Genomic DNA, 71,767 nt, shown 5'->3' with positions numbered 1-71,767 from the left:
GGTAGACATTTCTTCCAATCGGTGCCATAATTCAGTACACTAGCACGAAGCATGTCTTCCGAGATTTGATTTACTCATTCTGTCTGTCCATCTGTCTATGGGTGGTAAGCTGTACTAAAATCAAGTTTGGTTCTAATGGACTTGTGCAAAGCTTCCTAGAATCGAGACACAAACTGGGGACCATGATCAGATATAATTCTAGAGGGAGCTCCATGCAGTCTGAGAATATGCTCAACATATAGATCTGCTAATTTTTTAGCATTAGTCTTTGTCTTAACTGGTACAAAGTGAGCAATCTTAGTCAAGCGATCAACAAACACCTAGATAGAATCATTGCCTTTCTGTGAACAGGGCAATCCAACTATGAAATCCATGGATATGCTCTCCCACTTCCACTCGGGAACGTCAAGAGGCTTTAGCAAACCTATAGGTTGTTGATGTTTAGCCTTGACTCTATTGCAGGTGTCACAACATGCCACATGTCCTGCAATGTCTGTCTTCATGCCTTTTCACCAAAAGTGTTTCTTCAAGTCTTGATACATTTTTGAACCTCCAGGGTGAATGCAGTACTTGGAATCGTGAGCTTCTGATAGAATTTCCTCTCATAGTAATGGGTCAGATGGAATATAGATTCTGTTCTTGAACAAGATGGTTCCTTGTTCATCTTCTTGGTGGTTGGTCTTATAGCCTAGTTTCATCAAACCACAGAGATATTCGATCTCTTCACAATTTTTCTGAGCTTGACGGATGCGATCTGTGAGATCATACTGTATGCGGAGCTCATTCAACAAGCCATGCGGTAGTATCTCTAGTTGGAAATCATCAATCTCTACCTTGAGGTCAGATGGTACAGATTCAGTGATTAAGGTGTGACAGTAACTCTTGCGACTGAGAGCATCTACGACTACATTAGCTTTTCCTGGGTGATAGTGAATTTCTAGGTCATAGTCCTTGATCAACTCTAGCCATCGGCGTTGCCTCATATTCAAATCTTCTTGAGTGAAAAAGTACTTCAAGCTCTTGTGATCGGTGTAGATGTCACACTTGTTGCCTATCAAGTAGTGTCTCTAGATCTTCAAGGCATGCACAACTGCTGCTAACTCAAGATCATGAGTAGGATAACGGTTCTCATGTTCTTTCAACTGTCGAGACACATATGCTATCACTCTCCCATCTTGCATCAGTACACAACCAAGTCCTTGATGGGATGCATCACAATAGACTATGAAATCTTTGCTGATATCAGGCAATGCTAGCACAGTAGTTGTGGTAAGCTTCTGTTTTAATTTCTGGAAGCTTTGTTCGCACTCGGGCATCCATTCAAACTCCTTAGTCTTCTTTAGAAGGTTGGTCATTAGACGGGCTATCTTGGAGAAGTTCTCAATGAATCGGCGATAATATCTGGCCAATCCCAAGAAACTTATGATTTCTGTCACATTACGGGGTTGACCCCACTCTTTCACGGCTCCAATCTTGGCTGGATCAACTGTGACACCTTCAGCTGATAGTACATGGCCTAGGAAGGCAACTTCCTATAGCTAAAATTCGCATTTGCTGAACTTTGCGTATAGCTGATGTTGGGCTAGTTTCTCAAGCACCGTTCTCAGATGATGTTCGTGTTCTTCAGCGATGTGTGAATAAACAAGGATGTCATCAATGAACACCACCACGAACTTATCCAGTTCATTCATGAAAACCTTATTCATCATGTTCATAAAGTATGCGGGAGCATTCGTGAGTCCAAAGGATACCACAGTGAACTCAAACTGCCCATACCTAGTCACAAAAGCTGTCTTCGGGATGTCACTCTCTCGAATCTTCATCTGATGATAGCCAGATCTGAGATCAATCTTGGAGAAATACTTGGCTCCTCGAAGCTGATCAAGCAGATCATCAATTATTAGCAGGGGGTACTTGTTCTTGATGGTGACTGCGTTCAAGTTCCGGTAATCAATGCACATTCTCATCGAGCCATCCTTCTTAACAAATAGAACAGGGGATCCCTAGGGTGAAGCACTAGGTCTGATATATCCCTTCGAGATGAGCTCATCAAGCTGTTTCTTGAGCTCGGCTAGTTCATCAACAGACATACGATAGGGTCTCTTGGCAATGGGTCCTGTTCCCGGCAAAAGATCAATGATGAACTCTACATCACGGTCTGGTGGCATACCCGGTAATTCTTTAGGGAATACATCGGGATAATCTCTGACCACAGGCACATCATGAACTGTCTTCTCCTCTTTCTATGTTTCTAAACTGGCTTTAAGGGCACACAAGATAGAGGTGGACTTTCTGGACTAGGGTTCACATCTGATGACTTGGCCTGATGGGTGGGTCACTTGGACATATCTAGGCGAACATGATATGATACCTCAGTGAATGGTTAACCAATCCATACGTAAGATGACATCTAGGTTGGTGGAAAGTAACAGGGTTAGGTCGGCTTTAAAGATATGACCCTCAATGGTAAGACTCACTCCCTTACAGATGTGGGTGCATTTTAGGTCTCCTAAATGTGAGCTAGTGATGATAGGCTTCTCGCGTGGGGTTACAGGCAGGTCATGTTCTCGTGCAAACTTGGATGATATGTAAGAACAAGTTGCTCCAGAGTCAAATAGAACTGATGCAGTATTGCCATTAACTAAAAACATACCGTACATAATGTCAGGGGCAGCCTATGCTTCCTCGGTGTCCAGATGGTTGAGATGTCCACGAGTAGCAGATTCCTTGAACTGAGACTTCTGAGCAACTGAGTTCTGAGGGCATTCAGTGGCTTTGTGATCTAGTTGGCCACAAGCAAAGCAGGTGAAAGGTGAACCGCCTATAGGGGTTGGTGTGGGTGCCTTCTAATTTCCAGTGCTTAGTGCGGAACGGTTCTGTGCTGGGCATTCATTCACTGAGCGGGGGTAGTTGAAATAGTCCTGAGTGTTGCGGTCCTGAACATAACGGTCCTAGGTGTAACGATCCTGAGCAAAGTGGGAGTATTTGGCAGTGTAGCCTCCACTACCCCTACTTGATCTAGGGTTATCATCCCTGTTGTGGTGAGAGCATTCCCTAGATGGTGCATCTCTGCGGAACCTCTTACGATCATGACCATGGAGAGACTCCTTAGGCTTATGCTTCCTCGCCCTGTACTCTTCTCCAGCTTCAGCACGGTCCTTCTCAATCTGGATGCAGCGATCCACCAGAGCACACAACGTGTTACTCTCAATATCGCCAAACTTTAGCTTGATGTGCGGGTTAAGTCCCTTGCGGTAATAGTACAGCTTCTCCTTCTCAGAGTTCACAACATAGGGAGGTGCATAGCGAAGAAGATTGGTGAAACGAGTAGTGTACTCAGTCACCCTGTCTTTTCCCATCTTGATGTTGCAGAACTCCTCAGCTTTGGCCTCCATGACACCCTTAGGAATGTGATACTCAGTGAATGCTTCAGCGAACTCATCCCACAAGATGTTGGCAGGGTCCTCATGGGAATCACTAAAATTGTCCCACTAGGCGCATGCTGCACCTGTGAGCTGGTGTGCGGCTGCTCCAACACACTCATCGTCGGTGAAAGTAGTGAGGTCAAGCTACTTCTCCATCTCCTTGAGCCAATCATCGGCTACAAGCGGGTCAGGGTCGGTGCCATCATAGGTAGGTGGCCTTAGCTTCAAAAATCCTTCCAGCTTCCTTTGGAAGTCATTCTGCTGACCTCCCTAGCAATGGTTTGCTCCTTCAACAAGAGCTGCAAGAAGTTGGGTCTATTATGCCATCACTTCTGCCAGGTTCGGTGGTGGTGGTGGTGGAATGTTCTCCCCAAGCGGCAGGGTATTCTCTAGGTGGAAGGGTATCCCTCCACATCCACGGCCACGATTGTTGCCACCATGCCCCCATTTGGTTCGGCTGGTTCGGGGGTGGGCGCACGTCCATGGTTCATTAGGCGATTAGATCGGTGGTTCAGCATCTGCAACACGGATCATAGAGATTTTAGTGCTTGTGCCATAAGTGCTTATAATTCAATATGATTACATGATTTTGATGATTTAAAGAAAAACGTTTATACTATCCAACACTCATTACAAAGAAGCAATAAGATTCATAAGATGCAATAAGATCTGAAACATTCATTACATGGGTTTTATTACATAGCATCATCTCCAGTAGATACACTTGAAGATGTGTGAGAATCATACTATGCATAAAGTCTCATAATACATCTCATAAGGGGTACATCATGGGGTACAACTTACGGAAGCTACTTACATGACTCATGACCACACAGGGTCATCCTACTCTAACTCATACACCGCAGCTAGGATACGACTGTTCTCGATCTCGATCTCCTCGTCAGACTTGTGAAGTCAGGATACGTACTTCAAGGCCTCGGTGAGCTCCGCAGTAGGCTTGGCTCTAGGTAGGGTAGGGCAGGCATCTAGGTTGAGGCAAGTTGGGGCTAACTCAAACTCCTCTATCCTAGACTTTGTCTTGCTGCGAATCTCTTTGGGTAGCTGATCCCACATACCCTTCATCTCCCTTAGGCACTTCCTATTAGACTTCTGCCAAGCCTGCCATGTCCTCTCACACTTGTCCTGTAGGTACTCAGTCTGCCTGAGTGCCTCGATCAGGTGACCCTGGTTGTGAACGACCTTCTTCCTAAACTCCTCTAGCTCTTAAGTCATGGTCTTGTTCTGGGATTGGATTTTCAGCATATCAATTCCTTTGGATCTCTCTCTATCTCCTCTGCGGTTGACCTCATCCTTCTTGTCGTCCCACTCTCTCTATAACTCCAATACCTTGCTGTCGAGGTAGTAGTTCCTATTGCCTAGGTCGGCTACTTTGTCCTATGAGTCAGTGACCTTGACTCTGTGGGCTTCTTTACGATGGTTGAGCTCGTCCTGTAGCTTAGCAACTGTCTCCAATAGACTAGCCTGCTCCTGTGCTCCCTACGAGTCTTGCTCCTGGTGCTCCCACTGAAGGGCCTAGTCCTAACGTCTCCTCTGCTCCAGCTAAGTCACGTACCTGTCCTACTCTAGTAGGTGAATAGCTGAGACATGAAGGCATCTATCCTCCTCGGCAAGGATAACTCTGCCTGCTACAAAACTCTGCTCACTAGGGGTAAGGCTGAGGTCGAGGGCCTGGGGAAGTAGACGGAACTCTATCATCTTCAGGTGCTCATAGTGGTCCCTCATCACTCTATGAAGTGCCTTGTGTGAGATAGCTCGCAGTACCTCCTTGACTGTGTCCTCTATAGTCAATTCGGTGAAAGCTAGGATAGAAGGTAAGGTAGTGCTAGCTGGGAACTCGACTAAGGTGACAATCGGTCCTTCGATTCCTCCTTTCTGAGCTGGCTTCCTGGTGTAGGTGACCTTGACAAGCTCATCGGGGACACCTAACATGACGAGAACTCGACAGAGGGTCTGTGCAAAACCCCCAAGCTCACATAGGTCAAAGGTAAGCTTGGCGTGGTTTAGAGGTAGCGGTCCTAGAGGCGGCCAATCAACGTTCATTGCCATCTGCATGTTTTAAGGAACAGGTGTTAGCAGGTCAATATTAGATAAGCCTTGCATAAAAGTAAATGCAGGGTCGGTATATAACCGAAAGAAGGGCTGTTCACGTCCTATTCTATTATCCATTCCAAAGGGTTTCATCCTATGGTCAAGTATGGCTCTGATACCAACTGAAACGACCCTGATTTCCATGAAGGGAAAACCACAACATCAAAGTGTAATAAGACCATTGAAGATCATATTACCTGAATTCCAGTCGAATATCACATCCATACAACGTAATATCAGAGTACAAATAGTACGAAATTACATAAATTATTACATCACCGCATTGGCGGAATCAAAAGTAGCATTCATTCAGAACAGCTTGAAGATAAGATCACTAAACTCAAGCGTAGGCACGAACCCCTCAACCGTCAAACTCCTCGGAGCTAAACTCCTCAGCAGAACCTGTGTGCCAAAATTTATCAGTACGATTTGTACTGGCCACTCCCACCCTATGAGCATTGCTTTGTGGAAATTGGATGCAAGCTAGATATAATCAAAGAAACCTATAAGGCCGGGGTTTCCTATGCAGTAGCATATCAAGTATATAATAATAGTTGGTCAAGTTTTAACTCCATTCCCATACACATTCCACCCTATTCCCTTCCTAGAGCCAGGTTTCGATCCTAGGATCGATATACCACCATCTCCACACCATCACCATACCATAACCATACCATCGCTCAGTCGATAGGCCAAATACCTCTCAGCACTGTCTCAAGGCCCGTAGCCCCTGGCTACGTCCGACACTCTCTCACAGGGGAAGAAGAGAAGGACTCATCTCTCTATCTAGTTTAAGCGAAACCCAGGAAAGGTCCATAGCCGACAAGTCGGCACATGTATCGATCGATCAACCATACACTCTGTAGAGGTTTTACATAACCACAAGATCCGCCTTCCTCACTGACTGTCGTCAACTAGGCTGATTCCGGCCGCTTGCTAGCCTAGGATAATGCCACTCTACCATTCAGCCCTGGTACACCCCAAGTCTTGTCTAGGGTGGCTAAAACTATGAGTCATGAGCCAGGTCCACAAGGTCTCCATGAAGTCTCGGAAGGGTGTGGGGGATCCTCCATGCCTCGTACCTCCCTCGCACTGTCCGCTATCAACCTAGCAGTAGTGGCAATATCCTACCAAGTAGTCCGGCCGTCCCGCACCATATAGGGAGAGTGGTATGTAAGGCTTCCCGATGAATCTGAGTACTAGTAAGTCCTTAGGGGTGACCAAGCCAGAATGTCTTCAATAGGGTTTCCATTTACCGTGCCACCACAGCACCTCCATCCTGGGCTCCTCCCATCATTGGTTCACACCTAGGACCACCTCATATGCCTTTTACCCACCACAGGTATCTATTTCCAAGGGTGCCTAGGTAGCATCCCATGGCATGACTTGGCCTAGGCTCATCGTATACTCCAACTTGGTCGACACAACCCTCACCCTCCACACACCCAAGTCACACACGCAGCACTCTCTCCATAGTCCAGATAACACCAGTTTTCCACCACGCATGTAGTATAAGTGTAGTAGAAGTATAAGTAATGAAATATATAGCAGTAAGCGTGTGTCTAGCCTAATAGCAGGGTATGCAGGGGTAAGGTTGCGTCAAGGTAAAGGCCTTCAAGTAAGCATACTACCATGCAATTCCTATCATAATATGACTGTAGCAGTAAAGCAATAGCAGTTCTATATTAGCCATGCATAATAGGTGCTATAAGATTGGATGGGATGTGGCACCTTCAGTGTAGTCATCTCCGTACTCCTCACGGTACTCACGATCCTCGTCTGTCTGGTTCTCCTCTGAGTCTGCAAACGATCGCATTATAGTCGCGTTAGCGACGTCTATAGAATAGCACAAAGAAACAATGAAAATTCAAAAGAGCCAAATGCACTCAAACATGAGTTCATTGCGTAGAGCTCGTTTTTAGATGAATTTTGGTCCTAGTTTCATATTTTTCCGAGGTCGTATGAATTAATTATGATTTTCTGAAGTTTAAATCATTTCTGAAAATAGAAAAATGCTAAATTAATTCTGGGCTGACACGTGTCATGCAGTGACTAGTCCACGTGGCATGCTGACGTCAGCATGACATCAGCGTCTCGGTTCCGAGCTGACAGGTGGGGTCTAGCTGACGTCAGCATGACGTCATTAGCGTCATCAGTCCGGCAGGTGGGACCAGAACTTTCGGGTCACTGACAGGTGGGTCCGCCCAAAGTCAACGTCAAGTCAATGGAGAGTCAACGGTGAGTCAATAGCCAATGGGTCAGGTCACTGACGTGTGGGGCTAGGGCTGCTGACGTCAGCAGCTGACATCACCATGACATCAGCATGACGTCACCTCGGCTGTGTTGCTACTGACATGTGGGTCCCGCGTGATGTCAGCATCTGATGTGTGGGTCCAGAGTGTCTGTGCCATTGACATGTGGGGCCAAGTCAACGGTCAATGTTGACCAGTCAACGGTCAACATGGACTGGGTCTCAAACGGGCTCCGGCGGGCTTTGGGTCTAGGCCGGGCCGGGCTGGACACGTGGCAAGCTGTGACGCTACCACATCGTAGCCGTGGGCCTTTACTAGGCCTCATTTCCAGGCTATGGGCGTGAGTGTGGCTCACGGTGGACCCACGTTCACGGTCCATGGACCTAAGGCGGGGTCCATGGTGGATCGAGGCCACCGTCTTTTCCCTCGGCTCGGCTCACATGCACCGAGTGCAGGGCTACGCTACTCAAATCGCCCCTTCTCCTCTGTTTCTTCCACGGCCATGCTCCTGCTGGCGACATGCCTTGTCGGTGAGCCTTGCCATAGGCGCTGGTGCCCAATTGAGGAGGGGATAAGCTCCGCCGAGCCTCGGCATACACGGTGGTGGGAACTAAGTGGTGGCTAGGGCTTTCCAGAGCGTCGGCCACGGTGGTCGGTGGCTTGGCATGGCGGCGCTCATCGGTGTGGCATGGTCAGGCTGTGGTGGTGGCCAAGAGCGCATTTGGTGGGGCGTGTGAGTTTCTAGTGGCTCCAGCAAATAGGGCGGGCGAGTCAGGGAGGCGCTAGGCGCTCTCAGTGGTACTGGCCACGGTGGTCTGGTGCTCGGGCCGATGGTCTGGTGCTCGAACCGGTGGTCTGGTGCTCGAAGGTGGTTGCGACGTGCGCGTGAGTGTGCTGTGCTTGTGTGCCTAGAGACCGAAGATGGCCTTGGCCTACGCGCTCATGGTATGGAGTGCCATGGCCAGAGTAGCAGGGTCCGATGGTGAGCAGGGGATAAACCAGGGGCTCACCGTAGGTGTTGTGGAAGAGGGGATGGTGGTGCAGTGATGAGTTGCGGCCATGTAGCTCTGGAAGCCGTATAGTGCCGTGCAGCGTCGTGGCATCGTCCTTGCTCTGGCGGCTTCGGAGGTGCTCCATCGGCGGCTCCTTCTTCTTTCCCCCGCTCCCTTCCTTCTTCCTCTCTTAGCTCTCTCTCTTGGCTCGGGTGCACAGGGGGTGGCCACAAGGTGGCTGTGGGCATGGGAATGCACTAGGGCAACCGGGACCGGGGCTCTTATAGCCGAGCTCGACCGTGGAGCTTGGCGTTCGGTGGCAGGAGATTGAGGAGGATCGGAGGCGTGTGCATTTCATCCAACGGCTGTGTGTGGTTGCGTGGGCGCGGCGCCAAGGGGACAAGGCCATGCCCTGGGCATGACCCCCTGGCCCGCCCCTGCCACCGCTGTCGGGGCTCGATCGGCGTGAGCGGTTGGGGTGTGGCGTGGAGAAGATGAACAGGAGAAAGGCTGATGGGTGGGGCTCGACAGGCAGCGATAGCAGGTGAGCGGAGGGTGCGCGGGCGTGCTAGGCCAACTCGTGGGCCACACGCACGTGCTGGGAAGACGGGAAGGGGGTTGGCAGGCTGGTTGGGCTGGCTGGCGCGGGCCGAGCAGGCCGAGCCTACGAGGCTTTCTTCTTCCCTTTTTCTTTTTCTGTTTTATTTTCCTTCTTCTTTATTTGAATTCAATTTTGATTTTTAAATTTGGATTCCAAATTGGTGCACCATATTCATTGGAGTTTTTGATATGAGGCCCACAACATACTTATATAAATATTAGTAATTTATTTAGCTATTTTGTATAAAAAAATAGGTGTGGTTTTTGTTATGCAAAAATAGAATTAGTTTTTCTCTTTCAACCTTTTATTCCTTGGTTTGAGTTTTAATTATTTTATGGTTTATTGTTTTATTGGAGTTGTTAAGCATATCATAACTCAAATGGAAATCCAAATCACATTTTGAATTAACAATGTATGCAATACTTTATTTGTTAGAATTTAAATAAACACAATTAACTAATGACATGCCATGCTTATGTGTTAACTTGGGTTGGGGTTAGACCCAATGCATCTCTTAGGTTGGTTTTCTATACATGACACTCATCATTACATGGGAGTTTTAAAAAAAATTTTGTAGTTGGTATTTTTGGGTGTATGGATTTTTAGGTTGTTACAGCAGCCGTACCTTGCCTTGACTTGACGATTGCTCCATGCTGACCGCCTATCTACACGTAGCTCGTGTCGAACCAAGACGCGCACAGCATCGACCGGAGTCCTAGCCCTGGCCGCCTAGGACCACATACCTTTGTCCAACCGCTCCAGCAAGCGTCATTCCTACCGTGCTTCAATGGAGGCCGCGACAAAGGTAAGGCCAAGTGCTAGGATCAAGATGAGGGCCCCTCCACGCCAAGGGGAAAAAAGAACAGAAAGGGTCGTCGCCGACCGGCCAACTCCGCGTTGGCCGCCATGATAGATTACGTGGGCACATAGCCCCAGCAAGACCCTTTGGCCCACTTTCACGAGCTCATAGAGAGCCCGTGTCATAGAACTGACCAATTTATAAGAGCATAAGTACAAAAATAATCACCGGAATGATCAAATTCTCGCACTTGAGCCCATATAAACCTGGTAGTCAACTGAAACCTCGAAGGATTTCAAACCAATTTGCATACAACCAAGATCACATTAATTCAACATAACATATCATATGTTACAACATTTCACAGATGGTTTGCAAATAGATTACATCACCTCAGAGTCATCGTTATTACAAAACAAGTGTTGTAAAGTACGCGGAAGCAAATAGTTTAACTTACACACCCGAGTTCAAATACAAATACTGGTCTGCTGATCACAACCCACAAAAGCATTCAGATAAGAGGAATAGAGATCATGCCCATGATCTAGTATTCGTCACCCACTAGGTGGAGACAATACTTACAGAAGCCCTGATATAGAAGGTCATCTGTAACAAGAGGGAATAAACTCTGAGTACAAGAATGTACTCAGCTAGACTTACTCATCGAAAACCAAACAAATGACACCAAGGATCATGCATAGCTTAATTTAGTGGATCTAGTTAACACTTTCTTTTTACGGAAAAACATAAGTAATAATGATCAACTCTTAACCTAAACTAGCAGTGACTTTTAGCCATTAACCTGTCATCTACATTAGCACCTGTACTAAGCAATCATTTGATTAAGATGCAAACATTAATAACCATAGCAGGTATAAATCGTGGCAACATTATCATCATCATCCATTTAACCATATTGTTAAATTAATTGAATTTACGTTGCCGCTGCTCAGACAAGTTCTCACTATCCAGGAGAGACGGCGATTCGAATCGACTTCTATCTAGCTAGAGGGGTATTCCTAACACAAACCTTGCTTCCACCGTCAGGGTCGCAAACAAGTCATCTTTGGTACAATTTAGGAGTCACGAGTCTGATCAGTGCCGCAAAATCAGAGAACCACTCTGCCATGAGTGCTCGGTGACTTAACCCGCCCTTGGGCTTACGCCAATGGCTCTCCGCATATCCTTACTTCCATCTAGATTGCGAACCCCTGCTCGTGTCCCCAGTCTGAATCGAGCTACTAGGCTTTGTGGTCGGAACGAGTTATCCGGCCAGCTAAATGTTAGGCTACGTTCAACATGACATAAGGACATACAACGTATCGGTCCTTAAACAACACAGACAGAGTCGCTATGTCCAAATCTACACAAGACTCCGCCCGGTCTTAATTCATTATTAACATGGTTCTTTTCCACGATAGCAAATATAGCCAACCATGATCCACCTCATCCTAAAGCTCGTAGGTGATAGGAAATCACCTGACTTCTACCGCACTAAGCATGGTTAAGCATTTAACCCATTTCTGAACTTAAATAGGATTCAAGTACGATATCTGGACAAGGATGAATATATAATGCAGCAATTGGTTCCAACCAATTCCTATACTTAATGCATCATCAACAATAAGAGATACTCAAGATGTCTGTAAAAACATGGGAGACTTAATATGCTCCAGGGCTTGCCTTTTAGGAAAGAGGAAGGTTGGTGGTCAGGGCACTTGGGCAACTCCTCCTCCGCAGCTGCTTCATCGATTTCCTACACCTTGGGCTCCTCCAGGTTGGCTCCCTCGAATTCCAGCAGCGTCACTCCCTCTGATACACCTATCGCATGTATGCGCATGATAAATACCATGGATGCACATGAACGAAGTTAGAAATGCTCGGGAAACGCACATGCTTACTACAGCCCGTATTTTCCGACTTAAGCTCTATTCAAATCACTTTAACTTACCAAGTTTATACAATCTAATGTACAATTGCTCATCTTTAGTTAAGGACCTAGCACCTACACCTAAGCATGTTCTCAAGTTAGACTAGCACCTAAACAATCAACAAGAACATCACAACTGATCACACACAATCATCCGTATTTTAGCAAAACAGGAACTTATATAGCGGTATAGTAAACTGACCAAAACTGAAGATCTACAAATCGAAATGACAGGCAACAAGACAATTTGGAAAGCTTATGAAATTGCCTACAATTCATTTTTAGAACTCAAGACATGATTCCAACTTTTACTAGGTCGAATTTACAGAACCACATAATCAAGTCCAACAAGACAGAGAGCAAGCAAAACTATGATCTAATTTTGAATACTGTAGTTCCTAAACTATTGGGCCAAATGCCACCAAATTTTGACAGGAGCTAGATACATAAGTTATCTACAACTTTTGTATTCACCACATTCCCAGCAAACCAAAATATTATAGGGAACTTTGTAGAGTCCCGAGAACTATCTAGAAAGACATAATGCCAAGAAATATTTATTAACTTATGTTGCAAATAACTAATTGGATAAAACCAACTCTACTCACTTATCACACATGTCACAAGAACACCAGAAAGTAAAGTATTCACCACCAATTCATTTCTTTTAATGCCTTTCTTTATTTATTTAATTAATTAGGGGAAATGGTAAACATATATGAAAACTACACCATTTAATCTATAAAAATTATAGTAGGTACCACATGCTCCAAGTAGACTACTATAAAATTTCACATCATTTGAGCAAGCATAACATCCTATACAAAAATGACAAGGCATAAAGGCTTAAAATGACATAATTAGGAAACCCTAGTGAAAAGTGTCAAGCAACAGATTTTATATTTTTCCTAGCATCCTTAAGGTACTAGGACATTCCCCACAAAATTTTATCATCATTGGATTCCTAGATAAATTACAAAAATTCACTCAATGATCATTCAATGATCAAAGGAAAATCTATAACTCAAAAACCATACATGCAATTTCTCTCAAATTTTTATCAGAGCTTCTACTAAGCAAGAATAGCTTAACAACAAAATTTCATAATTTTTGGAGCATAGGAACTCAAGATATAATTTAAACAAGTTTGCATGCATTTAAAAACATATTTCAAGTTCCTATTTAATTCATCCAAAACTTCCACTACAAGTGTTCATGTTATATTTTTCCTAAATACTAGACTTCACCATGATCCTAACAAAATTGGAACCATCCAATTTGGAGCTACCAAACTCTAGATATAGATTTTACAAAATAGCATCAAAACTGGAATTAATTGAACTGGCTTTCAATTCAAAGTGACTGACAGGCGGGGTCCACCGGTCAGCGATACGAAAAGAGGGGAGGAACTATCACGGCACTCTAGCGAGCTTTTCCTCGTCGATGTGGAGGGCTCTGGCAGTTGGGTCATCACTGATGCCATCTCCGAGCCAAATCGCGTTGAGGGATGTACGGGGCATGGCGAATGGCCCCTCGGAGCATGGACGGCGGCGGCCATGGCGGACAGCGAGGATGCCTGACGGCATGCCGGCCAACTCTAGCCATGGTATCACCTAGAGAAAGATGCTAGAGTTACCTAGAGACCTAAAGCAGAGATAACCTAAGGTAAGGGTGGCTAGGGTAGCGCCGGTGAGCTTGGCCGCACGCACGGTCACACAACGGTGCCCCGAGCATCACGGTGGCATAGCTATTTCGGCTCAACGATGGTGAATCCGAGGACTATGTCTTTGAGGTAGACATGACAGCTCATAAGGGTCCTCATGCGTGCACTAGAAGAGGCATGAAAGGTTCAAGGCGGCCAGCCACGACGAGCTCGTGCTCGCGGCCATGGCGGGCACGGTGAGGTGCACCGAAGCGTTCCCACACACACGCTTGGTAGTGTCTAGAGCTATTCCTACCAGAGCATCAGCAAACTAGCATGGTGCTAGACCAGAGGAAGAGGCAGCACATGGTGCGGTGGAGTGCCATGGCCACGTGAACCACAAGCATGGCGTGCTCCGGTGAAGTCTCCGATGGCAGAAATCAAAATGTGCCTTACCAACGGTTTAAGGGAATAGAGCGAGAGGCCCAGGAGGTGGAGTGGAAGAAGATGTAGTGATGACCGAGACAGATTGGCCAAAAGCGTGGCATCGAAGGTGAGCTGCGGTGGCAAAGCGAGCGGCGTTGGCAATGGCGAGCGGCGTCGTTGCGAGAGAGAGCGAGTGGGAGGCAGAGCGCGTGCTGGCGAGCGGAGAGGCAGCAGGCATCCTCCACTTCATGCTGGCCAGCACGCAGCACGGTCAGGGCTAGCTAGGCACATGGCATCCATGCAGGCGGCAGGGCTCTGTTGCCGGTCAGCACTATAGCGCCTGAAATTTCTGATTCAGTTACTGATCGTGCCGACTGACAGGTGATCTTTGATGATGCATAACTCCTAATCGGCTTAGCCAAATTCTAATCCAGTTGGACTACGTGATAGAGCTAAGTGAGTACTCCAAATGACTCAACATGAGCTCGAGCTAATTCGCCATGGATTTCCATCTACAAGGCTCCAAAGTCGTCTTCATGAAACTGGAAAGCAGTTCCAACACTTAGAAAATTTCTAAGTGTTGAAACAGCACTTATTTCTGGCTTGTGGGCCCAATTTGAACATGTTTTGCACATTTTCATGACTTGGCTCCCAAACAAAGTTTGTTCCTTATAAAATTTTCTACAACTTTGCTTTAGGTTAATTAAACATGCAAACACTCTAAGCTACACTTTTTAAATAGTCAAACTTAGGAGCTCTAGGGGTCCATAATAGTCAAACCATGACTTGGAAACCTAATTAGGCAAAATGATCAACATGAACATTGTTCCTAATGGGATTCTAAGTATAACTAAGTTGCTTAAGAGGATAATTAGCCACACCACACATTGGTCACACCAAAATCAAGCATCACATGTACTAAAATAAGGACAAACAAGTGACTTTGTGACTTCTGTTTCAAAACCATGTTTCATATGTTTCATGAGTTCGTGGCATTGTACTAGCTAACCATGTTTCACTAAAGTGTGTTGCACATGTTGCACTTAAGTTGTTACACACTATTCATTTCCTAAAACAATCACACATAGAATGTAACAATATGTTGCAATGTTTCAAAAGCATGTTTTAGACAATTCTAAACTCATAAATGGGTGAATGATGCTCATGTTTATGAAATGCAAGTGCAAATGTGGAAGCCAAATACCAGGGATGTTACAACCCATGCACCAACCACAACTATCCTGTCAACCATCTCTACAAGGACTGCTAGCTCCTCAAGCATCTGTGGAGGTAGGCTGGCAGGCCAAAGGAGGAAGAAGACGGGGAAGCAGCAACCAAAGAAGGGGGCGGAATGGGCAAGGATCCAGACGACTGAAGTGATTCGACTGAAAGCCTATCGACTGAAGGACGATGACGATGACGCTCTCTCCGTCAACCTTGGAACAACTATGTCTTTTATTATTTTCCTAAGTTTCAGTCTTACCTTTACTTAGCGAACGCTCCTATAAGAGCACCCCGACCTGAACACTTTTCGGCTCGGGCGCTCGGGGGCTCCACTAGGGGGCTCTACTACCCCTCTATTTTTGTTTTTACCTTAAGTACATTTTTACTTTTGTATGGAGAAACTCCTTCCTACCCGAACGAAAGGGCAGTTTGTTCTTTTGTTTTACCTTATGTAGCTTTGCTTTGAAACATTCCGACTGATTACACCCCGCCTTTTCCTACGGTTACGACCGGTCGAGCCTCGCGGGCCATGCCCCGGGCTCACAAAGTTGTAGCCTATGGAACAAATGGGCAGGTACGAGAAAGAAAGAAATTTAAAACAAAATTATGCTAAGAGAAAACTAAGGAACAAAAGGGAGCAAGCTTCCCCGAACGGAGTAACTCCATCACAAAAACAAAAACCAATTACAGTCATTTAAACACACATGAACATTTTACACAGGGGTTCCTCCCCCCATGAACTTAAACTTCTTACATTTACTAACTACTTATATTCATCAAGGTATTAAACCGTCACGATGGCATCTGCTGACGGCGTGACTGACAAAGGCGCAGGCTGCTCGCTCCCCGGTAGCACGACGTTTGGCTCGATCAAGGCCGAGGCGACATTTCCCCTCGAACTAGGCTTCATGCTATCTGCAGGCTCGGAGGCATCCTCTCCACACATGCTTCGGGCCATGTCTTGACGGCGAACATCCATCACCCACTCAGCGGAGACTTGCTCTGACACCGTCCGCACGTGCGGCAGCAGGCTCTCCCCGATTGACTAGATGTCCTCCATGCTCAAACCTTCAGCATACCCGCCGTAGATAGTGGCAAAGTCTAGATTTAGATGGTACGTCACCATCGAGGACAGCACCCCTGACACTCCATAAAATAGGCCGCTCCTGATAAGGTCCTTAACCGTGTACAAGACCTCCGCCAGCTAAACCGTGGGCACGCTGGTACTTGGCGCCGACCCGAAGACTTCCAAGACGATGAGCTAGGCAGCATTGCGGATCTGGCTAAGCTCCCCTTTGAGAGTACGTCGCTCTTCATGAGACTTGGCTAGCTCCTCAATGTTCCAGCTGAAGTTCACCTTGGTCATCTCCAGGTCTCGCTCCAGCGCCTTCACCTTTTCGCCCAGCTCTGTAAGAAGGGCGACAAGCTCAGAAATTGGCTGGGGAAAATCAACACCACGAGAAAACAAAAAGGTACGCACTGATGTGAGGCCTCAAGGGTGGAGAAATCCTCTACCTATCGAGCCACCTGCTCGGGCAGCCGAGCACTCGCGTCTTCCATCCCCATCACCTGGTCCTAGAGCGCAAGCACCTCCTGATCCGCTTCTGACCAGGCCCTCTGCTCCACCTCTAGGGCCATCTATACTGACTCTAGGGTGGCCCGCTCTAGCTCAAGGGCTACCAAGGCCTCTTGAAGCACCGCCTCTGTGTTCACTAGGGACGTCCATAGCCCTGCCTCGGTCTCCTCTTGATAGACCTTTGCCATCTCGAGCCCTTGCTCGGTAGCAGTCGCCCGCTCCACCGCGCGCTGCCCCTCTGCCCGCACTGTGGCCGCCTCGACCGCCCAGACCTAGGACTCACGGCAAGCGGACTCCACCCAGTGCTCAAGCTCAGCCATCCGAGTGTGTTCCGCTCAGAGGAAGTAAGACTTGTGGGACGACACCTTCCTTATTTCCTGTGAAAAATAGGCATGCTAAAAACAACCAATGGAAGATTCAAAGGGTAAGGAGAAGTACCAGAAACCCACCTCCACGGTGAGCTACAGGTCGACCTCAACTAGCTGTCGAGCAAACTGAGCCTACTTCTGGGCGCTCTTGAGCTTCGTGGATAGCTTGGTGAGCTTAGACACCGCGGCATGCCCTTGCCCCCCAAAAATATCCCAAAGCTGGCGCTCCTGGGAATCTCAGAGGATGAACCTCACCTTTGACGGGTCCTCGGGGTAGGGCCACTCTAGGTCACCCTCCAATGAACCGCTAGAGGGCCCAGCCTTCGACTGGACCAACACCAGCTCCTGCGGCGATACCGCCAGTTCTGCCACGGTATCCGCCTCGTCGTCAAATGGGATCTCCATCACCATGTTCGCATGGGACGCTGCCGGGCATCCCAACTCCAACCTGTCCATGCTTCCCTCCGATGCCTTCGGCTCCGACGGCAAGGATAGGTCATGCAGCCCTCCACCCGGTGAGGTAGGGAGCTCATCCCCCCTCGTCTCCTCCACTATGACCGGCGAAGGAGGGGACGCAAGAGTTACCTCCGACACCACCTCCGTCATCGGCACCGGGATCGCCGCCAATAGCATCGCTGCCGCTGTCATGTTTTCAGCAGCCGCCTCAGGGGGCACCACCCCTGGGAGGGAAGGCTTCACCTCCGTCACCCTGCTGCCCCCTTTGCTTGCCGCAACATGTTGCAGAGTGGGCCTCCAAACCTCTTGCAAAGGGGTCGAGGCGATGCTCAACCTCGGCATCCCTTGTCCGCTGACAAAAATCGCGGGTAAGCCACACTCCAAAAAGACTCAACCATCAAAAGTCGAAGAGGCAACAAAAGGAAACATACCGGGTGACGAGCGGCACTACTCTGAAGGCAGGCTCTAACGACGATGGGCCCATAGGATGAGGACCGCTCTCGGACTACGACCCACTCCCCTTTACTTTAGATGAGGTCAGAGTCGTTCCAACCGGCTCCTGCCCAGCCTACGGGTCGCTACGACCTTCGGCTCAGGGCTCCCCGATCGGAGCAGCAGGCAGGACGTCCCCCGACTGCAAGTCACGCATCGACCGAGCACCAATCTACCCCTCAGACCACCTGGACTGCTCAACCGCACCCACGGCAGGTGGGGCCTCCTCTAGCCACAAGCCTGGCGATGGCACCGACTCTGTCGTCGCACAGGCGCTGGTCCGCTCCTCAGACCACCCAGCTCATCCGGCCACATCCGCTGCAGGCGACAACAGAGCTGGCAATGCCATCGAGGGGCGCGGTGACTGCGTTCACTTTGCCACCCGTTCGTCGATGACATCCACACTTGCAGCATGCTTCCTCGGCGCAGGAACCTCCGCATGCCATGCGGTCTCCTGCTCCTCGCCAGTGGACGTTGCCGTAGGGTCGTGATGCTCCACTGAGGTCACGGCGACCTCCCAACTCTCCTCCTCATCAAAGAAGATCATATCATCTAGATCTGTAGGATCATCTGATGCGAGTTCTAACTCAACATCACTCGCACATTCCCTGGCCCTCATGCATCAGGCGACCTCCTTCTTCTTCTCTTCTTTCCTATAAACCTCCTTGGTTTTCTTCTTCTTTCGGGTGTCTGTCGCCTCCTTCTGGGTGGCCTATCGAGCCTAGCCCACTAGCCCCTTGGGAAGGTGCGGCCAAGACTTGTACCTCCCAAGCCCCTATGAAACAAATGAACCGAAATCAAAAAAGAAGGGGGACAGAGAAAAAAGCACAAACAAAATAAGAGAGCATACCAGTGTGGACACGTTCGAGGCATTAAACGGTATGGGTTTTCCCACCACTGTCTCTCTAGGCCTCAGCTGCAGCACTCGGCCAATGCGACTCCAGATCTCATCATCCGGCAGCTCCACCAGTGACGCGCGGTCTGGGTCCGACCGGCCACCATACATCCACATCGAGTGTGTCCTCTTCGCCGACGGCATGACCCAGCAGTGGTAAAGGGTGTGGAACACCCGTACCCTATCGAGGCCACCCCTTCTGAGCTTCTGGATCTCCTCCTCGATGACCTCCACCTTGTGCTTCTTTGTGTGGGCACAACCCCATGACCAACTCTTTTGTTTCACCGGCCACCTGCCGATAAACGCTAGAAACGGCGCCCCCGCCAGATTCCTAATGTAGAACCACTCCCCATGCCATCCCCTATTGGAGTCACATGGGGAGTATGCAGGATATGAACCTCTCGCATGTGGCTTCCTCTATAGGGTGAAGCCTCCAACCAGTGCAATCTCGGCCGAACTCCAGTCCACCATAGCTCTCTCGGAGAAGAAGAGCCGGAAGAGATCCACGTGCGGCTTCATCCCGAGGAAAGCCTCACAGACAGTGACAAAGCCAGTGATATGCAGCACCCCCATCGGATTGAGGTGCTACAATTCTAGACCCCACTCGTTGAGGAGCCCGCGCAGGAACCAGTGCATGGGGTATCCTAACCCACGCTCGTGGAAGGTAAGGAAAGAAACCACCACATCGAGACGAGGTTGCGGGAACTCCTCCTCCTTCCCGGGGACCCTCCAGCACCGATGCCCTCACGGTGGATGACCTCCAGTCCGACATGTCAGTGAGTTCCTCTCTTCTCCCTCGCCCTCTCCCCTTCTTTCCTAGAAACCTTTGTGGCTCTTAGGAACACTCACGGCAAAGAGGAAGAGAGAAGGCGGTGACAGACGAAGAATAGGCAAAAGAGCGGAATGAAAACCCTCTCCCCTCTCCTACTTGAGGGAAAGGGAGCAATGGTTATGGAGGGACGCGCTGATCGGGGAAGCCAGAACGACGGGGCGATTTTTTCTCTTTCTTTCATTTAATGCAGATAAGACGTGCCCTGAACCGATGAGACGTGCCCCGCTTGATGGAATGGCTCCTGATCGGACGAGATGTGGCCTGGCCATGGCCCACCACTACCACATGATCAACCACTACCACACGATAGGCACATGAACCGAAGCGCCACCACACACGGGCGGCTCCCCACTTCCCCAGACCAGACCTAAAGGAACCCGAATGACAAGTAAGGATAGACACCGACTGACAGGTAAGGAAGTGAAGGGGCGCCCCATGTAGGCCACACTGACTCCATCGTGGATGACGAGCACGGGTCCCAGTCGGACATTTTCGACTGAAGCTCTCTGAACCCCATCACTCAGGTCATCAGGGTCCTAGTTGGACTTTTCCGACTGAGGCTGTCCGAGCCTCATCACTCTAGTCATCAAGATAAATACTATCAAAACCCCTCTATTTCATTACAAATCATTCATACATCAATACGTGCATTCACCTCATATGCCTGAACCTCCTAAACGATTAGGGCATGAACCGCCCGAGGGCTCGGGAACTAAGCATCACACGTGCAGCAAAATGCACCAGAACGCTCCGTGTTGTGCCACGAAGCGGCGGTTGCCTCATTCGACATGAGCAAACAACAGAGCTAGGGGAGAAAACCATAGATAAGCACCGTGCGGCCTTTGCTCGGTCTAGCAAACCGGATCATCTCAACCTTCTCGTTTGATCCTAAACCTCTCGCCAGGCCCACAGAATCTTCATCAAAGGGGAGGCCGTTAGGCCACCCGGGTTGGTCTCCGGAACGACCTAGGCATCTATCGGGTTGTAGGTAAAGGAGTAGTGGAATATCACAAGAGGGCTATGCCGACCCCATCATGAACAACGGACCTAGATTCCACTCAATCACAACCGCTAGCGAGCTCACCGAGCTAGTCTTTGAGCCTGAGCGATCGGGATAGGTGACAAAACTCAGCCCCTCTGGTTGTGAGGAACCGGATGGGGTAGCGCAAAACAACTCACATTGACCCCCACGAAGGCCTGACAAGGCTCGGGGGCTCAAATGCCAAAATTGTTGGGACCGCGACTCCGAACTCGCGTCGATAGGATCTATGACATCCGACTACGGCTTGGGACCATGAATCTAAACTCACGTCAACAGGATCTATGACATCCGGCTACGGCCTAGGACCGTGACTCCAAACTTGCGTAACAGATTCACTTCCGACTGTGCTACAAAAAATCTGAGGACCATGACTCTGAACTCGCGTAACAAACTTCACTTCCAACAAAAACCTTGGGACCATAACCCTGAACTCGCATCAACAGGATCTACGACATCCGGCTACAGCCTAGGACCACGACTCCAAACTCACATAACAGCTTCACTATCGACTGCACTCCAAAAAACCCTAGCCAGAGATCACAACTCCGAACTCGCATAAAAACTAACTGGACTAACTGTCTCGGCTGCCCAGGCCGCACCAACATCAGGACCCACAGGCTCCGTCTCATCCATCTCTGAAACTAACCAATCTCCATGCCTAAAAATGCCTTGGCTGCACATCGACGCCGTGGATTAACGAAAATCCATCTCAGACCAAAAAACACGCACACACGCTCCAAACGCCCCCAGGCGGTTCTGCCCGAACCACCCGGGGGCTCGGGGGCTACACCCGTGGGTGCGCTCGCGCGCACCCACCGAACACAAAAACCTCTATTGTTGACAACACAGAAGAACCCCCAACCAATTCCACCCGAACCAACTAGGGGCTCGGGGGCTACACCTGCGGATACGCTCGCGCGCACCCACCGGCAAGACGAAAAATCCCCTGGACGATTCGGCTCAAATCGCCTAGGGGCTTCTATTGGGTTCATAAACCTAGGATCCCTTGGGGACTGGCTTCCATGCCCAGGCTCGGCCTAGGAAAAGCAACATGTAGTTCATAGGTCGGCCCAAGAGCCTAAAACACAACAGGCCAGAAGGGCAGTCTGGTCACCGACCGCAAGGTCTACCCAAAAGAACAAGCTCCCGCTCGTCAACTTCTTCGGCCCACCTCTCCGATCAGAGCACTCGCTTCAGACACCAGCCGCCTCCAAACGGTCTCTCCAATCAGAAGGCATGGCCCAAAATGCTACTTCCTACTCCGACCCCATGACTCCGACCCCACAACCGAGGCTCGTGGGAACCCTGCTCATCGCTCTTCTCCGACCGGCGCACTCAGAGTCGACTGAAGCCATCCGACCGAGGGCACCCCGTTTGGAGGGCACCAAAAGATGTGCGGAGAAAGGCAAGGTAGGCTCACAAGTCAAAACCACTGTACCAAGGACCATACCCTACATGAAATAGTACCCTGCAGCCACCCTGACACAAACAGTATTGTAGGCGTCGATATCTCCCCCTATGGTATTATAGGTGAAAGCATCTAGGCCCCTAGTTGGATTTCGGTGATTAATGTCAATACAAGATTACTATGACTAACGTGTGTTTTGCAGAGGCAATTAAGTTAGGTCATGGTAATGGAGATCGATTGGGCAATTAAGGTTGTCATGCCCCTACGATGGAAATCGTTTTGGTTTTTCAAAGGATTGAGGACAAGGTTAAGGACAACTAGTTCTAAGTGTCGATTGGAGTTGTAGAGACACTTAGAATAGTTTAGGACTTTGTTTTTCTTTTGGCAGTACTATTAAGGGGGGTATGGATAGGTAGCTTGACCTAGTTGAGTCTAGTGAGTTAGGTGTGGTGCACACTTGTTAAAACTAGCTCTAGGTAGCTCCTATGAATGCCTAAGATCCTTTGGAGCAAACTTTATTCACAAATGATTGAGAGTTAGAAGTGAATGGAGGGTCAAATATTGACCGAACGCTGGCTCCGGTGCAACCGGACACTGGCCGCAGGGTCCGGTCAGTTCATTTGACCGAGGAGAACAAGTCTAGTGTGACCGGACGCTGGAAGGTCAATGTGACCGGACACTGAGGGCCAGCGTCCGGTCAACTCCAGTAAGGGTCCAGACTTGAGAAAGTGTGACCGGACGTGTCCAGTCAGTGGTGACCGGACCTTGAGTATCCAGCGTCCGGTCGATTATAGTAAGCATCCAAGAGCGACCGGACACGTCCGGTCAGTACTGACCGGACCCTAACAGCGTCCGGTCATCACTTGAAAACTGTTGTGCGGGTTGAACTGACCGAAGCGTCCGGTCAAAATGATCGGAGCGTTCGGTCATCCCGCAGAAGCTCATAACGGTTCATTTTTCAGGCTGCCTTATAAATAGAAGCTCCACTCGTGTGTGGAGTCACTTTTGCTCATTCCAACAACTGAGAAACACGTTTGTGAGTGCTAAGAAGAGCAAGGTCCTAGTGAGGTATTTGTGATTTGAGAATCCAAGAGTGAAACCTCATTAGTGAATCAAGAGTAGACAAGTGTGCATCCATCTTCTCATTAGGCTTCGCGTGGTCAAGTGAGAGTTCGTGCTTGTTACTCTTGGTGATCGCCATCACCTAGACAGCTTGGTGGTGATTGGGAGCTTGGTGATCACCCGGCGGAGGTTGTGGGTGACCCAACTCAAGTTGTGAGTGGCTTTGGGTGATTCGCCGTGATGGAGTGTCGAAGAATCAACCCGTAGAGAGCACTTGATCCTTGCATGGATCAAGGGGGAGCTACACCCTTGCGTGGGTGCTCTAACGAGGACTAGTGGAGAGTAGCGACTCTCCAATACCTCGGCAAAACATCGCCGCGTTCCTCTCTCCATTTACTTTGAGCATTTACTTTGAGTATTTACTTTGAGCAATTCAATACTTGTCTTTACATTCGTAGAATTGCTATGCTAAAGTAAGTTTGGAACATAGGTTGCAAGTCTATTGTACGTTAATTTGATAGAAACACTTTTCTAGGCACAAGGGGTTAATTGGGCTATCCTTAGGATTTGATTATTGCAATAAAATTTAGAATTAGCCCAATTCACCCCCCCCTCTTGGGCATCTTGATCCTTTCAATTGGTATCACAGCCTCGTGCTTACGTTTTTAAGCTTAACCACTTAGAGCAAGATGTCTCACGGGGATGGACCTCCTCCTATCTTCGAGGGGGATGATTTTCCATATTGGAAAATTCGCATGGAGGCATACCTAGAAGCTCTAGATGTTGGAATTCTTAGAGCCACCTCTCAAGGGTTCCCAACACCTAAGAATGCCGCACAACTTCAAGGTGATGAAGTAAACTATGAAAAATGGAATGCAAAGGCTCGCAACACCATCTTTAGAGGCCTTTGCAAAGATGTGTTCAATCGTGTGAGGAACCACAAAGATGCCCCATGCACTATGGTCGGACGTTTGTGCGCTCCATGAGGGAACCAAGAGTGAGCATGAGGAACGCTATCATCTTGTGATTAAAAAGCTAAATTCTTTTGAGATGCTTCCCAAAGAAAGTGCTAATGAAATGTATTCTCGTTTAAATGTTCTTATAGAGGAAGTCAATGGGCTTGGACTTACTCAAATGTCACCATCCGATGTTGTGAGAAAGATCTTGAGTGTCCTCCCCATTGACAAATATGGGCACATTATGACCGTGCTACATCAAGGTGATCTTTCCGCTGCTACACCAACACAAATCTTGGGAAAGATCAATGCTCATGAGATGTATATGCACATCACACCACAAGATGGCTCATCCTCTACAAAGAAGAAAGAGAAAGACTTAGCATTCAAAGCTAGCCAAGATAAGGGCAAGGCAAGACTTGAGTATGAGAGCTCAAGTGATGAAGATGATGAAGAAAGTCTTGCTCTCATGGTAAAGAAGACCGCCAAGATGCTAAAGAAGCTAAACAAGAGTGGCATCAAGTTTGATGGCAAGAAGAAGAAGTTCTTCACTAGCTCAAGAAGAAAGCCAATCTCTGAGATGGATTGCTACAATTGTGGTGAACTTGGCCACCTAGCTCATCAATGCACAAAGCCCAAGAAAGACAAGTTCAAGAACAAGGGCAAGAAAGATGATTCAAGCGATGAAGATGAAAAGAAAAAGAACAAGCCATACAAGAAGAGAGATGGCAAAAAGAGGGACTTCTACAAGAAGAAGAAGAGTGGCAAGGCCTACATTGTCGGTGATTGGCTCATAGACATTGATTTATCAAGTGAATCATCCGATGATGAGAGTGACAATGAGAAGGTGGTCGCCATTGCTATTGATCTTGCATCCTCACCGCCACCATCGCCATCATCCTCTACACACCTATGCCTTATGGCCAAGGGTGAACGCAAGGTAACTAAGAGTGATGATAGTAGTGATGATGAGTAAGCTAGTGATGATGATAGCGATAGCTATGATGATTCACCTACATATGATGATCTTGTCAAAATACTAAGAAAATACACTAAGATCATTAGAAAGAGTAGAGCTACAAATGAAAAACTTGATGCTAAAAATGATTCACTCTTAGCTAAGTGTGATACATTGGAAAAGGCTAATGATGAGCTCAAAGAAACAAATGATTCTATATTATCCATACTCAAGGAGCTCAAATCTTCTAAGAAAGAGCTTAAAGATAAACATGATAAACTTGAGTGGGTGCACAATGAGCTTATCACTAGTCACAACAAGCTAAAAGATGAATACACTACTCTTAAGATTAATCATGATACTCTTGTTATTGCTCAAGAATTTTTACCAAATGAGCCACATGATGCTACTAACCATGTTGTCAAGATTGATATAGCTACATCATGTGATGATTTAATTGATGAGAGCATTGAGCATGGATCTAGTAGCAAAGGCAAGCAAGTGGTTGAGTGCAATGACTATGATGAGTATATCAAGCTCAAGAGTGACAATGAGAAGCTCATGAAAGATCTTGAAGAGATGAAAAGTCACAACACCATTATGCTAGAAACTCTTGATCATGACAAAGAGTTGATCCTTGAGAATGAGAAGCTCAAAGAAGAAAACAAGAAACTCAAGGAAGAGAAGAACAATGATATTCTCAAGGAAGAGAACAAGAAGCTCAAGATGGAGAAAGAGCATCTCAAGGTGGGATTGAGTAAGTTTGCTAGAGGCAAGCATCTCCAAAGTGAGCTACTCATGAATACCATAATGAAGATGGATAGAAGTGGCATTGGATATATGGCAAGTGTAGAGAAGAAGAAGGCTCAAGCTCAACACCAACAATCAAAGCCAAAGCTAAAGCCAAAGAGATGTTTTGAGTGTGGACAAGAAGGCCATTTTGCTCATGAGTGTCAAACTCCACCACCACAACCCTTGCCCAAGCATGCTAGACCCTTTGCTTTCAATACTCACTACATGCTTAGAAAAGATTCTAGTGGAAAGATGAAAGTCATGTTCTTAGGACCCCCCAACAAGAGTAGGCCTAAGAAGATTTGGGTGGCTAAGTCACTTGTTGAGAAGGTGAAGGGCCCTCAACAAGTTTGGATCCCTAAAGCTTGAATCTCTTGTGTGTAGGTGAACTACAAGACCGGTGGAAGTCATTGGGTATTGATAGTGGTTGCACTCAACATATGACCGGTGATCCTCATATGTTCACCTCACTAGATGAAGAGGTAGATGGACAAGAGAAAATAACATTTGGAGATAATTCAAAGGGCAAGGTTAAAGGATTGGGCAAAGTGGCAATATCAAATGATCATTTCATCTTCAATGTACTCTATGTTGCTTCATTGAGCTTCAACTTGCTATCCATTGGGCAATTGTGTGATCTTGGCTTTCAATGCTTATTCACCGAGAAGGAGGTTGTTGTATCCAAGGTAGATGACAATCAAGTGATATTCAATGGATTTAGATACAATAACTTATATCTAGTTGACTTCACCTCTGAAGATGCAAACTTGAAGACTTGCCTTTTCACCAAAACAACACTTGGATGGCTATGGCATAGAAGACTTGCTCATGTTGGGATGAGCTCACTCAAGAAGCTTATGAAGAATGATTTGGTGAGAGGGTTGAAGGATGTAAAGTTTGAGAAGGACAAGCTTTGTAGTGCATGTCAAGCCGGCAAGCAAGTTGCAAACACTCATCCAACCAAAGCTTTTATGTCAATCACAAGAGTGCTAGAACTCCTACACATAGATTTATTTGGACCAATAACATACAAGAGTTTGGGAGGAAATCTCTATTGTCTTATAATTGTGGATGACTATTCAAGGTATACATGGGTGTTCTTCCTTCATGACAATTCCGAAGTTGCATCTTGTTTCAAGAAGTTTGCCAAGAGAGCTCAAAATGAATTTGAAGTGAAGCTCAAGAAGATAAGAAGTGACAATGGCAAAGAGTTTGACAACACAAACATAGAAGCTTATTGTAATGAAGTTGGAATCAAACATGAAGTCTCCGCAACCTATACTACTCAACAAAATGGTGTAGTTGAGAGGAAGAACTGGACTTTGATCACTCTTGCAAGGACAATGCTAGATGAGTACAACACCCCCGAAGTTCTATGGGCAAAAGCAATCAACACCGCATGTTATGCATCCAACCGTCTATTTCTTTAAAAGTTCCTTGTCAAGACACCATATGAGTTGCTCAATGGGAAGAAGCCGGACGTCTCCTTCTTTAGGGTGTTTGGTTGCAAGTGCTACATCTACAAGAAGCGGCAATACCTAGGGAAGTTTCAAAGATGTTGTGATATAGGTTTTCTTGTTGGTTACTCATTGAAGTCCAAAGCATATAGAGTATTTAATCATGCCACCGGCTTGGTTGAAGAAACATATGATGTGGAATTTGATGAATCTAACGGCTCCCAAGGAGCACATGAGAATCTTGATGATATAGGTGATGAACCATTGAGGGAGGCCATGAAGAATATTCTGGTGGGAGACATCAAGCCAAAAGATTATGAAGATGATGTACAAGTCATTAACCAACCCTCTTCATCAAATGTACCATAAGATGGTGAAAAAGATGGGAGAGTAGAAAATGAAGATACTCATATCTCCCATGAGCAAATGGTGGTACAAGCACAAGATGTTGATGCTCCACAACCTCCTCCTCAAGTGGTCAATAGAAGAAATACACCTCTCCTACAAGATCATCCACAAGATCTCATCATAGGGAGTCCATCAAAGGGTATAATGACTCGATCTCAAAAACTTACGTCATTAATTGCTTATCACTCTTTTGTCTCTTGCTATGAGCCTACCAAGGTAGAAGAAGCTCTTAAAGATCCGGATTAGATCAATGCCATGCATGAAGAGTTGAACAACTTCACTCGCAATGAAGTTTGGACTCTTGAAGAGCGACCAAAAGGTGCAAGAGTCATTGGAACGAAGTGGGTGTTCCGCAACAAGCAAGATGATCAAGGTGTTGTTGTGAGGAACAAGGCAAGACTAGTTGCAAAGGGGTTCTCTCAAGTTGAAGGTTTGGATTTTGGAGAGACCTTTGCACCGGTTGCAAGATTAGAAGCCATCCGTATCCTTCTTGCATATGCATCATATCATGAAATGAAACTATATCAAATGGATGTGAAAAGTGCATTTTTAAATGGCTTTATTAATGAACTAGTCTATGTTGATCAACCTCCCAGGTTTGAAGACCCTAGATATCCTAATCATGTTTATAGGTTGTCCAAGGCACTATATGGGCTTAAGCAAGCCCCAAAAGCTTGGTATGAGCGCCTTCGGGACTTCCTCATTAAGAAGGGCTTCACCATTGGGAAGGTCGACACCATACTATTCACCAAGAAGCTTGATGGGCATATCTTCATTTGTCAAGTATATGTTGATGATATCATCTTTGGATCATCAAATGAAGACTCATGCAAAGAATTTGGTGAATTGATGTCGAAGGAGTTTGAGATGTCAATGATTGGTGAGCTTACATTCTTTCTTGGTTTTCAAGTCAAGCAAATGAAAGAAGGCATCTTCATCTCTCAAGAGAAATATACAAAAGATCTTCTCAAGAGATTCAAGATGGATGAATGTAAGCCAATCAAGACACCAATGCCTACAAATAGACATCTCGACCTAGATGAGGGAGGTAACCCAGTTGATCAAACTCTCTACCGTTCTATGATTGGTAGCTTGTTATATTTAATCGCATATAGGCTCGACATCATGTTTAGTGTATGTATGTGTGCTAGATTTCAAGCTAGTCCTAAGGAAACTCATTTAATTGCCGTAAAAAGAATCCTTAGGTATCTTAAGCACACACCAAGCATTGGCCTTTGGTATCCCAAAGGAGCTTTATTTGAATTAATTGGCTATTCCGATTCGGATTACGCCGGATGCAAAGTTGATAGAAAGAGCACATCCGGAGGGTGCCATTTGCTTGGTAGATCACTTGTGTCTTGGTCCTCCAAGAAATAAAATAGTGTGGCTTTGTCCACCGCCAAAGCGGAATACATTGCCACGGGTGCTTGTTATGCACAAATATTATACATGAAACAAACTTTGCTAGACTATGGAGTAGTTCTAGAGAAAGTACCTCTTTTGTGCGACAATGAAAGTGCGGTAAAACTTGCAAATAATCCGATTCAACACTCTCACACCAAGCATATAGATATCCGCCATCACTTTCTAAGAGATCATGTGGCTAAAAATGATATATCACTAGAAGGTGTAAGATCCGAAGATCAATTAGCAGATATATTCACGAAACCGCTAGATGAGGCTACATTTTGTAGATTGCGGAATGAGCTCAATGTACTTGATTTTAGTAACTTCACTAAAAATGGAGCTTGTGTTGTCCCTTGCATTCATTGTAATATATAACATGCTTAATTTGTGGCAATGCATATAGGGCTTGTCTAACATGGTTAAGATAACCACTGAAAAGCGTGTGAAGAAGCTTAACCTTGGATCAAACTTGACAAGCAACTAGGTTTACTTACAAGTATTGCATATGCATGAATGTTGTTTTGTCGTTTTGTTCCATTTGCCCTCTTGTTGCCTATTTTCTTAAAAAGAATTATAGCCTAAGGCAAAATATTTTGAAAAATATGAGGGTTTGAGAGAGGTCACTCACATCAGTCCCAATTAGTGTTTATTTGGATCTTATTCAAGTTGAGACTTGATTGGGAACAGGCAGCGAGAAGGAAGTTTGAAGATTTGCTGGAAAAGGTGCACCAGACACTGCACCGAATGCTGTTGTCCAGCGTCCGGTCAGTTCACAGGAGGTGAATTGCTACCGATGGAGTGACTGGACGCTGCGTCTGTGCGTCCGGTCAGGAGGACCTTCAGCATCCAGTCGATCGAAGGAAGGAAAGGTAGTACTAACCGGACCCTGCCTGCGTCCGGTCATGGACCACCAGACGCGTTCGGTCCTGATTCCAAAGGAATTGGACCTCTCTGGAATCGACCGGACACTGGGTGGTAGCATCCGTTCGCTACCACCAGAGCGTCCGGTCAGTGGATCTCGCGTGGCTTCTGGACTCTTTTCTCTATTTCCTAATCCATCGCGTGTGGGGAACTATTTAACCATAGTCGTACCCTTGTTCGCCCCTCACCTTGCCTTTGCCCTAGCCCGAGCCACCGCCAAATCACCACCGCTTTGCTCACTGCGCCACCGCAACCCTGCGCCGGCCATCTCGCACCCAAGCTCACCACGTCGTCGTAGCCCAGCAGCCAAGCTCCCTGTGCCGGCCACACAAGCCACCATGCCTCCCTTGCCCACGCTCGCCCGGCCCTCGTTGCCAGCCGTGGGCCACCGTAGCTCGCCGCGCCGCCGAGCCTCCCTACGCGCTACCGTGCCACCACATTCGACCAGCCCTCTCGTCACTGCTAAGCGCCGTGTGCCCTAGCCCCACCTCCTCTTGGTAAGGCTAGCTCCCTGGTTCAATTTCGATTTGCTTAGATCAAATTGCATTACAATGCACTGATTCCCCATTGCATTCAGGGCTTTTGACCTAACCCTAGCCGGTTCCGAGGTTCCCCACGCGACATCTTATCTTTTCTCGGATCGCTGATCGTCAGGTAGAAAGCCATTCGATTCAAGTTTGCATCTACATTGCTTTCTCTATTAGGGTTTAGCATCTATTAGACATATGGTATTTATTTGTATATCCATCTATTCTATCGTGCAGCGAGTCGGTTCCATTGTGGTTCTTCTGGCAGTTGGCAGTCAACTCGGAACCAAGCTCGCGAGTAAGGATAGAGGCCAAGCCTCGAAAGCGGTAGTTTGATAGTTGATCTTCATCAGCGGCAGTTCATCATCTTGTCAGTTCAGATGGCTCGCACCAAGAACGTTGGTGGTGGCCCAGGTGATTATGATCAGAGCCCCCCCCCCTCGCCAGCCAGCCAGATCTAAGGGCAAGTCAACCAAGCAGGTGACATCCAAGAAGCAGAAGTACCCCGACGCAGAGACAGCGAGAGCAGCAGCTGTTGTAGAGGCCGTAGAGCGTGCCGAGAGAGGTGGTGCCCGTAGCAGAGTTGTCATTGTAGATCAACCGGTTTCACCAGCAGTCAGAGCTACGATTGAGGTGGTTGAGCGTTGTCACGGTAGTCTAGCTAGGACTGCCATGTTTGTAGGACGACGGGTTGCCATTGAGGAAGGCCCGTCAGTAGAGCAGGAGCTAGTTCAACAGACTTAGGAGGGCGAGCAGGCACAGCAGACTCAGGAGGTCGAGGAGACAGAGCCGACACCCCAGCTTCGCCGCTCTAGATGGACCCATGTACCAGTCTCGCTGAGGCCGCCGACACAGCGGAAGGGATCACGTCCTCCACCTAGACCACAGGGTCCACCTCTAGTGGTACACCTTGACTTGAGAGCCGCTACAGCCAGGCAGGTTCAACAGCTGTGTTTTGTTGAGTTTGAGGTTTGGTTTCCTCCGAGGAGGGATGAGAGAGTAGCTGAGGGTTTCTACACGCTACTGCAGGAAGATTTCTACAATGCTTATCTCAACAGTGGGGTAGTGTTCAGATCTCAGAGTGTCTATCGGATAGAGTCTATTATGGCAGCAGCCGGAGAGCACATTCGGCCTTACTTATCATATTTGCTAGGACTGATAGATTTGATTGGACGAACGGGGATATATGTACCATCTTGGGTCCAGCAGTTTTATGCTTCACTCTTCATCGATCCACATCATAGATTTATTCACTTTGCTTTTAAAGGCAAAGACTACAGAGTGACGAGTGGTAGGGCTAGAGAGATACTGAGGCTACAAGAGCAGCCTGTCAAGATGCATGAGGTATGTTATGGATAGCAGGAGCCTCCTAGGTGTCCTCATGGAGGGTTGGTGCCTCCTACAGATTTAGTGTGACATTGCTTCAAGGAGCCTTTTGGAGAGGGGTCGAGCAGGAACCCCAGTGACTTGTTCCTACAGCGAGAGTGCTAGAGGCTATCATCAGGAGAACACTACTTCCTAGGTTGGGATACAGGGAGGGCCTGACTCGCTTATAGCTCTGGCTTCTCAATGCCCTGATGCAGCAGACAGTATTTGATATCTGGGACCTCCTTCTTTCAGAGATGGAGGATACTATAGCTGAGGGATTCAAGGGTCACAGGTAGCTTCCCTATGCTCACTAGATCATGTTCCTCATCCGTAGAGTAGTGCTTGATAAGCCCCCTAGTATGATGGATGAGTATACAGGTGCCACCATAGAGTTCCCAGCTTACAACCTATCATAGAGGATCAGACACACCACTCCTCAGGCACCCAGACAGCCTAGCCGTCGTCCCGACGAGCCAGAGTCCATAGCTCAGTAGGTTGAGATCATCAGAGGGATTGCAGCCACTGAGGAGGAGGAGCTAGAGGTACAGTAGGAGGTGAGCGAGTACAATGACAGCTCTGATGATGACTATCTGCCTATTCCTCAGATGCCTCCACGCGGACATAATGCAGAGGCCGGTAGCTCCAGTTCTGCTCCACCTGCTCCGCAGACAGACCCCGCTCTCATTGCTATTCTTGAGCAGATGCAGCAGACACAGGATAGACAGGCACATGAGACAGCTACTACCTTTGCCCAGTTTTAGACTCAACAAGACGAGTTCCAGAGGCAGCAGCAGATACTCTTGCAGCAGCAGCTTATGGGTTTCATGCAGCATGTAGTGACAGCTCTTGGGGCCCCACAGCCACAGCTTTCGCCCTAGCTTGCTCCGCCTGCCACCACTTCGATGACTCCAGCGGTACAACCAAGTGGGCTTCAGAGTCAGGGACAACCTCTAGCTCAGTTTGCTTCACCTCTTGTACAGGTGTCCTAGTGGTTAGCCTCACCCGTGGTAGCCCTGCAGTTCACTCCACTTCATACGGGCTTCACACCAGAGCAGTCTTCCTCGCTATTCATGCCTGACACGTCAGTCTCCAAGAGTCTTGGAGCATCCTTCAGCGAGTTGACCGGCATGCCTACTCCACCTCATATGCATACTGTCGGTCCATCTACAGCAGCCTCAGTCATTGTGACTACTCAGAGGCTCCCCTCATCTGTCGCCTCGTTAGATCCTACGACAGACATATTAGCAGCTTCACAGGCAGCACCAGCCCCAGCTCAGACCTAGACCGCTTCAGCAACACTTCCTGCCACAGAGGGTCAGTTAGTTCAGAGCTCAGGGTCAGATGATGATGGTGCCCAGTTCCAGCTTGCCCCACGTTCTTCAGCGCCCGGCTCGTCCGCTGCAGCCCCGCCGACCGACCCCTAGGTTTTGGTGTTTGACGCCAAAGGGGAAGAGGGAGTTCGAGTATGTAGTCTTAGGGGGAGCTACATTTAGGGGGAGCTAGTTATCTAGTATTAGCTTATTATATACATTTGGAGTTTTATTTGTGTGATACACTATTACTTATGCATTCGTGTGTTTACTTTCATGCATACAATTATATATATGTGGTAGTGCTATCTACATGATTGTGATATATGACATGTGTGCTTTCTACTTTGCATTATTTAAATGTCATATCACTTGTGTTATGCTCATTTGCTTTTGCTTCCGCGTTTAAACTTCGAAGCAAATGAGCTTTGTTATTTGTACTCATGCTTAATTAATATCCTTTGAGTACATTGAGTTGGCTTGGGTCATATAAGCTTGCTTAACTCTTTTGTTCTTATCGACAAAAGCTTATATGAATCAAGCCCGTCAAAAACCTCACTCTTTCACATACTCGAGGTGGTATTGTCATCAATCACCAAAAAGGGAGAGATTGAAAGCATCTAGGCTCCTAGTTGGATTTCGGTGATTAATGTCAATACAAGATTACTATGACTAACGTGTGTTTTACAGAGGCAATTAAGTTAGGTCATAGTAATGGAGATCGATTGGGCAATCGAGGTTGTCATGCCCCTACGATGGAAATCGTTTTGGTTTTTCAAAGGATTGATGATAAGGTTAAGGACGACTAGTTCTAAGTGTCGATTGGAGTTGGAGAGACACTTAGAATAGTTTAGGACTTTGTTTTTCCTTTGGCCATACTATTAAGGGGGGTATGGACGGGTAGCTTGACCTAGTTGAGTCTAGTGAGTTAGGTGTGGTGCACACTTATTAAAACTAGCTCTAGGTAGCTCCTATAAATGCCTAAGATCCTTTGGAGCAAACTTCATTCACAAATGATCGAGAGTTGGAAATGAATGGAGGGTCAAATACTGATCGGACGCTGGCTCCGGTGCGACCGAACGCTGGCCACAGGGTCCGGTCAGTTCATTTGACCGAGGAGAACAAGTCTGGTGTGACCGGACGCTGGAAGGTCAATGTGACCGAACGCTGAGGGCCAATGTCCGGTCGACTCCAGTAAGGGTCCAGACTTGAGAAAGTGTGACCGGACGCGTCCGGTCAGTGGTGACCGGACCCTGAGTATCCAGCGTCCGGTCGATTACAGTAACCATCCAAGAGCGACCGGACACGTCCGGTCAGTACTGACCGGACCCTGACAGCGTCCGGTCATCACTTGAAAACTGTTGCGCATGTTGAACTGACCAGAGCGTCTGGTCAAAACGATCGGAGCGTCCAGTCATCTCGCAGAAGCTCATAACGGTTCATTTTTCAGGCTGCCTTATAAATAGAAGCTCCACTCATGTGTGGAGTCACTTTTGCTCATTCCAACAGCTGAGAAACACGTTTGTGAGTGCCAAGAAGAGCAAGGTCCTAGTGAGGTGTTTGTGATTTGAGAATCCAAGAGTGAAACCTTATTAGTGAATCAAGAGTAGACAAGTGTGCATCCATCTTCTCATTAGGCTTCGCGTGGTCAAGTGAGAGTTCATGCTTGTTACTCTTGGTGATCGCCATCACCTAGACGGCTTGGTGGTGATTGGGAGCTTGGTGATCACCCGGCGGAGGTTGTGGGTGACCCAACTCAAGTTGTGAGCGGCTTTGGGTGATTCGCCGCGACGGAGTGTCGAAGAATCAACCTGTAGAGAGCACTTGATCCTTGCGCGGATCAAGGGGGAGCTACACCCTTGCGCGGGTGCTCCAACGAGGACTAGTGAAGAGTGGCGACTCTCCGATACCTCGGTAAAATATCGCCGCGTTCCTTTCTCCATTTACTTTGAGCATTTACTTTGAGTATTTACTTTGAGCAATTCAATACTTGTCTTTACATTCGTAGAATTGCTATGCTAAAGTAAGTTTGGAACATAGGTTGCAAGTCTATTGTGCGTTAATTTGATAGAAACACTTTTCTAGGCACAAGGGGTTAATTGGGCTATCCTTAGGATTTGATTATTGCAAGAAAATTTAGAATTAGTCCAATTCACCCCCCCCCCTCTTGGGCATCTTGATCCTTTCAATAGGGACCGCTAAAAACTCTCATATGGTAAGCCCTCCACGTGTCTCTAGACATCGATCGCAGTATGGGCACCAGGATTTGCCGTACTGGGTGAACATAGCGCAGCTCCTCACATGCCACTAGGCATCAAATAATATTTACAGGTACCAGCGTCCATCCTTCCTGAAGAAGATAGCACGACCTCCCGTCCGCATTCGACATTCTACGACGATCCAGTCTTCATCAGCGTGGGCAACAAGGCTTAGAAACATTCATACTCTCTCTCACATGTAAAGCCATCCCCTTCATCTATAAAAGGGGATGCGTTCCCTCTAACAAGGGGGCGGATTCAAGAAGACCAGAGTTCCTCAGATCGACATCAACACCCCACAACCGCAGAACCACTAAGTTCCGACCGCAACCCTTCCGGTCGGAGCCAACCGAACCTCTTGTACACCCCATCTCTCTTCCTCTCGTTTGTAACCCCACAGCAAACTTCGAGCACCTGGGCTCAGGAATAAAGTCGCCGATCGACCCCCGACTGGACGTAGTGCACGTTACCCGAACCAGTATAGATCCTGTGTCATTGAGTGCTAGGCCACCTCCGATCACAACGTACATCAAAACTACAAATATTTACTAGTTGGTCATTTTCTGCACCGACAGGGATCTTGTCTCAAAATAGGAAAAGATTTAGACTATACTTTTGATAGTGTCAAAGTGTTGTGGTGGTTCCAGTTTGAATAAATTTCAAAGCTGAACCAAAAGAAATTAGGTGTGAAGTTATGTGGAAACACACACACGTGTTTTTTTTGAAAACCGATGAGAAACCCATTTTCATTACTAGAAAGAAAATACATATGTTCATACAAACGAACAACAGATCAAACAAGTTCTAGAGCTGCAATATAAGGACATGTTTGGTTGCATGCCACAACCCCCCACGCCAGAAGCACACCGACTTTGGCCGCTGCTTGGTTGCCGTGTAAGAAAATACATATGTTCATACAAACAAACAGCAGATCAAACAAGTTCTAGAGCTGCAATCTAAGGACGTGTTTGGTTGCATGCCACAACTCCCCACGCCAGAAGCACATCGACTTTGGCCGCTGCTTGGTTGCCGTGTAACCTTTGGCCGCCACTGTGTTTTTTTCTATCTTTTGCAACTACTGCTTGTAGTTTTGCTCTATGGCGATGTATGGCGTGTGGTGCCGATTTTTTACGCCACAGCCGTGGCGCCGCCGAACCTACGCGTGACGAGTTGACATGAAAAATGAAAAGCGTATATCAAAGTTTCAGCCAAACCCTGACGGGCTGACATGTTGTTGTAATTGCAAGTTTAAATTAAAATACAATTTTTACAAGTTGGGGAGTTGAATATATAAGGCCTCATTTGGCCGGGCTCCGGCTCTGGCCTGTCGGCCGCCCAGCGGTCGACACCCGGGTACTGTTCATCGGAGCCGTTTTTCTCCCTCCTTCTTTCCTCTCTCACCGACACAACCGGAGACGGAGAAGCTCGTTTTTCTGGCTCCGCGGCTCCGACTTCTCTAGGTACCTGTCGGCCGCCCAGCGGCCGACATCCTGCCACAGGGGCCGGAGCCCACGGAAGCCCGCCAAACGGGCATAAGGTAAGACATGCCTTAGGCTGTCCGCACCGCGCAGCGGTAAAGGCGACGGTACGCCAGCGGCAACGTACCGGGCGTCCGCACCGCACGTCTGTAAATGGCCCGGGAACGTACCGGCTGCACAGAAAAACGTCACAGAGCCCGCACGCGAGAGAGAAAACGCTAAACACTATAGTAATACTGTAGCGCGGAGAGAGAAAAAGTTTATGAGAGAGAAAGAGGGAGAGGGTGGAATAAAATATAAAATAGTGTGTATAAAGTATGGGACAGAGATAACACGGGTGCGGAAGAAATAGGTATAAAGTAGAGAATCTTGATGACTAGGATAGAATATTCCTTTTTAGAGATAAAAATAGAGGTGGACGAGTGCGGATAGCCTTAACTTATGACGGAGGCGGCTAAAATTCTTGTAGCACTAGTAGCTAGGGCCTTGTTTAGATCCCATCAAAGTTTCAAGTTTTTTCACTCTCTCTCCATCACATCAATTTTTAGCCGCTTGTATGGAGTATTAAATGTAGGTAAAAAAATAACTAATTACACAGTTTAGTTGAAAATCATGAGAAGAATCTTTTGAGCCTAGTTGGTCTATGATTAGATAATATTTGTCAAATAAGACGAAAATGATACTATTCATCAGGTTGAAAAAAGTTTCAATCTAAACAAAGGCCTAGGAGAGAATTTACCGCCATTCGGACGGAAGTATCGACGCTGAACAGTAAGGACACCGCATGGTTCTGTAGATGGACAAAACTTTGTCTGTCTTGAGCGACCGGGAGTAGTTGACCTTGCACTGCCGCAGTACAGCTACGGTCTCTTGCTCCCCTGGACGGCTGGACGAACGGTCTCGTGGCTCCAGCCTCCAGCCTCCAGCCTCCAGCGGAGTCGAGACACACGTAAAGCCTGTCGTGATCGTGACCCGTGCTGTCTCTGCGAGCGAGCGACTACGACCCGTGCACGCCAGTGTGTCGTGCGGGCACGGCATCGGTATCCTCGCGCAAAGGCCAACGAGCGAGGGGGTCCGGGGGAGGCTCTCGAAAAGCACGGCCAAAACCCCGCGCGCCGCCCGGTCCGGTTGCCGTCGCCTTTGCTACAGCAGTCCAGCACAGGCTAGCTGTGTTGGAGAACAGCGAAAGGCGCATGCGTTCCGGCTCGTACACATGCGCGCCCGCACGCACTGGGCCAGCCGCGTCGCGTACGCAGGCAAGGCAAGGCCAGCAGCGATCCCTATCGCCATTGAAACTAACCAACGGATCCAAAAGGCCTCATGATACTCCACTGCTATAGCAGCGCTACTAGCCTACTGCTCTTTTCTACAGGGCCGGCCGCCGGCGCAGCGTAGCTGTAGCTGTACGTGGCACTCAACCCGACGCATCTCATCTCGGTCTCGTTCTCCTTCCCGTTCCCGTCACATGGCGAGGATGGGATAGGAGGCTCAGCAAAGCGCAAAGCAAAGGTCTTTTTACGTTTGCTGCTGCGCGCGCTCTCGAGCCTTTTACAGCTACTCGAGTAGAGAGCGCCTTTGCCATTGCCTGGAGAAAACTTGGGCAAAGCAGAAGCAGGGCCAGGGAGTGAGAGCTCGCCAAGTTGCCCGTGCAAAGGGGCTTTTATCTCCATCTCCGGCTCCAAAGCGTGAAATTTCTGGCCTGCTTGCTTTGCCGATCCGTCGTGCATGTTCTCTCATAGCCTGAGCCCTCGGAAAAGTGGGGGAGAGCCCCTCCAATTAGCCTGTCGCGCACTCGCGCTCAGGCAACCCTGCTCGCGCTAAACATCCCAGCAGCAACGGGAGTTGAAGGCGTGGAGTTAGGATTTAATTGGGCGCGGGCAGCGGAAACTCATCTTCACTTATTTGGCAATCCGCTGCAACTTTAGTACAATCATGCCATAAGATTTGAACCTTTTCCAGCCCGTTCGTTTGGACTGATTTGACTTATAAGCCATAGCTGAAAGTACTGTTAGCTAGTTTGGTGTGAGAGAAAAATATTGTTCGTTGACTGATAAGCTATGGTTTATAAGCCAAATACGACCAAACGAACAGGTTGTTGATCCATAATATATGCCTTGTTCGTTTGACTGATAAGTCATAATTGAAAGTATTATTGGCTGATTTATTGTGAGAGAAAAATATTATTCGCTAACTGAAAAAGTACGACTTATAAGCCAATCAAACAAGACTCCGCACGATCTCCATCTACAATCTTTTTCCTTTCTGAACAAAAATCTCCATCTGCAATCTCGGTTGGACCATACTGTGGGTTCAGCAATCAGCACAGCGTCTTCATCTTAATCCAACCACCCCGAATTCGCTCAAGTCCGTTTTACTACTTGTTTCCACGACGAACAAGGAACGTGTCCGCGTCACGCCATTGAATGCGGTCAAAGAATTAAGAGCTCCCAGCACCACCACATTGCCGGCTGGAGCGACCGGCCGACCATGACAAAGAATCGGAGGCCCGTCAGGTCATGTGCGGCCGCGCGCGCCTGGTGGCCAGGGCCAGCCGCGGCCGCCGAGCGAGCGAGCGGGACTGCGGTCTGCGGGGTGCGGGTTGTTGCGCGCACCTTCATGGCCTCGCACCTTTCCGGCCTTCAATGATGCCGACGCTTTCGACGGCCTATCGCGTTGCGCGCTTTTCCTCGGCGATCCGCGCCCGCCCATCATGCCGCCGATCCACATCCACTCCACCCGATCGCCAATTCCCCAGCGGGAATCCATCCACACCCCGGCGGTCGGCCCCTGCGTGCCGCGTGCGCTTCCATCTTTTTTTTCCCAGTAACCCCTTGCTGGCTTGCTGTTTTGAGACTTGAGAGCAGCTGCCGGCAGCGCTCGTGGATGGCAGATGGCACTGCCGCGACTGCTGCTAGGCGGTAGCACTAGTGTACTAGTACAGTAGTTGTCGTATTTGCTCAAAATCAGCTTCCAACGGAGTATTATACCGGAGATCTATTTTGGATTGCTGGAGAGGTACAACCTAAATATGGATATTATCTCTTCTAGAAATTTATTTGTAGAAATAATTCTCTTTTGGGACTGGTCGTTGGAGAAGATACCGAATAGGTATTGAATCCTTTGTTTATAGCGTTATTAAAAATAAATGGCTCTTGTATTTTGGGTGTTTTGGAGATAGCTTACTCGCACTGAATGAGCGAACGGCCCGGCCGAGCGGCAGCTTGAGGCAATCCTCAGCCAGCAAGGCAGCAACGGCCGGCACCCCGGCAGACCAGGAGTAACGCCGACGACGACAACGTGGTCCTGTTTTTTTTGTTAACAACGATGGCGTCATCTACAGCACTCTGAAACCTGAATGCAGCACAGGATGTTCGGCCCGGTCGCCAGGAGCGTGTCCATACGCGCGCGCCAGGGTCTCTTTCTAGAACTACGAACCTCAAATTCCTTTTTTTTCACAAATCCGGGCTTTGTATATCTGATGACCGAAGAAGAAATTGTATTACTTATATATGCGTGAAAAAGACAGGATAAACTTGACATTATTGATGTGGTCACTTTTGAAATCCCATCCATTTTTGCAAACGTCACGGGCTCACACGGCTAGTGGCAGTAAGCTACTACAGCTGATCGAGCCGGGTTGCTAGGCCAGGCGGAAGGCGCGGAGGCGGAGCAGAGGGCGGCGTCGCTGACGCTCTTCCTGGCGAGCCCGAGCTGCTGCTGCGACCGCTTGCAGTAGGCGATGGCGCCCTGGATCAACCCCTCCGACTCCGACCGGGCGCTGCTGCTCCGCTTCAGCGCCGGCCTGCCGCCAACCCAGGAGCTCCTCCTCTCCGAGGAAGACGACAGCGGCTTCGCCGGCGCCGCCGTCGTCGCTGCGTGCCGCCACTTGATCACGCCGGAGAAGGACTTGCGCTGGCGGGCGGCGGCCGAGGCCGCGGCGAGCTCCTCCTCGTCCATCAGCTTCTCCTGCTCGATGCTGCTCCGCAGGGTGGTCGGCGCCGCCCTGCCGCTGCCGCTGTGGTAGCCGTTCTTGATCTGGCCAAACGCCGCCTTGCAGGCAGTGCTCTTCGTCTCGCCGGGTGGTGCCGCAGCAGCTCTGGTGCTGGCCCGGACATCGGCGCCGCGGCATTGCTCGTCGGAGCACGATGTCCTGGCGAACAGAGACCGGAAGAAGGCCCGGGACGCCAGCAGCTTCGCGTGCACCGTCCGCGCCGCCTTCCTGCGGCGGGAGCACTCGGTGCGTAGCCTCGCCACCGGCTGCGTGTCGTCGTCGCGGCACCCAGCGGAGTGCGAGTGCTGCAGCGGCGCCACCGTCGCGGCGCTCCTCCTGCCGGCGCCACCACAGCCGCCACCGCCGGCGCCGACGTCAACCTCCTGCGCCTTGCCGCCAGGCCTCGGTGGCGCGGCCTTGTGCGGGGCAGCAGCCGGCGGCGGCTGCAGCCTGCCCCGGCAGAGAAGCTCGTCCGCCGCGCCGCTCCGGCGCACCCGGAACTCGAACTCCCCGCACGAGCTGAGGTCCAGGTCGATGTACTCCTCCTCCACGAACGAACACACGCTAGCCATTGCGTCGCCGCAGTGCTGAGCCGTGGCTCTGGGGCACATTGCTTGCTCCGACGACGGGGCAGGCGAATTGGGGGAGAAGATGGATTAAATATGGGGGAGGCAGCGTCAGGGGGTTTGAAAAAATTTATGGGCAAGCAATATGGCAGTGGCCGGCCCAGCGGCAGCGGCAGGGTGGCAGGGCAGTGCAAGGAGGGATCCAAGAAAACAGAATGGGGGTGGGGGTGTGGTAGGCAGGGGCCCCCTTGTCTTGGAGGCTGGCTCTGGCTGGGGCTGGAGCTGGACGAATGATTCCGGGGTTTGTCTTGTGCTCACCTCACTCCACAGTCCACTGTACAGCTCCAGTTGCTCACCTTTCTTGGAGACTTGGGGTATTTGTACTGTGTGATGCACTGGGTATTGTACACTGTACAGTATGTACTCCTCCCATGTTCTACCACAATTACCAAAGCAGACTATGACCAGATTTATGTACTTGTGAAATTGTATTAATCACACAAACAGTACTGTGTCCTGCATGGCTCAAAATTTGGTTGAAGAATGAAGAGGGTCAGCGGTGGACTGGTGGGGGGTGATGAGTTCTTGGCTGTTAGCCTGTTACTTGGCACTGCTGCACATTTTTCTTTCACAGGTAGTGTCAGAATCAAAGTCAGCAGAAACTACTGGGAACACAAGATTGTTACCTTTTTACTATTTGTAAGATGAGAGCACGAATGAGTTTATAAAAAAAACAAAAGTATAGGTTGACAAAGCTAGGTAAACACCTTTGCGCAGAGAAAGGGCTGAGAGCTTCTTTGTTCCTTTGCGTTCTTTTAGCGCGTCTGTGATCTTTCTGCTGTCAACGAAAGCTGAGGAAAAGAACAAAGGCAAAAAAAAAAAAGGATGACAACGCAGACGGTTAAAAGAGGAGGTTGACTTTCCAGTGCAACGTCACAATGGCATTATACCCAAGAAAAATGTTTGCATATATACGTACGGCGTTCGCTTGCACTTGTCATATTTGCAGGTCAATCCCAGCAAAAATCTACAGCGAACAGGACGTGACAGAAAAAGAAACAAAGTTACGTACACGGCTCTGCACTCTGCTATACTACATTTCCCAATGATTTTGTGCTAATGACTCTATTGCTTTACATTGAAGACTACTGGATGTCTGGGATAAATCTCATTCACATCTTACCCAGATCATAGGAAGCCAGGTCTTGGTTCGTCCTCGAGGTCATCGAACTCCCACCCGCTGATCTCGTCGGCCTTGTATTCAAGCTCGAACTTGGCCAGCTCCGATTCGGACTCTGACGGCAGCCGTGTCCTGAGCTGAGCCGCGATCGGGGAGTCGCTTCTCGAATGGGGTGACGCGGACACTATCAAGGAACGGGATCGTTTCTTTTTCTCTGCCTGTTCTTTGATCTCAATTTGAAGCACTGGACGTGGCACGGATTCGAACTCGATGCGCAGCTTGTCAATGGTGGTAAACAGATTTTTTACCTCAGGATCATCCCTTCTGCACAAACTATAGGCACAGATCTGGCAGTGTAAAGGACGGCATGCAAATTATGTAGCCTGGACTCGAAAGATAGCACAAGAGAGATCTTGAAAAGCAACTACCTCGTTTTATAGTAATCCTGATTAGAAGAATATATTGCTCTGATACTATCAACCAAACTGAATGCAGCTACGACCTGAAATAGCCGCACACATATTGAAGAATTATGTGGCACAAAAAGATACTTTCCGAGTCAGGGTTCATGATGCCAGCTTTAACTAAAATTTTTGTGTTCTCTTCCATTAGCAGTGTATATTTTTATCATCAGTAAACAGGGTAAATAATCATCAACAAAATCACCTTTTTCTCAGTTTGGAGATATTCTTCCTCAAGGTATTTACAAGGGTTTGATTGCTTAGATGGACCATTAGCTCCATCCTCTGCTGACACGGATCTGGTGATGCAACTAAAAATGTTCAGCCACAGGGAAGATGCTTTAAACAAATTAGACTGAAAAATGAAAACCATACCTGTCACCAAATATTTTCAAGTTATCAACAAAGGTTTTGATACAGTCAATAGAAGTGCTTAGCTCTTCCTAGAATTCCAAAAGAAAATTTCAGCAGAACAACTAATATTGCTGTGCAAAAGCTCGTAAACAGAAGGCCTCAATAGCGTATCACTTCTTCGGAAAGTAAAAGTCAAATTAAGTACCATGCATGCAGAAACATGATACTTCATCAATTTCGCAAAGCAGAGTCCACATCTATCCAATTCTTCACTGAAGTCAACATAAGAGGAATGCATGTCAGCAAATATTTTGAGCCTGTAACTTCTGAGAATCATTATTAGTTATCACAATGTGTTGTTCAGGGGTTCAGGGAGAGAGCCTACTTACTTGGCCTGCTTTTCCCTTAGCTCTTCAAACAAGGACTGCAATTTCCATGTATCTTTCAAAAAGCTGATCCATGCACTGACAGTGCTTGCTTCTACTTTACATGAAGCTATGGATTTTGAAAGTTCATCTTCCTGGGGATATGACAGAAAATAAAAAATAAACGAGTGAACTGTGCTAACACAATGCATTTCTTAAACTAGAAACTAACAAACAGAAAGTTAACCTTTGTTTTTAGGTGCAACACAATCTGATTGCTGGCTTCATCAAATTGGTCGCGTTCCTCTCTAGTTTTTTTAAGCTTCACTGTAGCTACTTTCAATTTAGTATTCACCTGTAATATGAGTTTCAGAATCACTCTTAAAAACAAACATCCCGTGTAAACATTAGCCTCTACGAATAAGTAAACCAAACCAATAAAGATGTCAGATTTTAATAGACTGCTTCACCAAAAAGCAGGTCACACTAACTTAAAATATATTTGAGATGCAGGCAATAATAACATTTCTTTTCTCAAATGGTAATAATAACATTTCTGAGAAATTGATATCACATTCACAGGTCATAGTAATAATAGCATTCATATTACCACATTATAAACTAGTGTCTTGTATCCTAAGAGGAAGAAGAACTTATGATGGCTTATCAAAAATCAATTACTTTTATCAACTATATAGGCAACGTCAATGTCCACGGCAAATTTGTTGGTTGTCTCCACCCTGAACTGTTTAGCAAAAAAATCCCAGCAATTTTGCCACTATGTAAGTTGCTGAAATATATTGAACGATAGATCTTCATGAAGGTGGAAATAGAAAGAAGAATATTGCCTTCTTCAGTTCTGCCTCAAGTTGATTCCTTTGCTCCTCAAGTCCAGAGATCTCAGCAACTAATTCCTTTTATAAAACTTAATTGATTAAGCATCAATCAGGCAGATCGCAGAAGCATAAAACCAAGTGCATGGACTAAGGATTGAAAAAAAAAAATATTGGAACAGCTTGGATATCCTGCTATATTTTTTTTCTTTTGCAACTGCTTTGATGGATATGGTATTTGAAGTTAATGTTTTCCTTTTGTTTCATTGGGAAATTATGGGGTGTTTTTTGTCTGTCAATATGAATGTAGATTAAATCCTTGTTTAACCCTCTGACATAATCATTTAGCTAATAAAATACTATGGTGGTTTGCAGATGAGAGATGACTCAGTCACAAGCTAGTAGCACAAAAAAAATACCTTTTCTACACCACTAACTTCATTTGTTTTGGTGACACGGAAGATAAGAGATTCTTCCTTTTGTAGCCTGCATTGTAAAGCATAGACAATCAATTCAGTTTAAGCAGAGAGTGTCATTTCAAATGTTTTGGAACAAAATAAATCAGTGGCTCTGAAATGAACAAAAATATGCATTAGAGGAATTAACAGCATAACATATGTGTTCAATTGATATATATAAGTATGCAAGCATGTTTATGATTGATACATGCTAAATTGCTGAGACTAAATATACAGCACAAAGAATGCTCAAGGTATAAACCTATTTTCCATGATACGTTTTTCTGCTTTTGCAGATGAATTTGCAAGGGATTCAGACAAAACCTTCAGTTTATCGACCTGCAAAGTTTTATAAATGGACATTAATATAACACCCATGTATCACTTCACAAGGGAGGACAATTAGATAAGTTTTATCAAACAAAAGCGCTTTAGATTCTTCTGCTCTATTAAATTTAAGTGCTAAGTGAAGAAGCATGCAGCAAAAATAGAAGTGAAATTAATTTCGAAATAATAGGAGCATCGTGCCTTCTCAAAATGAGTCTCCAATGAATCACCAGGATGTATTGATTTCTTCTTCAATAGAAGTTCTTCCATTCTAGAGCACAGTCGAACCTCAGAAACTGCCTTTTTGAAACCCTGCAAACAGTATCATAAAGACATTGAACCTACTTACACTAACTATATTAACAATGATGAATAGTAAGTTGAACCATACTGGAATATGACAGGGAAAGAAAACCTCAGTCAACTACTGATACCTAAAGACAGCATGCATGCATGGAATAGACAAGAAAAAAAAGGTTTCTGTAGCTAAAAAAGGAAAACATGAAGGGCGGGCCTGGTGCAAGCGGTAGAGTCTTACCGCCTGTGACCGGAAGGTCCCGGGTTCGAGTCGCGGTCTCCTCGCATTGCACATGCGAGGGTAAGGCTTGCCACTGACACCCTTCCCCAGACCCCGCACAGAGCGGGAGATCTCTGCACTGGGTACGCCCTTTTTTAGTTAAAAAGGAAAACATGATATATTTCGAAAAAGAACTAAACAATGATTAAAATCCTATCTAACAGTTGAAATTACTTTTTCCTAACATAACATGTCCGTTTTTGGAATAGAAAAAACGACCTAATGTATACTTCATAAATGTTCCGTGCACTTGCACAAAGATTAGTTTACAAATATGTATTTTAAACAAATCAGAGGCACAGTATTCATTACCATACCATTTAGTTGGCATCTAGGAGAAATAAATCAATCTTACAAATACATTGCATGACAGTGCTTCCTTTTATCAATTGAAGGAAAGGATAACCCACAGTCGTACAAGCTGAATAACTTTAAACGTAGGCCTACCTCAGTGGTTGTTTGAGATTTTTTATTCTGATTGCCGGTTGATGTAGCACGAAGAGCATCCATTGAATTTATCTGCTGTTGCAACTGAGTAATTTCATTATCTAATCTGGAATTGAGAAAATAGAGGTTTTGATTTTTAAAGCATGTAAACATGAACACGCAAAAATGGAACTACAAGCACCTTCAACCCCTGCCAAGAGAAAAGAGAGAACCTTGCAATGTCAGCGTTTATCTTTAGCCCTGAGACCGCAGTCTGAGCAAACTCAAGCAGCTCATCACGTTTTGCCTGGAAAGGGAGAACATAGAAGTCAACATCACAGTTGATGCATTTTATGCTTTTGTTGGCATCTAATAACACCAGGTAGAAAGTACATTTTACATGATTTATGCAAGATAGCTCAACTTGTTGGGACTGACTAGGGGCTCTTGGTGGGTTTCAACTCTAGCCTACCCCAACTTGTTTGGGACTGATTGTTGTTGTATGCAAGATAGCTCAACGATCAAATAACTCATATGTTGAGGTGGATCTAAAAGGTTCTACGATTAAAAGTAGTTATACATGAGTACATGGTTTAATACTGAGAACAGGTAAAACAAAAAGGAAATTCATACCAACACTTCGTCACTATAACTTGAGAATAATCTTGCCAGGTCCTTTAAACTACTCAAGAGTGCATTGTGCACATCCTTCCCTCCCGAAAGGCACATTCTGTAATGAAGAACCATAGCGTTATATGTTGCTTGAATAGAGGTAAGATGGAAAAATTGAAAGGAGTATATAACTCATATTAATGTGCAAATTGCTAAATATAGTGCAGTGGGGTAAGATGGAAAAAAATTTTGTAAGTGAATCTGTATACAATGAACTTTGTGATCATGCATACATAGCCATCTTTTGTACACTAGGCTCGAGACTTGTTGTGTAAGAAACAGACGCGATCATATATGAATGGAAAATTTTCAAGAACCGAGTAACAAGACATCAAATGGTTGAATAACTTGCCCAAAAACTTCTGAGATCAATGAAACTTCTTCCTCAGTTGGGGCTTCCCTAATCTGATCATAGAAGACGAGTCAATATTTTGAAATTACCAAACAATTGTACCTACATGGCTACAACGAGACCATTGCAATACCAAATTGCACGGCCACAAACCCAACTCACCAAGGAGAGAACAACACACTCGAGGGCTTGGCTGTAGAGGAAGACATGGAAAAAGTTCATCGGCTCCGCGCTGCTCTCGTAATCGATGTACAGATCCTGCAACGCTCGCAGGCACAGGTGGTCCCGCGCCTAATGAGTCGGGATCACGCAATGCCATCCAAAAATTTCTGGAAAAGCCAGCAGCCAGGGAGGGATGCTGACCAGCAGGGGCGCGATCTGGTCCGTATTGTCCCCAAGTTGCGGCTCCCGCACCGCCTTGGTCGCGCGCTGGGTCTCCTTGAGCGCGACGAGCCACCGGCGCAGCAGCTGCACCCGCTCGTCCCCTTTGTAGGTGAGCGCCGCCTCTTCCAGCCTCTTCGCTGCCACCTTCACGCTCTTGTAGTTCCGGTTCCCCTGCGAGAGAACAGGCGCAAACCCTAGTCACGGACGATCGCCGGGAATGTACGGACAATGCGGCGGCCGTTGATGAGAGCGGAGCTAGGGGGTGGTCGGTACGGTGATGAGCCTGGCGCCGCCCGCGACAGCCTGGCCGGCGTGGTGGACGCCACTGACGACGGTGTCAAGGGAGGTGCGGACGGTGCGGGTGAGGAGGGAGCTGCGACCGCCGCTCGCCTCCACGGCGCGGTGCACCGCGCTGCGGAGCCACGACATCGCCCCGCGCCCCGGTCGTCGCCCGTCGGCTTCCCCGCCTCTTCACCCTCGAACTCTCGTTGACACAAAAAAGCGGAGAGCGTCTCGTGCGCGGGAGGCGGGGACGCGAGCGGAGCAAATGCGCCGATGCAGGGGGTGCTCTTCCCGTCCCGGTGGCGCGGTGCGGCCTACGAATGCGTGCGCCCGCGAGAAATTTGGACAATATTGCCATTGAACCCTCTTCAGCTGTGATCAGCCGCCGCAGCGGTCGGTCCATTCATAGCTGCAACATTCCCTACATAAATCTTTTTTTTTTTGCGATTCCCTACATAAATCTTTCAGCTGCTAAGCCACAAAGAAGGCGAACAAGCCTATCTCAAAAAAAAAAAAACAAGCCCAATGTTATTATCAATCATTTTTTTTCCTGAAATGTCATTTGGTTCATTTGTTATTTATTTAATGAGTTAAATGCATCAGCGGTCCTCGAACGTGTAAGGATGTGCCATTTAGATCCACGAGCTCTCAAAATGTATTTTTAGGTCCTCTATCTTGATTTTTTTGTTCACCACAGGTCCATACCGTTTTGTCACCAGTATTTTGCTTACGTGGGCACGTGGCATGTTAACATGGCAATCATTTTTACATCTAACCCCTTAGGTTTACTTTTCTCTGAGGAAACAGACCCTCTCTTTTCTTCTAGACTGTAATCTTCATCTTTTCCATTCCATACACCAGCCATGGGCCACGGCTGCAGTGGTGGAAACAGCAAAACGATAAAAGAGGGGCCAGACAAATCTATGGAGTACCGATAATGTGAAGCCATGTGAGAACCTTTGCTGTCAATGTGAAGCTATACCATCAGTTAAAACATACATACTGATTGACCCTGCAGCGCTTCCTCCAGCATGCACGCATCGCCAGTGTCGACCTAGACGAACTCGGATTGGTCGAAATTAAAGCTTAGCTGCAACGGATTTGCCTTTCTCCCTGGCAAAGTGGCAAATCAAATTAAAATGAAACAACAGCACCTGTAAGTGGCATCGATTCAGGGCCTATTTGGTTCCAAATAAGTCACCTACTTATAAGTTAAAAAGTAAAATAAGTGACTGATTTTGCCAAACACCACCAACTTATAAGTCACCCCTGCTTATAAGAAATAAGCTGGTTCATCCCTGCTTAAAACTTATAAGCCACCCTTTTTTGCGTGGGGCCTACACCTTTCACTTAACAGGCATGAGCTTATAAGTCATCTACAACCAAACAGGCATGACTTATAAGTCACTGATTTTCAGTCACCTGACTTATGGAAACCAAACAGGGCCTCATTTCATCCACAGCAGAAAAGGCTAGACTGCTACACCTACCGGTTGCTGCCTCCGACAAGGATGTCGAGGTCGGGGCGGAGCCTGGAGAGCGAGGTGGTAGTGGTCCGTGGAACCCCCGACGTGGCCAGTGCCGCCGAGGCCCGAGGCCGAGCATGAGCACGCGACCGGTCATCCAGGGCTTGCTCCTCCGCAGCTCCGCTAGGCTTGGGCGGCGTCCATGGAGCCGGAGGGTGCTGGCGCGGCCGCGGGAGCGGAAGGCGCGCACGCTCTCACGGTGATGCCCACGGCGCCCATCTCGGTACGGTGCAAAACTGCGAATGTGATGCGACGCGAGTCTCCTCTCGTCCGTGATGTTTCCTCTGCTTCCAATTCTGACAGATGACTGTTCGCTTAGTTGATAAGTCATGGACCATGACTAAAAGTATTATTGACTGATTTATCAGAAAAAATATTATTTGTTGGTTAAGAAAGTATGGCGTATAAGCGGAGCGAACGTGACCAGAAATCACGAGACGGAGATCTAAAATCTTCCACGCTGCATGCTGGGCTGTGGGCTTGGCCGCACAGGGGCATCAAAAAGATTTCGGCCGCATGGGGGAGGGGCCACGGCCCTGCTGGCCCCCCTGGTTCTGCCTCTATATGGTTGCCCACCCACCCCATCAGAAATAGCTCCAACACTGAGTTTTTTTTCTCGAATACGCAAAAGATTTACATATCATTATATTAAGGAGAAGAGTTTAAAGAAACATACAACACACTTCTATCGAACACCGAAGGAGGTCGACCTAATACAGCCAAAGCTAGACCATCTAGCAAAACCCAAGACCCCTCGGCTGGCACGTCCACAGCTCGCGACCCATGATGAGAGCCATGCTGGGATTCACGGGGACTGAGTATGGGTGTGCTCACGCAGCAGGAGCCCACGGTAGGCAAGAGAGGCGAGGAGAACGACATGCCGTGGCCATGATGTCATCGTCCAGCGAGGAGAAAACGAGCAGCTCCATGCAGCAAGTGCCCGCTGGCGCATGCGGTCATAAGCAAGATGTCACGCGCAAGCACGAGCTCAGCCGCTGACGCTGCAGGGGCGTGACATCGGCCTTCAGCGCAAGCAGGCACAAGCTCGAGCCGCCACTATAGGCGTCGCTGCTCTCGCTCATGGCATGCCCCACGGTGGGGGCACCCATGGTGCTCGCCGATGCACGGCCAGACGGGAGGAGGGGAGGCGGCGGCCGTGGCGGAGGTGGAGGTGGAGGCGGAGCGGCTCATTGCGCTCCTGCCGTGTGCTGTTCATGCTAGCCTCATCGTTGACCTCGGTGCCTAGGTCATCGCGCGACTGTGTCGTGTGCTAGAGCATGTTCCACGATGACGGCAAGCTCCACCTCCTGCCCACCTATTCGCACGACTTCCACTCCCGCTACATGACCCATGGCTTCGTGCGAACCCAGATCCTGTCCGCTGTGTCAGTGTGAGAAAGAAGAATGATAAAAACTCAGTTTGTATTTCATCAAGGCTTATGCCTATAGAAATACTATATAACACACATGTGTTTTAGCACCAAAAAATACATGGATTTTTTTATCTCTCTCTCTCTCTCTCTCTTTCTCACCGGTGCTGGTAGTAATCACGTCGATCGCATAGTTTGTAGAGTGTAGACGATGCAAGTGTAATAGGGGTCGCCAGCCAACAACCTATGACCACGTGACAGCTCAGCTGAAGGCCGCATCATCGATCGGTTCGGCTATGCAGTTGTGTACGTTGCGTGTGCGAGATCCCCAGTGGCTTCGCCACATGCTTACCCAGGATCTATGATTTGTCCTTCCATAGAAAAAACTTGTTATCTATGATCTGTGATCTGGAGGCTAGAGGTAGAAGAAGGATGGAGACTGTTGGATCTTAATCCTATGGTGCAAAAAAATTCATATGTTGAAACTACATAAAACACATAGTTGTGTAGTAGACAGACTATATGCCTATATACATGTACATCACGATCATAACTAGCTAGATGCAAGGAGAGCCAAGGAACGTATGCATGTACATCTCTCGGCCAGAACTAGCTAGACTCAAGGAGAGCCTAGGAACATGCTAATGTGTGCTAACACGCTGTGCCGCACCTCCATCGCGCTGCCCCACCCACCGCTCATAGACCTCTGTGTGGAGCTCGGCAACGTCAGCAGCCACTGCTCCAACAAGGATGTTGCGGCAGCAGTCCGCGCATACCCGCTCGCTTGTGGTGTCCCCAACTCGGCATCATCAGAGCACCTCGTCGAGGAGGAGCTCTAGGTCATGCTCAAACTAAGCTCGCGTGCCACTGCCGGGTCCAGCGACCCATCAACCCTGTAGTCACATCAGCAACAGCAGAACAAGCTTGCCACAGTGGAACACAGGCAGCTGCTGTCACCGTCGTACATGGGCCTAACCCCTATGGCATCGTTCATGTCGACAGCAGAGCGCTAGAGCAACTAGTGGAACAGCTAAACGCACCGGTGCAGCAGCAGGCGCTGGAGCAGCCGATACGACATTGGGACCGTGATGACCGCTAGTGCTGCACGGGTGTGATCTCGGCCGCCAACTATGCATGGCATGCTGTCGTCGACACAGGCGAGCCCCCATGGGTATGACCTAGCCACGCCACTAAGACTTGTGAGGAGGGGTCGATGAGCTTCGTGTGCAATCATGGAAAAATAAGTAAAGGAGACGCAAAATGAGCGTGAGGGGTTAAATGCAAAATTGACTGCCATGTTGGCACGCCACATAAGCAAAATACTACTAACAAAGCAGTATGGACCTACGGTGAACCAAGAATCAAGATAAGGGATCTAGAAATACATTTTGAGAGTTCGTGGATCTAATGACACACCCTTGCAAGTTTGAGTACCGCTGATGCATTTAACTCTTATTTAATTGATTTTGGTAAAGAATATTCGTGAGCTTTTATTTTTTTCTCCTCTATAGTCAATTTACTTGCAGAGATGCTATCGCCCAGACGTACGACGCCCAGGACTTGTTTGAATGTAGCTCCATCAGTCAACGGTTAAACAATTCCACCAACCATGGGCTGGCGTCGTGGTCCACCAATGGGAGTCCGATCAGGCTGCTCGTAGTAACAAAACAACGAAGCAGTATCCCTGCCCTACACGCGTAAGAGAGAAAGGGAGAGCTCATGCCCAAGTCTGTGCTGCCATCCCTCGGTGTGCCCCATACACCGACCCACGTTGTGCCCCCTCCGTAGTTTGAGAAGGACGCAAGGCAACAGAAGGCGAGGAGGAGACACCAAGACAAGGCAACAAAAGGTGAGGAGGGAGATGCAACACCCGATCTACTTTTAAAATATCCAGATGCAACACTTGCAACATATATATGAAGACATATGAAACACTTAAAGCATTAGTCTGAAACACTTGCAAGAACACCTAAAAACATTTGAAAATCATTCCAAACATACGCAACATCCACATAAAATACTTGCAACATATGTGCAAAACATATGCAACATCTAGATAAACACTCTTGCAACAAACATCTGAAAAAATAGAAGAAACATTGGGAACAGACGTTAGCAACATACGTGTACAACCAATGCAGCATATGCAACATCTCGATCAACTTTTTGCAACATCCATATGAAATATTTGCAACATACCTCTAAAAACATCTGCAATACTTGAAACAAACGCTTGCAACATGTACTTTCAAGTGCAACATTTACTTTCTGCTTAAGAAATGGAGGCTTACCGACGTGTGGAGTTCACTTGACGCAGCCGCACCGTCACCACCATCGACCAGCGCCACCATCGACCAGATCGAATCCGCCTACCACGAGACCATGCGGGGACCCCTTTGTGGCCACTGGTATCATGGGCTCCATGCAGCCCCTGCAGCTGGCACCACAGTCCCCACCACCATCGAATCTCTCGCTATGTAATGGATCTAGTGGAAGGAGTAGCATGGCAGAGTGGGGCGGAGACGCGTGATGCGGGCGAGTGGCGCTAGCGATGCCATGTGATGTGGGCGATCGGTGTGAGCAGGTTGGTCCGTCCGGATGGATGCCCGACTCTAATCATTGGCCCCCGTTCGCTTCGCTGAAAAAACAAGCAAAAACACTGTTCCAGCTGATTTATTGTGAGAGAAAAACACTGTTTCAACTGAAAAACAAGCTGAAAAAGATGGATTATAAGAGAAGCAAATAGGGCCATTATTGATTTACTGGTGCCTTTATCATTGATAGGTGGGGCCTAATTCTTATCAGACCCACCTGGCAAATACATTATGTAGTTAGAGCCTGCTTGGTTCATTTCTAAATTTTGCCATGCCAAATATTTGGCAAGCCATTATTTTGGTTAGTACTTGGTTTGTTACCAAAACTTGCCAAACTCTCAAATTTGTCTTGCCAAATCTATGGAATGTGCGGGCTCTAAAACACCTGAGCATGGAGAGTTGACATTCAGACATTGGACAACACGAAGATGTTTGGTTGCAAGTACTACAAGTATAGAATTATTGATCTATTCTAATCACATAGTCATAGATCTAGCCGAGTACATCTTGTAAATGGATAACATATCCTAGTACATGAACTAGATAGAGATTAGAGGGAGGAGTAGTGCTTGGTTATCGACCATCGTAGGCCTTTGATCTAGAGGCATCTGCCATGGCGTTACGTCGGTGTCACCGTGAGGGCAGTGACGGTCGGTGAAGACGGTATCGGTGATGGGCGGTGGTGACCGCTGGTGAAGACCGGTGGTGGCGCGGTGCAGTGGTGGCGATGATGCAGTCCGGTGGCGGCACGACTGGTGGCTTCGTGTCACTAGCTGCGCGCCCTCTAGATCGGATTAGGGATTTCGATGGAGAGCTCGGGTTAGGCAAACCTCGTACTTAGAGCCACCGACCCCAACCTCTATTTATTGCATAGTATGACAGGGGCCCTCCAGCCATAGTTTGCTAGGCACCCCCCGATCAGGGCGCGGATCAAAGGCCCAACTAGGCCATTGGACCTAGTTTGGGATTAGAGATCAATCTAACAATCTCCCCCTTGATCTCCTACCATCTTTCAATTTCATATCATTTACTTTTGTTTATTACATTATAGATTAGCGCATAGAGCATGTTTCATCGTCACGGTCAATTGCCGATAGATTTAACAACTACAACGCACCACTCTATTCTAGAGATACTTAACTTTGGGCCTTCTTTTGTTCAGGAATTGTCGGGTACCTTAGAATGGGGTACCACAAGCAAAACATCAAATGGGTCGCTAGAGTCCCATCTAAAAAATAAATAATAATAAAAGCTAGAAGGCAAGTCGTGGGCCCCTCACCCGCCATGATCGAGCCCACTGGGTCCTCCTCCTCCTCGCCTCGAGCCTCAAGCAGGAGGTCTCGGCATCTTGATGCAAACTCCGCTTCGTGCGAGGCTCCCCAGGAAGGCCTCGGCAGGGAACGCCGTCTCCGTCTCGCCCGAGGCTCTCCACGGAAGGCCTTGGCAGGAGGCGCGTTCTCCATCTCGCGCGAGGCCTCTCGCCCGAAGCCTCGACAAGGAGCCTGATCTCCATCTCATGCGAGGCCCCTCGCCCGAAGCCTCGGCAAGGAGCCTGATCTCCGTCTCGCGCGAGGCCTCTCGCCCGAGGCCTCGGCAAGGAGCCTGATCTCCATCTCACGTGAGTCCTCATTCTCCGTGTCGCTCGAGGCCGGCTCGTCCATGGTCCGTCGCCCCCCGCCTCGGCCGACCCTCCCGACAGCGTGTCATGTCTCATTAATGCTTCAACCACTCCCGCAATCTCAGCCGCATGGTGGCTCAATGCCACAGGACGGCCGACATGACCCGAGGTCGCATCAGTGCCATACCGGCCAGGACAGGGCACGGCAGGGATTACCGGCCACTATGTCCTACCACTGTATCCACGATCAGCGCCATACTGGCCAGGACAGGGCACGGCGGGGATTATCGGCCACTGTGTCCTACCACTGTGTCCACGATCAGCGCCATACCAGCTGGGACAGGGTACGACGGGGGTTACCGGCCACTGTGTCCAAATGTTGTACCCATGATCGGCCGCCCGCTCAAGGCCTCGGCACTGTATACCAGGGCCTCGGTGATCTTGGGGTTCGAGCCTGCCGAGACCCCCCACCGCAGTACAAGCCTCGGCACTGATCAAGTCTCAGCCTCGCGCACAGTCCGTCCACAGTAGCTTGCACGTTCGCCGCCACATCCACTCCGAGGCATTCCTAGGGCTCCCACGACGCATGGGACCTGATGGGACGACCACGCCACCCCAGTACTCCAAGGACAGACCACTCCGACGACCATGCCGCCATAGGAACAGGCCACAGGGTTCGGACATGCCGCCCCTGTTGGCATGACGCCGCATAGTAATATGTGTACTGTCCCTGTCCTCCCTTCAACTATAAAAGGAGAGGACTTGGGCCACTTAGAGGGGGGAAGATCGGGGAGAACACCCTGTAACACACACACACACACACATTCCCGCCGCTTGAGAGCAACGTCTCAGATGGCCCACACGACACCTTGCTGAGACCTGGGACTAGTTCCCTCTTTCCCTTAGCTTGTAACCCCCTACTACGAGCACTTCGGTGCAAGGAATACAAGTTCGATCTCTCATACTACACGTAGGGTACCGATTGCCCAAACCAGTATAAATCTTATGTCTCTTTGCATCACCATCCGGAATCAGGAGCACGTAGAACAAATTCACTAGTCGGTCGAGGACCCCCCGGTCTGGAACACCGACAGTTGGCGCGCCAGGTAGGGGACGCTGCGTGTTAGTTTCGTCATCCCAGCAGGTTCTGGATGGCAGACCCCGGACGACCATTGCGTCTCGGCACCGTAGTTTGGTTTGAGCCCGCTGAGACCATCAAACTCATCCCGGTCGACCCCGCCTGCCCCGACGACCGGGCGCTGAGGGTCAGCGCCACCCTCGACATCAAATAGGAAGCCGTGCTCGTCGACTTTCTCCATGCGAACACCGACATATTCGCATGGAGTCCCTCGGACATGCCAGGCATACCAAGGGAGGTCGCCGAGCATGCCTTGGACATCCGGGCCAGATCTAGACCGGCGAAGCAATGCCTGCGCCGCTTCGACGAAGAAAAGCGCAGGGCCATTGGAGAGGAGGTGCAGAAACTCTTGGCAGCTGGGTTCATCAAGAAAGTGTCCCACCCAGAGTGGTTGGCTAACCCCATTTTAGTCAAGAAGAAAATGGGAAATGGAGGATGTGTGTAGACTACACCGGTCTAAACAAAGCCTGTCCAAAGGTCCCCTTCCCATTATCTTGAATCGATCAAATCATTGATTCCACCGCAGGGTGTGAGACCCTGTCTTTCCTTGATGCGTACTCCGGCTACCATCAGATCAAGATGAAAGAGTCCGACCAGCTCATGACTTCTTTCATCACACCGTTCGGCATGTACTGCTACGTGACGATGCCCTTCGGCCTCAGAAACGCAGGTGCCACATACCAGCGGTGCATGACCCAGGTCTTTGGCGACAACATCGGGCAGACCGTCAAGGCCTACGTAGACGACATTGTGGTCAAAACCAGAAAGGCTGAGAATCTCATGAATGACTTGAGGGTAACCTTCAAATGCCTTAAAGAGAAGGGCATCAAGCTCAATCCCGAGAAGTGTGTGTTTGGGGTCCCCCGAGGCATGCTCTTGGGATTCATAGTCTCGGAATGGGGCATTGAGGCCAACCCAGAGAAGGTCTCGGCGATAACCAGCATGGGACCAATCAGAGACCTCAAGGGAGTGCAGAGGGTCATGGGATGCCTCGCGGCCCTGAGCTGCTTCATCTCGCGCCTTGGCGAAAAAGGTTTGCCTCTGTACCAACTCTTGAGAAAGTCCGAGCGTTTTTCTTGGACCCCCGAGGCCGAGGAAGCCCTCAATAGACTCAAGAGGCTGCTCACCAATCCTCCCGTTCTGATACCCTCGGCCATGGACGAGGCCCTCTTACTCTATGTCACCGCAACAATCCAAGTGGTCAGCGCCGCCATAGTAGTAGAGAGGTAGGAAGAAGGGCATACTCTGCCTACCCAGCGACCTGTCTATTTCATCAGTGAGGTGCTCTCTAAGACCAAGGCATGCTACCCCCACATCCAGAAGCTAGTCTACGCCGTGGTCCTGGCCCGGTGCAAACTGCGCCACTACTTCGAGTCGCACCCGGTGACTGTGGTATCATCCTTCCCCCTAGGTGAGATAGTTCATAACCGAGAGGCCTCGGGTAGGATAGCCAAGTGGGTTGTCGAGCTTATGGGGGAAACCCTGACCTTTGCGCCTTGAAAAGCGATCAAGTCTCAGGTCTTGGCTGATTTCGTGGCTGAATGGATAGATACCCAACTACCACCTGCTCAAATCCAGACGGAGTGCTGGACCCTGTACTTTGATGGATCCTTGATGTAGACCGGGTAGGCCTGGGTCTGCTCTTCGTTTCGCCCCTCGGAGTACACATGCGCTACATGGTGCGGCTCCACTTCGCTGCCTCCAACAACGTGGCCGAATATGAGGCCCTCGTCAATGGCTTACAAGTCGCCATCGAGCTTGGGGCATGGCACCTCGACGTCCGAGGCGACTCGCGACTCGTCATAGATCAGGTGATGAAGGAGTCAAACTGCCTCGACCCTAAAATGGAGGCTTACTGCAAGATGGTACGACGCCTAGAAGACAAGTTCGACGGCCTCGAACTAAATCACGTCGCACGAAAGTACAATGAGGCCGCCGATGAGCTGGCAAAGATGGCCTCAGCAAGGGCCCCGGTCCCCTCAAACGTCTTCGCCAGAGACCTCCACAAACCCTCCATCGGCTGCACCTCGACAGTAGAGGAGGGCCCACCTGGGGAACCCATGGCAAAGCCTAATGCCCCCTCTGCTACCGACACCCCCTCGACCGAGCCCGAGGTCATGGAAGTCAACACCGAGCCTCCGCAGAATGATCAGGACGCGGATTGGCGAGCCCCGTTCCTCGATTGGCTTGATTGGGGGGAGCTTCCCAATGACCGAACTGAAGCACGATGGCTTGCGCGCCGAGCCAAGACCTACGCCCTCTACAATGGCGAATTATATAGGCGAAGTCCCTCAGGTGTCCTTCAACGATGCATCAGTTCCAAGGCAGGCCAAGCCCTGCTTTGGGACTTACACGCAGGCGCCTGTGGGCACCATGCGGCGCCTCGAACGCTCATAGGGAACGCTTTCTGCCAAGGGTTCTACTGGCTAACGGCGGTCGTCGATGCTACCAAGCTAGTATGCTCCTACGAAGGATGCCAGTACTACGCTCGGCAGACACATCTCCTGGCCCTGGCCTTACAAACCATCCCCATCACATGGCCGTTCGCCGTGTGGGGGCTCGACATGGTCAGGCCTCTGCAAAAGGCCCTCGGGGGCTACACCCATCTATTGGTATCAATCGACAAGTTCTCCAAATGGATCGAAGCCCATCCGATCAATCGAATCAAATCCGAGCAGGCAGTGCTGTTCTTCACTGACATTATCCACCGGTTTGGGGTCCCCAACACCATCATTACCGACAATGGGATGCAGTTCACTGGCAAAAAGTTCCTGACGTTTTGCAACGACCACCACATCTGTGTGGCCTGGTCGGCCATAGGACACCCAAGGACCAACGGCCAAGTAGAGCGTGCCAACGGCATGATCCTGTAGGGCCTCAAGCCAAGAATTCATAGTCAGTTGAAAAAGTTCGGCAAGAAATGGCTCACCGAACTCCCGTCGGTCATCTGGAGCCTGAGGAACACTCCAAGCCGAGCCACGGGGTTCACGCCTTTCTTCCTAGTCTATGGGGCCGAGGCCATCCTCCCCACCAACCTGGAATATGGTTCCTCGAGGCTGCAAGCCTATAACGAACAAAGCAACCGCACCACCCGAGAGGACGCCCTCGATCAGCTGGAGGAAGCCCGAGACGTCGCGCTACTATACTTGGCCAAGTACCAGCAGAGCCTACGGCGCTACCAGGCCCGACGTGTCCGAGGCAGAGACTTGAAGGTGGGCAACCTAGTGTTGAGGCTAGCACAGAGCAACAAGGGTCGCCACAAGCTAACCCCACCATGGGAAGGACCGTACATTATCGCCCAAGTACTAAAGCCCAGGACCTACAAGCTGGCCAACGAGAAGGGCAAAATCTTCAGCAACGCTTGGAATATAGAACAGCTATGTCGCTTTTATCCCTAAATTTCCAAGCATTGTATATGTCGTTTCTCGAAATACAATTACTAAGCATTCTTTAATTGGTCTTATTTTTCGAGAAACCCCCCGGGCCCATCGTAGGTCTCGGCAGCACAATAAAGGTGACAAGGGAGACTCGGTTATGCCTCGGCAGAACCAAGCCTCCCTCGGGGGCTAAATGGGGGACTCCCCCTAGGTCCCACGCACCACTCCTTAGTGTTTTTTCGCAAAAATTCCTTCGCCAAGACTCTAGCAAGCTCTGACGAATCACTTGTAGAGACTCCTCAAACCAAGGTCTATTTCCTAAGCAAGAGGCCGATAGAGTCGCGAGACGGCCTATGCCCCCGGGCTATGGCACTCCCTCACCACCTCTCGCTCAAGGGATGGCTTAGGCTCCAAAGGGGTGTTTTGCAAACGAAATCTGATCAGGAGCAACAGAGGGCAAAGGCTCGGAAACATGAGAAAAATGACTAAGAAGCACAAATACGTCAGAAATAAAGGCCTCGATGGCCACAAACATTATGATACAAAAATAACCCCTATTCTATCTTTACATAGCCCCAGGGCCTAGATTAAGGCTCAGGGCCTCCAGCACCGGCAGATGGTAGGGGAGGAACCACCTCATCTTCAAAGAGCGTCACCAGCGCCATGCCAGGGCCTTCCGCCACCTCCAGCAGCTTCGCGACCACCGCGTGGGCCTCCTCGTCATCATCAGGCAGAACGTAGCCATCACTGATGGCTAGGAGATCGACGCCAAGGTAGTGAGAGGAGATCACGGCCATCACCCGCTTAACACCTGTGTGCAGCGCCCCTCGGAGCTGCTCGCACATCTGGCTGCTCAGCGCAACCAAGCGGCTCCCAAGGGAGCTGCCCGACTGAACCCCCTCGACTTCTAGGGCCTCACAGGTGGAAAGGGCAGCATGCTTTAGCGCCTCGTGCTCCCCGATCTCGGTCTCGAGCACCGTCTGCACCGCGCTGGAAGCCTCGGCGGCCCGAACGATCTCCGCCTCTGACTCTGCACCATGGAAAATGGAATAAGGTCGAGCCAGAGAAAAAACAACCTAAGTTAGGGACGGAAGCCCACGGAGCTCACCCTTGGCCTTCAGCTCCCAGCATCGGGTCTCGGCCTGACAGGCCTCGGCTTGCTCCTTCAACCGCTGGGCCTCAACTCGAGAGGCCTCGGCCGCCCTGGAGGCTTAACTCCCCAGCTCTGTGTCATACAAGGAAGTTAGGAAGCGAACATAAGAGGAAGAAAGCAAAACAAGGGGACTCAAACTCACCCTCGACCGTCCCCCTCAAAACCACAGCCTCGATCTGCGAGGCCTCAACCGAAGCAAGGGCCTCGTTCAGAGTGCCTTTGGTCAGTCGGTGCGCACTCTCCTCTGCCCCCAGCTGCCCGGCGAGGGCCTTGCCCGAGGCCGTCGCTTCTTCAGCCCAGGACCTAAAGGCATCCTGATCGCTGACGGCGTGGGTAAGCTCCTCCTCCAGCTCCTTGATCCGTGCCGCCAAGGGGGCGAGCTGCGTCTGGGCTGTGGCTGCCTCGACCTTCGCATCGGCATAGCAAAGGCGGAGGTCCTCCACCTCCGTGCTTCGTGCCGACAGAAGCTCGTTAGCATCGGCAAGAAGGCCCCTCTGCCTCTGAAGCTGGTCCCAGATTCCCCTCTCCCGCCAAAGGAAGACCAACTTCCTGAGGGACCGGGTCTCGAGCTCCTGAGGAGGCAGAGCAGAGGTCATCGATTGCAACAAAACCAAGGAAAGAACAACGTCGCGCGAGAAAGGAAAACACGAACCTGAGCGACTCCGGGTAGTTCGTCGACCACCACGGACAGCACCGTCCGTAGCGACTGCTCCGCCAGCTCACGGTACTGCTCGAAGGTACTCCAGCGCCCGCCCTCGGCCGTGTCCTCGAGGGTGAACAAAGGCTCCCCCTCAGGGTCGTCCTGGCTCCACCACAGTACCCACGGGTGATCCCACCCGCGGGGCTCGGGTCGCACCCGCACGAGGGCCGAGCTTCCCTCATCTAAGAGCGGCGCTGGCTGCTCCACGGCATCGGTCTCCTCAGCGCCGACCACCTCCCGCGCCCGGGAAGTATCGTCGGAGGAGATCGGATAGACCTCCGTCTCCCGGGCACTCTCCCGCAACAACGGCGGGCCCTGAGCCAAGGGCACGGCCGAGGCCTCCGCCGCCTGCATCTCCGCCTCCTGCGCAGATGGCCTCGCTGCCATCACGACGGCCGTGGTGACCTTGGGGGCTCTAGCCTCTGCAATCACGGCCTCAGCGGTCTCGGGGGCTCCGGCTTCCGTCATTGTGGCCTCGGCAGACGCAGAAGCACCGACCGCGGACACTGCGGCCTCGGCGGTCATGGGCGCCGGGGCCTCCATCGCCTCAGCCCTAGAGGCCCCGGGAGCCTCAGCAACAAAGGGCACGATGGCCCCATCTGACCATGTAGGGGCCGCCTCGGCAACCCTTCCTTGGGCAGCTGGTTTCTTTGGGTCGACCCTCGCCGACGCCGCGCCGCGTTGGATGGCGGCTTGTGCCTCCGCCACCCAGTGGGCAGAGGAGCTGGGGCTCGCCTTAAGCGCTTTAAGGGGCGCCAAGGGGAGGTCGCCCGTAGGCCGCTTCCGACTAAAGAAAATCAACCTACAGGGTCAGCACGAGACCAAAAAAGCGAACGGAAGACACCATAACCCCGCCAAAAATACACTTACTTCGAACGGGGCAGCCCCAGCTTCGCCACGACAAACCTCATCCGCGACGGCGGAGGCAGTGGCAGTGGTGCCGCATCCACATCCATCGGCACCAGTCGGTCCTCAGCGGACCCCGATGCCCCTTTGGTCCTCTGCGGGGCCAGCGGCATTGCCTCCACCGCCACCGGCTCTGCCGCGACCGCCGAGCTTACCGGACTGACGGCGCGTTTGCCTAACGACCGCGCCTCGGGCATGTTGGCCTTGGCCCCGGAGGGGGCCATTGCCGGCCCCAGGTCCGCTTCTGCTCCCCTTCCCAGGGGTGCTGGGCTACTTGCCGATGCCCCGGACGCCACCTCCACGATGTCAGGAAGGTGGTCTAGGGGGCCTCGCCCCACCTCGCCCTTGTCATTCCCGTCCGAGGCCTCCGTCGACAACGACGTCGATGGGGATTCCTCCAACGGGAGACCATCCTTCCGTTGTTGATGGCGGCGCTTATCCAACGCCTCGCGTGCAAGGATGTGCTTCATGCGCTTCGCCGCCTTAGCATCCTTTCGCTTCTTCTACGCGTCGGCGTGAGCACGGTTGATCGCCCGCTGCCCCGCGTCCTCGGGAACGGGCAGTGGGGAGGAGCGCACGTCCCTCATCCCCTGAAGAAACGACAAACGTGCATAAGGAAACAAGGGATAAAGGGAGGCTGAGGAGGTTCAGAGGCTACAGCTGTGCTCGACTTACCAGCAAAAGGAACCCCCATGACGGACGCATCGTGAAGGGGGTCAGGTTGCCACCCCTCAACTTCACATCTACCGTCTCCCCCACCCGACGGTGAATTTCCTCATCGGAGAGGGCGAAGGAAGACATCCGGGTGCCTTCGATGGGCTCACCCAGCCTCATCTCGAACAGCCGCCGCCGCCGAGCCATCATTGGCAGCACCCTTCGGCAGTGGAAGGCGGCCACGACCACAGCGATGGTGAGGCCATGGTTCCGCAGCCTCGCCAGTCCCTCCAGGAGCGGCTCCAGCTTGGGCTGGTCGACCTTCGGGACGCCCCACTTCCATTTCTCCGGGCAACTCTCCACAATCCACCCAGTATAAGGGGGAAGTCCTCCGTCGTCGTTACGGAGGTAGAACCAACTCGTGTACCATCGGCGGTTGGAGGATGCGAGTTGGGCCAGAATGTAGAGGTGCAGGCGGTCCTGACGCACTTGGAGAGTGCAGCCTCCGGCCCTCGATGCCTTCCTCTTTCCCGACGTGCCCGTCGGCTTGGTAGTATGCCCCGCCCGGAATAGGTGGAGCCACAAATCCCAATGGGGAGCGATCCCCAAATACCCCTCATAGACGGCAACGAAGATAGCTGCCTGAGCAATGGAGTTGGGATTAAAATTATGGAGCTCCACGCCGTAGTAGTGCGGGAGCGCCCGCATGAACCGGTCCGCCAGAACGCCGAGGCCGCGCTCGTGGAAGGAGATGAAGCTCACGACGTAGCCGTCATGGGGCCTCGGCTCTAGCTCGCCATACGGAGCAATCCACTCCAGCCTGCTAAGGTCTATCACCGGGCAGAGGAGTCCACCATCGACAAGCGACTGGAGCATCTCCTCGGTGACGTCCAACGGATCCCAAGGGTCCGCCTCGACAACGATGATGTTGCCGGCCATGAGTGCAATGGAGGAATCAGGCGCGGCGGTAAGTCCTTCTCTCTCCCTCCACGCTCTCGCTTTTTTCTCGCTTTCTCCCTAGGCTCGCTCTTCTCCCCTCTTCTCCCCGGCACCTGCTGCTCTAGCAATGGCTCGACGGAGGTGGCAGGCAAGGTAAGACAAGGAGGGACGAGACTCTTCGGGTATTTATGCAGGGAGGAGGTGAAACGAATGGGCGATGAAATCAGGGAGGTTTTCCCCGTCCGGCGCGGTTAACCACGAGCCGATTTCGGCGGCCCACGTGCCCACGTCTCCCGCATTAAATGCGAGGACAGTTACGTCCCGTCCATCATGTCACGCTCAGCCACTATGGTAGCAGGCGTCGGTTCACCTCCCCATGAAACCGCCTCAAAAGGCGCGCCACCTGCGGCCGAGCCGATAGGGAAGATATTTCCCGTGGCCTGTTCCTTTCATAGGAAGGAACCGGGCTCTGAGCCTATTATGATCTAGGGGATCGAAGGCTGGACCCCAAAGGGTTTCGACAGCCGCCCCAGGATAACAGAGTCAGGAGCGACTGCGGGCGAGCCTGTACGGGGTCGAGACCCAAACGAGCGAAACGCTTAGAACGCCCAAAGTCGTGTCCGAGACCGGCAGGAAAGTATCCGAATGGGATCCCACCGTAGGGAGGCACCGAGCCACCGAGGCCCAACGAACGGCCTCGGCACCCACTAGAGAAATCCGCTGGTACTCTTGGAGTGCGTCTCTGGACCGCTAGCCGTCCCCTAATGAACGGGGTTCGGGCCTCCACTCGGACTACCCGATAACAGCTCACCGGGAGTGCCACCGCTCGTGCCCATCGAGGGTAGCGAGGCACATTCCACCCCTCCTTCCGAGCGAAAAGGAAGCGCGAGGGTTGCATAAAAAGTCAAGGGAACCCCTGACGGCCTTCTTGCCCTATGCAGAGGCTAGGGGGCTCCTCCTGCAAATATGCCGAGACCCCACGACCCGGGCTCGCACCCAAAGGGGCCTCGGCAAACAAACCCTCACGCGCGAGGGGCGTATGAAAAGTTAGGAGAACTCCCGACGGCCCTCTCACACAGAGGCTAGGGTCTCTTCCTGCAACCTTGCCAAGACCAGAATGGGCTCAGCAAACTAACCCTCCGTCCGAACGAAAAGGACATGTGAAGATCATATGAAAGGGCCAAAACACCCAAGACAAAGACGAACAGTCCGAAACCGCGCTAGAAGTTTCACTACAAACACGATAAAAAGGGCATCGAGCCCGTTACGGTCTAGGGGTTCGAAGGCTAGGCCCCCAACAGGTTTTGATAGCCGCCCCAGGGCAATAGAGTCAGGGACGACAGCGAGGCGAGCCTACGAATGGCCTAGGCCCGAGCGAACGGTCGCTCGGGGCGCCCTAAGTCGTGTCCGAGACCAGCGGGGAAGTATCCGAATGGGATCCCACCGTAGGGAGGCACCGAGCCACCGAGGCCTGCGAACGGCCTCGGCACCCACTAGAGAAACCCCCTGGTACTCTTGGAGTGCGTCTCTAGACCACTAGCCATCCCCCAGCGAACAGGGCTCGGGCCTCCACTCGGACTACCCGCTAACAGCTCACCGGAAGTGTCCACGCTCGTGCCCATCGAGGGTAGCCTGGCACATTCCACCCCTCCTTCCAAATGAAAGGAAGCATGAGGGACAATACCCAAAGTCAGGGGACCCCTGACGAACCTCTCGCTCCGTGCGGAGGCTAGAGGGCTTCTTCCTGCAGCCTCGCCGAGACCCCTGCAACCCAAACTTGCGCTTGGGGGCTCAACAAATGCAATAAGAACTACTCGTTCAGACGCGAAAATAAAGAAAGCCCCTGGAGGAGTAACTCCACTCCTCTGGGGGCTCGAGGGCTACACCCGGCGGGTGCGCTCGCACGCACCTACCGGAACCTCAAAAAATAAACCCCAATTCCTATGGGGCAGGTATGAACCAAGCCTCGGCAAAACCTCAGGGGGAGTGCACGCACTCCCCCCGAGGCTCAGGGGCTACTGTCGGGTACCTTAGAATGGGGTACCCCAAGCAAAACATCAAATGGGTCGCTAGAGTCCCATCTAAAAAATAAATAATAATAAAAGCTAGAAGGCAAGTCGTGGGCCCCTCACCCGCCATGATCGAGCCCATTGGGTCCTCCTCCTCCTCGCCTCGAGCCTCAAGCAGGAGGTCTCGGCATCCTGACGCAAACTTCGCTTCGTGCGAGGCTCCCTAGGAAGGCCTCGGCAGGGAACGCCGTCTCCGTCTCGCCCGAGGCTCTCCACGGAAGGCCTCGGCAGGAGGCGCGTTCTCCATCTCGCGTGAGGCCTCTCGCCCGAAGCCTCGGCCAGGAGCCTGATCTCCATCTCACGCGAGGCCTCTCGCCCGAAGCCTCGGCAAGGAGCCTGATCTCCATCTCACGCGAGGCCTCTTGCCCGAGGCCTCAGCAAGGAGCCTGATCTCCATCTCGCGCGAGTCCTCATTCTCCATGTCGCTCGAGGCCGGCTCGTCCACGGTCCGTCGCCCCCCGCCTCGGCCAACCCTCCCGACAGCGTGTCATGTCTCATTAATGCTTCAACCACTCCCGCAATCTCAGCCGCATGGTGGCTCAACGCCACAGGACGGCCGACGTGACCTGAGGTCGCATCAGCGCCATATCGGCTAGGACAGGGCACGGCGGGGATTACCGGCCACTATGTCCTACCACTGTGTCCACGATCAGCGCCATACCGGCTAGGATAGGGCACGGCGGGGATTACCAGCCACTGTGTCCTACCACTGTGTCCACGATCAGCGCCATACCAGCTAGGATAGGGTACGACGGGGGTTACCGACCACTGTGTCCAAATGCTGTACCCATGATCGGCCGCTCGCTCAAGGCCTCGGCACTGTATACCAGGGCCTCAGTGATCTTGGGGTTCGAGCCTGCCGAGACCCCCCACCGCAGTACAAGCCTCGGCACCGATCAAGTCTCGGCCTCGTGCATAGTCCGTCCACAGTAGCTTGCACGTTCGCCGCCGCGTCCACTCCGAGGCATTCCCGGGGCTCCCACGACGCACGGGACCTGATGGGACGACCACGCCACCCCGGTACTCCAAGGACAGACCACTCTGACGACCACGCCGCCACAGGAACAGGCCACAGGGTTCGGACATGCCGCCCCTATTGGCACGACGCCGCATAGTAATACGTGTACTGTCCCTGTCCTCCCTTCAACTATAAAAGGAGAGGACTTGGGCCACTTAGAGGGGGGGAAGACCGGGGAGAACACCCTGTAACACACACATGCACACATTCCCGCCGCTTAAGAGCAACGTCTCAGACGGCCCACACTACGAGAACACCTTGCTGAGACCTGGGACTAGTTCCCTCTTTCCCTTAGCTTGTAACCCCCTACTACGAGCACTTTGGTGCAAGGAATACAAGTTCGATCTCTCAAACTGGACGTAGGGTACTGATTGCCTGAACCAGTATAAATCTTGTGTCTCTTTGCATCACCATCCGAAATCGGGAGCACGCAGAACAAATTCACTAGTCGGTCGAGGACCCCCCGGTCCGGAACACCGACAGGAATTATAGGCTTTCCCTTAAACCCATGCCAGCTACATGTTCTCTGAACACGTTGGGTGGTAAGTCTTTTGTAAGCGGATCCGCGAGCATCTTTTCGGTACTTATATGCTCAAGACTTATGACATGATCCCGGACTTTATCTTTCACAACATAATACTTTATGTCAATGTGTTTGGCAGCACCACTTGACTTATTATTGTGAGCATACTGTACTGCCGAATTATCATCGCAGTATAACTTAAGCGGTCTATAGATGTTGTCAACCACCTTCAAACCGGGTATGAACTTCTTTAACCAGTTCACCTGCCCCATTGCCTCATAACACGCTACAAACTCGACATACATTGTGGACGATGTAGTGATGGTTTGCTTTGAGCTTTTCCATGAAATAGCTCCCCCTGCGAGAGTGAATATATATCTAAACATGGACTTTCTATCATCTCTCGCATAATCAGAATCTGAATATCACACTATATGGAGTGAATCTGATTTTCTATACATCATCATGAGGCTTTTTATTCCTTGCAAATGACGCAAGATTTTCTTTACTAATTTCCAGTGTTTGTTCTAGGATTGCTCTGGAATCTGCCAAGTAAGCCGGTAACAAATGCCAAGTTAGGGCACGTACATACTTGAGCATATTGCTAGCTTCCGACAGCTGAAGCATATGGAACTATTTTCGTTTGATCGATCTTATACTGGTTCCTGGGGCATTAAAAATCCTCATATCTGTCACCCTTGACTATAGAAGCAGGTGAGGGACTATATTTGTGCATATGGAATTTCTTTAAGATGTTTTCTATGTATGCCTTTTGTGACAGTCCTAATACCCCTTTACTTCTATCTCGGTGAATCTCGATCCCTAGAATGAACGAAGCTTCACCAAGATCTTTCATATCAAATTTTGAGGACAAAAACTTCTTTGTCTCTAGTAGTTGACTAACATCACTACTAGCAAGTAAGATATCATTCACATATAGGACAAGGAAGATAAACTTCCCATTCTTAAACTTTGAATAGACACAATTATCCTCTACATTCTCTTTAAACCCAAAATTCCTTATTGTTTGATCAAACTTCAAGTACCACTGTCTTGAAGCTTGTTTTAATCCATAAATGGATTTCTTTAGACAGCATCTCATTCGTTCTTTTCCTTCCATGACAAAACCTTTTGGTTGTGCCATGTAAACATTTTTCTCCAAGTCTCTGTTGAGAAATGTCATCTTTACATCCATCTGATGTAATTCTAAATTATAATGTGCCACTAATGCCATTATGATTTTGAAAAAATCCTTACATGAGACTGGAGAAAAGGTCTCATTGTAATCAATCACTTCTCTTTGTGTAAAGCCTTTTGCCACAAGTCGTGCTTTATATCTCTCTATATTCCCTTGAGAGTTAAGTTTTGTTTTGTAGCCCCATTTACAACCTACTATTTTGGCTCCTTTAGAAATTATTTCCAAGTCCCAAACTTTATTGGTATTCATAGATTTCATTTCATCTTCCATGGCCTCAAGCCACTTTGATGAATGATCACTTCTCATGGCTTCTTCAAATGAGGTGGAATCATCCTCCATTTGAAATTTCTTAGTGTTGTATACTTCATAGTCAGCAGGAATAGCTGATTTTCTAACTCTTTGAGACCTTCTAGAGGCCTCCACATTTGGCAATTCTTCTGTTTGAGGCTGTTGTTGCTCCCCCTCATGTGTGGCAATAGGTTCTATGGGATCCTAAAGAACAGGTTCCTCATCGTCATTCATTGTTGCCATAGGCAGAATAACAATAGGTGCTGGCACCACAGCATCTTACACTATCAGTGCAGCGACAGCAGGTAGTGAGAAAAATGTCTCATGAATCATCGGTGTGGGATGTACGACCCCGGATACCCACAGCAGACCACATGGGCTACGCCCCTAGGGGTGGCCTAGCCCATAAGAAGAAGCCTTGCGAGGCATGGCTCTGCTCGGCGCCTTCCGCAAGATATTGGAAAGATATCCTGAAGATATTATGATATCTGTTAGGATATGTATGATCCCAAGATTCCTATAATTAGCTATTACTTTCTGGTTATCTCTTAGATCTAACCAACTTGTAACCCTGCCTTTCGGACTATATAAGGTGGGCAGGGACCCCCTCTAAAATCATGACATATCATACGATAGCTAATACAATACACCAAAGACATATGAGGTAGGGTATTACGTCAATCAGATAGCCCGAACCTGTCTAAATCGCTGTCTCTACGCCTTGTGACACCATCCGGTTCTTGATCACGCGCACCCCCACCGACAAATCTACCATCGCGGGATACCCTTCGGTGGACTGCCGATGATATTCTATTGATAGTTGGCGCGCCATGTAGGGGTGTGCATGCTGTTTCCTTGTCGAACAAGATGGCTTTTTCCATAGGCTCTTCGTCCCTTCCGCAGCTCAGCCAGATCTTCATGGTTGGATCCATCTCATGGGTCATCAACACTGACAGAGTCAGAGAGCTCCTTGAGCCAGAGCAGATCGGCTCTGCACCGACCACCCCTGCACCTGCAACTGTAGATCTGATCTCGAAGGCGATTCCAAGGTCTCTTTTGACAATAACTCGCCGTCCGCTTCCTCACTACCAGAGGAGGCCGATCAATAATGATGATTTGATCGAATCCATCGATCGGGTTGGACTAAAGCTCACCGATTGTCTCTCCATCGCCGAATCAGCACTGGACACTCTGGTTTAGCGCCGACCACCCTCCAATCCAGATCTATCGGAGGGTGCTCGGGAAACTGCAGGGGCTATAGCCCTACCCTTCGGATTCTCCAATGCTGCCGCCACTTACCAGCACGCCCTAAGGGGCAAACTCACCGACCAGGTCGCCGTCTAGCTCCCACCGACCGTCAACATGCTACACTTAGGCCGAAGACCTGGGGCGCACCTCCAGACCATCCTAGAAGAAACTCTGGGCTCTGAGTCTCAGGGCTCTATGGAGACCCTCACCGAAACCTTCTCCGATCAATTTCTCTTTCCACCCTTCTGGGGTGGTGCGATCTTCAATATCAGCATCGACAGCCCTCCTCGGAACTGCAAAACCGAGGAGGAGTGTGTTGCTTGGGAGAACCGAAACATCAACCATGCACAGCGGTGAGAAAACGAGGTAGCCATCACGAAGGCCGAGGCTACGCAGAATAATCGACCTGACTCTCAAGGAAGACCGCTCCCGCTCTACCGCGACCTCGACGAAGAATTTCTCCGCATCGACGGCCATGATGTCTTCAAGACTCCAAGCGCCAATTTGGCACTAGCGGCTAACGAGCTCACTCATTTCCCTCAAACTCTCGAGCTCGCCAAGATCACCGCCATGCTTAAAGCGGCTCACTGTTAGGTCAATGAGATCCATGAGGATCGGAGACCTTCGTGCTCTATGAGCATGATTCACCGATCAGCTGCATCGAGGTCCAATCGCCGCCCCAGTCAAAGCCATTTCACCAACCAGTCGATACCTCTCTAGGGGGGACCTAGGGGCCATTGTGCCGAACACCATCGCCAGCACGACCAAGAGGTCGAACAGGATGCTAGAGTACATCTGATGAGTACAGACCTGATCTTCCGAGAGGTAGCCGGTAAGTTCGATTTGTGGA

General features: G+C 49.6%; 2 protein-coding genes across 7 annotated transcripts; both read right to left on the bottom strand.

The window, feature by feature from the left end:
• Window positions 1-40,867: 40,867 nt before the first annotated feature.
• On the bottom strand, window positions 40,868-42,125 carry LOC136540860 (probable membrane-associated kinase regulator 4). The gene has a single exon (XM_066532894.1). The coding sequence runs from the start codon at window positions 41,971-41,973 to the stop codon at window positions 40,972-40,974; it is 1,002 nt and encodes a 333-aa protein (XP_066388991.1). The 5' UTR covers window positions 41,974-42,125; the 3' UTR covers window positions 40,868-40,971.
• Window positions 42,126-42,760: 635 nt separating this feature from the next.
• LOC136540859 (uncharacterized) lies at window positions 42,761-48,906 on the bottom strand. 6 transcript variants are annotated; one of them, XR_010780031.1, is made up of 19 exons: window positions 48,591-48,906; window positions 48,297-48,488; window positions 48,096-48,224; window positions 47,934-47,986; window positions 47,543-47,639; window positions 47,143-47,216; window positions 46,931-47,036; window positions 46,108-46,218; window positions 45,842-45,918; window positions 45,541-45,607; window positions 45,137-45,202; window positions 44,536-44,643; window positions 44,313-44,443; window positions 44,129-44,195; window positions 43,945-44,012; window positions 43,775-43,868; window positions 43,537-43,610; window positions 42,908-43,441; window positions 42,761-42,779 (listed from the first exon to the last, which is right to left on the bottom strand). XR_010780031.1 is itself a non-coding variant. In XM_066532889.1 (18 exons), exons 1-18 carry the CDS (start codon window positions 48,744-48,746, stop codon window positions 43,117-43,119), a joined length of 1,995 nt encoding a protein of 664 aa, XP_066388986.1. In that variant the 5' UTR covers window positions 48,747-48,906; the 3' UTR covers window positions 42,862-43,116. The 6 variants fall into 6 exon arrangements, 5 of the variants coding, with proteins under 5 accessions (XP_066388986.1, XP_066388988.1, XP_066388985.1 ...); XM_066532889.1 differs by lacking the exon at window positions 42,761-42,779 and having other exon boundaries at window positions 42,862-43,441; window positions 46,931-47,005; window positions 47,112-47,216; XM_066532891.1 differs by lacking the exon at window positions 42,761-42,779 and having other exon boundaries at window positions 42,862-43,441; window positions 46,931-47,002; window positions 47,112-47,216.
• Between the last annotated feature and the right edge of the window lie 22,861 nt (window positions 48,907-71,767).

This window comes from Miscanthus floridulus, chromosome 2 (assembly GCF_019320115.1).
Source record: "Miscanthus floridulus cultivar M001 chromosome 2, ASM1932011v1, whole genome shotgun sequence".
In the NCBI taxonomy this organism is placed as follows: Eukaryota; Viridiplantae; Streptophyta; class Magnoliopsida; order Poales; family Poaceae; genus Miscanthus; species Miscanthus floridulus.
This window is presented reverse-complemented; position numbering and strand designations above follow the sequence as displayed.

Bases quoted from the DNA above. Each gene is read 5' to 3' on its own strand.
- LOC136540860 (XM_066532894.1), bottom strand. From the start codon at position 41,973: ATGTGCCCCAGAGCCACGGCTCAGCACTGCGGCGACGCAATGGCTAGC.
- LOC136540859 (XM_066532889.1), bottom strand. From the start codon at position 48,746: ATGTCGTGGCTCCGCAGCGCGGTGCACCGCGCCGTGGAGGCGAGCGGC. The intron at 47,217-47,542 runs GTATGAATTTCC...CTCCCTTTCCAG, and splicing joins GTTATAGTGACGAAGTGTTG to GCAAAACGTGATGAGCTGCT. The intron at 47,006-47,111 runs GTGCTTGTAGTT...CAGTTGCAACAG, and splicing joins TCTCTTGGCAGGGGTTGAAG to CAGATAAATTCAATGGATGC.